This window comes from Haliotis rubra, unplaced genomic scaffold (genome assembly GCF_003918875.1).
Source record: "Haliotis rubra isolate DU_JTF1 unplaced genomic scaffold, ASM391887v1 Scf526, whole genome shotgun sequence".
NCBI classification, from domain to species: domain Eukaryota; kingdom Metazoa; phylum Mollusca; class Gastropoda; order Lepetellida; family Haliotidae; genus Haliotis; species Haliotis rubra.
In genome coordinates this window covers 715318-787406 of record NW_025767220.1, presented here as the reverse complement: position 1 = coordinate 787406, position 72089 = coordinate 715318, and the positions used below count along the sequence as shown (strand labels likewise).

Sequence of the window (72089 nt, the reverse complement as noted above, 5' to 3'; positions counted from 1 at the left end):
GATAGGTTTACAACACGTACATAAAACCTCTCGTGGTGACCACGATGGAAAAACATGAGTTTTTCTGACCCGTATGATCCTTGACTCATAAAAAAGACAACATGATTGGAATCCATGTTGATTTTATGCTAATTGCTCATTTAAAAAACCCCACTTATTTTCATACAAAACCATGTCTGTACAAGTAAGGCCCTGGAATGTTTAATGTTGGAATTACTGGTGAATGTGAACATTCATAATGTCAGTTTGCGTGTCTTACTAGATTCATGTTCAATACCGAGTGTAACCTCCATGTAACTGTATGACAGCCAGCACTCTCCTCCTCATACCCCGGGCTTAACTAAGTTCTTAGTGTATGTTACTGATTTGTAGATATTTAGCAATATCTTTGTCTAGTTCCAGACTAACGCTTAGTCTCTGAATATATATAATTTTGGTAGTAACAAATAAACTCAATTAAATTGAAATGGAGCCGGCAAAGTGAAATGGGAAATTCAGAACCTGAACCTGAGGAAATCTAGACTTGCTTCATTTAGTGTTTAGCACTGCAAAGAGGGCTAGGCAGTAGTGAAAATAATGTGGCTCAGGGACTGCGAGAAAAACTACATTACAGGGAGGGCTAGGCAGTAAGGGAAATAATGTGGTTCAGGGACTGCGAGACAGACTACATTGCAGGGAGGGCTAGGCAGTAGGGGAAATAATGTGGTTCAGGGACTGTGAGACAGACTACATTGCAGGGAGGGCTAGGCGTTACTGTAGGGACTGCATACACTATGACAAGAGGCTTACGCCATTGGCGGGTCGTTAACCCTGGACACCCGAGGAAGTCCTCCCAAGTCGGTGCTGTAGAAGCATTCAGAAGCGTCGTCACCAGATGTTCTTTATCTCTCTGTGTGAATAACGACCATTGCGACCCGAGGTATGTTTGATTGACATGAACTTGTCTATTGCTTGTACAATAAATTAGTACACTTCAAAATGTGTCACAGCTGAACTGTAAACTTTTTCTCGTTGGTACTAAATTAAAGGAGTCGAGGTCGACGCCTCTCTCTTTTGATTGGTAGATATTTTCAACCTCCCGGTGATTGGATAGCTTGTGACATGTGCCTAAATAGACCAAAATAATGAGATGGGTTTGATTTGCATGGAATACGGATGACCTGTCAGGTTGGGCATTCGGGTCAACTCGGTTTATTTCGGTCGTTGAGGTCGGCTGACTGGTGCAGGCTGGGTTGACAGTCGTCGTCAACGTTGTGTAAAGGAATTCAGCGCATGAGTTAATCTCGGATCGCGCACGAAATGTCATCGTTGTGACGCTGGAGATCCTGCCGTTGTTCAATGTGCTACTTGACTGAAACCCACTATAGGATGGGTGTATCTAGCACGAAATAGGGATTATTACCAGCGGGGGCCTACAATGTCGGTAGGTTTTTCATATAGAATATAGATTTATAAACACTTCTTATGAAATATATAAGTAACAAAGTGTTTATGGATCACTGTCAAATAGTGATGACACCAGGTGTTCAAAATAACGTGAACACAGCCTGCGAAAACGTCATTGCGAAACCCGGGATCATTATCTGGGAGTCTGCAGTTTCATATATATATACTGAGAGAAACAAATAAAGGAACATAGGATAATTCAAGTGTTCCTTTAATATTTTCCAGTGTTCATCACCAGCTTTGAACAGCGCTGTGGGAGGAAATCTGAGAATAGATACAGGAACATGCAAGGAAGTGGTGTTCCTTTTTTTGTTTCCCTCAGTTTATTTGCAGGGTCCCGATCCAAAAAGCGTTCTCAGCACTACGACATTCGTAAGCCTATGATAAACTATAGAGTTACGACAGGTCGTAACGTTACGAACGCTTTATGGATCGTGACACAGCAGAACAAATTGATTCTGTTCAACAAACATACCGGATATGGAATATTTTTTTCTTAAAAAAACTTACATATTCTGTATTCTTCTCAAACATGTTTTAGTGGAGTGTGGATAATTCAGTTCTGTATTTCATATTGAATGGCATTCCACTGCATTCCCAGTCTCTATTGGACGTAATGTCAACTGTGTTCAACATATGTTTGAAAGCATCCAATGTACACAGTCCATTCAGTCCTACAGTCACCTGGCTGAGTCCTGATGACAGGCTGATTGACGTCACCTCTGTGTGGCCGAGTTGATTATATGCACAAAAGAACCCCCTGTATTTTTGCAAATGATAGGTTTACAACACGTACATAAAACCTCTCGTGGTGACTACACGATGGAAAAACATGAGTTTTTCTGACCCGTATGATCCTTGACTCATAAAAAAGACAACATGATTGGAATCCATGTTGATTTTATGCTAATTGCTCGTTTAAAAAACCCCACTTATTTTCATACAAAACCATGTCTGTACAAGTAAGGCCCTGGAATGTTTAATGTTGAATTACTGGTGAATGTGAACATTCATAATGTCAGTTTGCGGTCTTACTAGATTCATGTTCAATACCGAGTGTAACCTCCATGTAACTGTATGACAGCCAGCACTCTCCTCCTCATACCCCGGGCTTAACTAAGTTCTTAGTGTATGTTACTGATTTGTAGATATTTAGCAATATCTTTGTCTAGTTCCAGACTAACGCATAGTCTCTGAATATATATAATTTTGGTAGTAACAAATAAACTCAATTAAATTGAAATGGAGCCGGCAAAGTGAAATGGGAAATTCAGAACCTGAACCTGAGGAAATCTAGACTTGCTTCATTTAGTGTTTAGCACTGCAAAGAGGGCTAGGCAGTAGTGAAAATAATGTGGTTCAGTGACTGCGAGAAAAACTACATTACAGGGAGGGCTAGGCAGTAGGAGAAATAATGTGGTTCAGGGACTGCGAGACAGACCACATTGCAGGGAGGGCTAGGCTGTAGGGAAAATAATGTGGTTCAGGGACTGCGAGAAAAACTACATTACAGGGAGGGCTAGGCAGTAGGGGAAATAATGTGGTTCAGGACTCATGAGAGAAAAACTACATTACAGGGAGGGCTAGGCAGTAGGGGAAATAATGGTTCAGGGACTGTGAGACAGAATACATTGCAGGGAGGGCTAGGCTGTAGGGAAAATAATGTGGTTCAGGGACTGTGAGACAGACTACATTGCAGGGAGAGCTAGGCTGTAGGGGAAATAATGTGGTTCAGGGACTGTGAGACAGACTACATTGCAGGGAGGGCTAGGCTGTAGGGAAAATGATGTGGTTCAGGGACTGCGAGACAGACTACACTGCAGGGAGAGTTAGGGAGTAGGGGAAATAATGTGGTTCAGGGACTGTGAGACAGACTACACTTCAGGGAGGGCTAGGCAGTAGGGGAAATAATGTGATTCAGGGACTGTGAGACAGACTACACAGCAGGGAGAGCTAGGCAGTAGGGGAAATAATGTGATTCAGGGACTGTGAGACAAAGTACTACACTGCAGGGAGAGCTAGGCAGTAGGGGAAATAATGTGGTTCAGGGACTGTGAGACAGACTACAGTGCAGGGAAAGCTAGGCAGTAGGGGAAATAATGTGGTTCAGGGACTGTGAGACAGACTACATTGCAGGGAGGGCTAGGCCAGTAGGAAAATAATGTGGTTCAGGGTCTGTCAGACAGACTACATTGCAGGGAGGGCTAGGCTGGGCAGGGAAAATAATGTGGTTCAGGGACTGTGAGACAGACTACATTGCAGGAGGGCTAGGCGTTACCGTAGGGACTGCATACACTATGACAAGAGGCTTACGTTATTGGCGGGTCGTTAACCCCTGACTCCCGAGGAAGTCCCTCCCCAAAGTCGGTGCTGTAGAAGCATTCAGAAGCGTCGTCACCAGATGTTCTGTATCTCTGTGTGAATAACGACCATTGCGACCTGAGGTATGTTTGATTGACATGAACTTGTCTATTGCTTTGTACAATAAATTAGTACACTTCAAAATGTGTCACAGCTGAACTGTCAACTTTTTCTCGTTGATACTAATTAAAGGAGTCGAGGTCGACGCCCTCTTTTTGATTGGTAGATATTTTCAACCTCCCGGTGATTGGATAGCTTGCATGACATGTGCCTAAATAGACCAAAATAATGAGATGGGTTTGATTTGCATGGAATACGGATGACCTGTCAGGTTGGGCATCGGGTCAACTCGGTTTATTTCGGTCGTTGAGGTCGGCTGACTGGTGCAGGCTGGGTTGACAGTCGTCGTCAACGCTGTGTAAAGGAATTCAGCGATGAGTTAATCTCGGATCGCGCACGAAATGTCATCGTTGTGACGCTGGAGATCCTGCCGCTGTTCAATGTGCTACTTGACTGAAACCCACTATAGGATGGGTGTATCTAGCACGAAATAGGGATTATTACCAGCGGGGCCTACAATGTCGGTAGGTTTTTCATATAGAATATAGATTTATAAACACTTCTGCGAAATATATAAGTAACAAAGTGTTTATGGATCACTGTCAAATAGTGATGACACCAGGTGTTCAAAATAACGTGAACACAGCCTGCGAAAACGTCATTGCGAAACCCGGATCATTATCTGGGAGTCTGCAGTTTCATATATATATATAGAGAAACAAATAAAGGAACATAGGATAATTCAAGTGTTCCTTTAATATTTTCCAGTGTTCATCACCAGCTTTGAACAGCGCTGTGGAGGAAATCTGAGAATAGATACAGGAACATGCAAGGAAGTGGTGTTCCTTTTTGTTTCCCTCTGTATATATTTGCAGGGGTCCCGATCCAAAAGCGTTCTCAGCACTACGACATTCGTAAGCCTATGATAACTATAGAGTTACGACAGGTCGTAACGTTACGAACGCTTTGTGGATCGTGACACAGCAGAACAAATTGATTCTGTTCAACAAACATAGCGGATATGGAATATTATTTTCTTAAAAAACTTACATATTCTGTATTCTTCAAACATGTTTTAGTGGAGTGTGGATAATTCAGATCTGTATTTTATATTGAATGGCATTCCACTGCATTCCCAGTCTCTATTGGACGTAATGTCAACTGTGTTCAACATATGTTTGAAAGCATCCAATGTACACAGTCCATTCAGTCCTACAGTCACCTGGCTGAGTCCTGATGACAGGCTGATTGACGTCACCTCTGTGTGGCCGAGTTGATTATATGCACAAAGAACCCCTGTATTTTTGCAATGATAGGTTTACAACACGTACATAAAACCTCTCGTGGTGACCACGATGGAAAACATGAGTTTTTCTGACCCGTATGATCCTTGACTCATAAAAGACAACATGATTGGAATCCATGTTGATTTTATGCTAATTGCTCATTTAAAAAACCCCACTTATTTTCATACAAAACCATGTCTGTACAAGTAAGGCCCTGGAATGTTTAATGTTGGAATTACTGGTGAATGTGAACATTCATAATGTCAGTTTGCGTGTCTTACTAGATTCATGTTCAATACCGAGTGTAACCTCCATGTAACTGTATGACAGCCAGCACTCTCCTCCTCATACCCCGGGCTTAACTAAGTTCTTAGTGTATGTTACTGATTTGTAGATATTTAGCAATATATTTGTCTAGTTCCAGACTAACGCTTAGTCTCTGAATATATATAATTTTGGTAGTAACAAATAAACTCAATTAAATTGAAATGGAGCCGGCAAAGTGAAATGGGAAATTCAGAACCTGAACCTGAGGAAATCTAGACTTGCTTCATTTAGTGTTTAGCACTGCAAAGAGGGCTAGGCAGTAGTGAAAATAATGTGGTTCAGGGACTGCGAGAAAAACTACATTACAGGGAGAGCTAGGCTGTAGGGGAAATAATGTGGTTCAGGGACTGCGAGAGAGACAGACTACATTGCAGGGAGGGCTAGGCTGTAGGGAAAATAATGTGGTTCAGGGACTGCGAGAAAACTACATTACAGGGAGGGCTAGGCAGTAGGGGAAATAATGTGGTTCAGGGACTGCGAGAAAAACTACATTACAGGGAGGGCTAGGCAGTAGGGGAAATAATGTGGTTCAGGGACTGTGAGACAGACTACATTGCAGGGAGGGCTAGGCAGTAGGGGAAATAATGTGGTTCAGGGACTGTGAGACAGGCTACATTGCAGGGAGGGCTAGGCTGTAGGGAAAATGATGTGGTTCAGGGACTGCGAGACAGACTACACTGCAGGGAGAGTTAGGCAGTAGGGGAAATAATGTGGTTCAGGGACTGTGAGACAGACTACACTGCAGGGAGGGCTAGGCAGTAGGGGAAATAATGTGATTCAGGGACTGTGAGACAGACTACACTGCAGGGAGAGCTAGGCAGTAGGGGAAATAATGTGATTCAGGGACTGTGAGACAAAGTACTACACTGCAGGGAGAGCTAGGCAGTAGGGGAAATAATGTGGTTCAGGGACTGTGAGACAGACTACATTGCAGGGAAAGCTAGGCAGTAGGGGAAATAATGTGGTTCAGGGACTGTGAGACAGACTACATTGCAGGGAGGGCTAGGCTGTAGGGAAAATAATGTGGTTCAGGGTCTGTCAGACAGACTACATTGCAGGGAGGGCTAGGCTGTAGGGAAAATAATGTGGTTCAGGGACTGTGAGACAGACTACATTGCAGGGAGGGCTAGGCGTTACTGTAGGGACTGCATACACTATGACAAGAGGCTTACGTTATTGGTGGGTCGTTAACCCCTGGACACCCGAGGAAGTCCCCCCCTCCCCAAAGTCGGTGCTGTAGAAGCATTCAGAAGCGTCGTCACCAGATGTTCTGTATCTCTCTGTGTGAATAACGACCATTGCGACCTGAGGTATGTTTGATTGACATGAACTTGTCTATTGCTTGTACAATAAATTAGTACACTTCAAAATGTGTCACAGCTGAACTGTCAACTTTTCTCGTTGATACCTAAATTAAAGGAGTCGAGGTCGACGCCTCTCTTTTGATTGGTGTGATATTTTCAACCTCCCGGTGATTGGATAAAAGCTTGTGACATGTGCCTAAATAGACCAAAATAATGAGATGGGTTTGATTTGGCATGGAATACGGATGACCTGTCCAGGTTGGGCATTCTGGGTCAACTCGGTTTATTTCGGTCGTTGAGGTCGGCTGACTGGTGCAGGCTGGGTTGACAGTCGTCGTCAACGTTGTGTAAAGGAATTCAGCGCATGAGTTAATCTCGGATCGCGCACGAAATGTCATCGTTGCTGACGCTGGAGATCCTGCCGTTGTTCAATGTGCTACTTGACTGAAACCCACTATAGGATGGGTGTATCTAGCACGAAATAGGGATTATTACCAGCAGGGGCACTACAATGTCGGTAGGTTTTTCATATAGAATATAGATTTATAAACACTTCTTATGAAATATATAAGTAACAAAGTGTTTATGGATCACTGTCAAATAGTGATGACACCAGGTGTTCAAAAAATAACGTGAACACAGCCTGCGAAAACGTCATTGCGAAACCCGGATCATTATCTGGGAGTCTGCAGTTTCACATATATATACTGAGAGAAACAAATAAAGGAACATAGGATAATTCAAGTGTTCCTTTAATATTTTCCAGTGTTCATCACCAGCTTTGAACAGCGCTGTGGGAGGAAATCTGAGAATAGATACAGGAACATGCAAGGAAGTGGTGTTCCTTTTGTTTCTCAGTATATTTTGCAGGGTCCTGATCCAAAAAACGTTCTCAGCACTACGACATTCGTAAGCCTATGATAAACTATATAGAGTTACGACAGGTCGTTAACGTTACGCTTTGCTTTTGGATCGTGACACAGCAGAACAAATTGATTCTGTTCAACAAACATAGCGGATATGGAATATTATTTTCTTAAAAAAACTTACATATTCTGTATTCTTCTCAAACATGTTTTAGTGGAGTGTGGATAATTCAGATCTGTATTTTATATTGAATGGCATTCCACTGCATTCCCAGTCTCTATTGGACGTAATGTCATCTGTGTTCAACATATGTTTGAAAGCATCCAATGTACACAGTCCATTCCAGTCCTTACAGTCACCTGGCTGAGTCCTGATGACAGGCTGATTGACGTCACCTCTGTGTGGCTGAGTTGATTATATGCACAAAGAACCCCTGTATTTTTGCAATGATAGGTTTACAACACGAACATAAAACCTCTCGTGGTGACCACGATGGAAAAACATGAGTTTTTCTGACCCGTATGATCCTTGACTCATAAAAAAGACAACATGATTGGAATCCATGTTGATTTTATGCTAATTGCTCATTTAAAAAACCCCACTTATTTTCATACAAAACCATGTCTGTACAAGTAAGGCCCTGGAATGTTTAATGTTGGAATTACTGGTGAATGTGAACATTCATAATGTCAGTTTGCGTGTCTTACTAGATTCATGTTCAATACCGAGTGTAACCTCCATGTAACTGTATGACAGCCAGCACTCTCCTCCTCATACCCCGGGCTTAACTAAGTTCTTAGTGTATGTTACTGATTTGTAGATATTTAGCAATATCTTTGTCTAGTTCCAGACTAACGCATAGTCTCTGAATATATATATACTTTTTGGTAGTAACAAATAAACTCAATTAAATTGAAATGGAGCCGGCAAAGTGAAATGGGAAATTCAGAACCTGAACCTGAGAAAATCTAGACTTGCTTCATTTAGTGTTTAGCACTGCAAAGAGGGCTAGGCAGTAGTGAAAATAATGTGGTTCAGGGACTGCTAGAAAAAACTACATTACAGGAGAGCTAGGCAGTAGGGGAAATAATGTGGTTCAGGGACTGCAAAGAGAGACAGACTACACATTGCAGGAGGGCTAGGGCTGTAGGGAAAATAATGTGGTTCAGGGACTGCGAGAAAAAAACTACATTACAGGGAGGAAGCTAGGCAGTAGGGGGAAATAATGTGGTTCAGGGACCGCGAGAAAAACTACATTACAGGGAGGGCTAGGCAGTAGGGGAAATAATGTGGTTCAGGGACTGTGAGACAGACTACATTACAGGGAGGGCTAGGCTGTAGGGAAAATAATGTGGTTCAGGGACTGTGAGACAGACTACATTGCAGGGAGAGCTAGGCTGTAGGGGAAATAATGTGGTTCAGGGACTGTGAGACAGGCTACATTGCAGGGAGGGCTAGGCTGTAGGGAAAATGATGTGGTTCAGGGACTGCGAGGCAGACTACACTGCAGGGAGAGGCTTGAGGGCAGTAAGGGGAAATAATGTGGTTCAGGGACTGTGAGACAGACTACACCCTGCAGGGAGGGCTAGGCAGTAGGGGAAATAATGTGATTCAGGGACTGTGAGATGGAGACTACACAGCAGGGAGAGCTAGGCAGTAGGGGGAATAATGTGATTCAGGGACTGTGAGACAAAGCACTACACTGCAGGAGAAGCTAGGCAGTAGGGGAAATAATGTGGTTCAGGGACTGTGAGACAGACTACACTGCAGGGAAGCTAGGCAGTAGGGGAAATAATGTGGTTCAGGGACTGTGAGACAGACTACATTGCAGGGAGGGCTAGGCTGTAGGGAAAATAATGTGGTTCAGGGTTTGTCAGACAGACTACATTGCAGGGAGGGCTAGGCTGTAGGGGAAAATAATGTGGTTCAGGGACTGTGAGACAGACTACATTGCAGGGAGGGCCAGAAGCAGTAGGGGGAATAATGTGGTTCCAGGGACTGCAGAGAGAGACAGACCACATTGCAGGGAGGCTAGGCTGTAGGGAAAAATAATGTGGTTCAGGGACTGCAGAAAAACTACATTACAGGAGGGGCTGAGGCAGTAGGGGAAATAATGTGGTTCAGGGACTGCGAGAAAAACTACATTACAGGGAGGGCTAGGCAGTAGGGGAAATAATGGTTCAGGGACTGTGAGACAGACTACATTGCACAGGGAGGAGGGCTAGGCTGTAGGAGGAAAATAATGTGGTTCAGGGACTGTGAGACAGACCACATTGCAGGGAGAGCTAGGCTGTAGGGGAAATAATGTGGTTCAGGGACTGTGGGCAGGAGGCTACATTGCAGGGGAGGGCTAGGGCTGTAGGAAAATGATGTGGTTCAGAGACTGCAGAGACAGACTACACCTGCAGGAGAGTTAGGCAGTAGGGGAATAATGTGGTTCAGGGACTGTGAGACAGACTACACCCTGCAGGGAGAGGCTAGGCGTAGGGGAAATAATGTGATTCAGGGACTGTAGAGACAGACTACACTGCAGGGAGAGCTGAGGCAGTAGGGGAAATAATGTGATTCAGGGACTGTGAGACAAAGTACTACACTGCAGGAGAGCTAGGCAGGGGAAATAATGTGGTTCAGGGACTGTGAGACAGACTACATTGCAGGAAAGCTAGGCAGGGGGAAATAATGTGGTTCAGGGACTGTGAGACAGACCACATTGCAGGAGGGCTAGGCTGTAGGAAAATAATGTGGTTCAGGGTTTGTGGGACAGACTACATTGCAGGGAGGGCTAGGCTGTATATATGGAAAATAATGTGGTTCAGGGACTGTGAGACAGACTACATTGCAGGGAGGGCTAGGCAGTAGGGAAAATAATGTGGTTCAGGGACCGTGAGACAGACTACATTGCAGGGAGGGGCTAGGCTGGTAGGGAAAATAATGTGGTTCAGGGTCTGCTCAGACAGACTACATTGCAGGTGAGGGGCTAGAGCTGTAGGGGAAAATAATGTGGTTCAGGGACTGCAGAGACAGACTACATTGCAGGGAGGGCTAGAGCGTTACTGTAGGGACTGCATACACCATGACAAGAGGCTTTACGTTATTGGCGGGTCGTTAACCCTGGACTCGAGGAAGTCCCTCCCCAAAAGTCAGTGCTGTAGAAGCATTCAAGCGTCGTCACCAGATGTTCTGTATCTCTCTGTGAATAACAACGACCATTGCGACCCTGAGGTATGTTTGATTGACATGAACTTGTCTATTGCTTGTACAATAAATTAGTACACTTCAAAATGTCACAGCTGAACTGTCAACTTTTCTCGTTGATATCTAATTAAAAAGGAGGTCGAGGTCGACGCCTCTCTTGATTGGTAGATATTTTCAACCTCCGGTGATTGGATAGCTTGTGACATGTGCCTAAAATAGACCAAAATAATGAGATGGGTTTGATTTGCATGGAATACGGATGACCTGTCAGGGTTGGGCATTCAGGGTCAACTCGGTTTATTTCGGTCGTTGAGGTCGGCTGACTGGTGCAGGCTGGGTTGACAGTCGTCGTCAACGTTGTAAAGCGAATTCAGCGCATGAGTTAATCTCGGATCGCGCACGAAATGTCATCAATGCAGACGCTGGAGATCCTGCCAATTGTTCATGTGCTTTACTGACTGAAACCCACTATAGGATGGGCGTATCTACTTGAAATAGGGATTATTACCAGCGGGGCCTACAATGTCGGTAGGTTTTTCATATAGAATATAGATTTATAAACACTTCTTATGAAATATATAGGTAACAAAGCGTTTATGGATCACTGTCAAATAAAGTGATGACACCAGGTGTTCAAAATAACGTGAACACAGCCTGCGAAAACGTCATTGCGAAACCCGGGATCATTATCTGGGAGTCTGCGGTTTCATATATATATACTGGAGAGAACAAATAAAGGAACATAGGATAATTCAAGTGTTCCTTTAATATTTTCCAGTGTTCATCACCAGCTTTGAACAGCGCTGTGGATAAAATCTGAGAATAGATACAGGAACATGCAAGGAAGTGGTGTTCCTTTTTTTCCCTCAAACTATATTCCTGCAGGGTCCCGATCCAAAAAGCGTTCTCAGCACTACGACATTCGTAAGCCTATGATAACTATAGAGTTACGACAGGTCGTAACATTTACGAACGCTTTGTGGATCGTGACACAGCAGAACAAATTGATTCTGTTCAACAAACATAGCGGATATGGAATATTATTTTCTTAAAAAACTTCACATATTCTGCATTCTTCTCAAACATGTTTTTAGTGGAGTGTGGATAATTCAGATCCTGTATTTTATATTGAATGGCATTCCACTGTATTCCCAGTCTCTATTGGACGTAATGTCAACTGTGTTCAACATATGTTTGAAAGCATCCAATGTACACAGTCCATTCAGTCCTACAGTCACCTGGCTGCAAGTCCTGATGACAGGCTGATTGACGCACCTCTGTGTGGCCGAGTTGATTATATGCACAAAGAACCCCTGTATTTTTTGCAATGACAGGTTTACAACACGTACATAAGACCTCTCGTGAGTGACCACGATGGAAAACATGAGTTTTTCTGACCCGATGATCCTGACTCGCTAAAAAGACAACATGATTGGAATACGTTGATTTTATGCTAATTGCTCATTTAAAACCCCACTTATTTTCATACAAAACCATGTCTGTACAAGTAAAGGCCCCGGAGATGTTTAATGTTGGAATTACTGGTGAATGAACATTCATAATGTCAGTTGCGTGTCTTACCAGATTCATGTTCAATACCGAGTGTAACCTCCATGTAACTGTACTGACAGCCAGCACTCTCCTCCTCATACCCCGGGCTTAACTAAGTTCTTAGTGTATGTTACTGATTTGTAGATATTTAGCAATATCTTTGTCTAGTTCCAGACTAACGCTTAGTCTCTGAATATATATAATTCTGGTAGTAACAAATAACCCAATTAAATTGAAATGGAGCCGGCAAAGTGAAATGGGAAATTCAGAACCTGAACCTGAGGAAATCTAGATCTTGCTTCATTTAGGTGTTTAGCACCGCAAAGAGGGCCAGGCAGTGAGTGAAAATAATGTGGCTCAGGGACTGCGAGAAAAACACATTACAGGAGAGGGCTAGGCAGTAAAGGGGAAATAATGTGGTTCAGGGACTGCGAGACAGACTACATTGCAGGAGAGGGAGCTAGGCAGTAGGGGAAAATAATGTGGTTCAGGGACTGCGAGAAAAACTACATTACAGGGAGGGCCCCTAGGCAGTAGGGGGAAATAATGTGGTTCAGGGACTGCGAAAAACTACATTCCAGGGAGGGAGGAGCAGGGCAGTAGGGGAAATAATGTGGTTCAGGGACTGTGAGACAGACTACATTGCAGGGGAGGGCTAGGCAGTAGGGAAATAATGTGGTTCAGGGACCTGTGAGACACCATAGGAGGCTAGGGGAAATAATGGTTCAGGAGACAATTCACACCGTGGTGGCTAGGCTGAAATATCCCAGTGGAGGGAATAATAGGAAACACATCAGGTGATAATAGGCCAGGAAAACAGGCTCAGGATCCGGAGACAGATCCATTGCAGGAGGGCGAAAACACTGTTCAGGATCAGGAGATGACTACCGGTGAGGAGAGCCAGGGAAAACAATCGTGGTCCAGGGTCCAAGACAAAGACCACACTGCAGGAGGGAACAATGTGGACTGTGACAAACACATTGCAGGGAAAATAACACCAGGGATCTGGTGGAGGCTCCACACTGTGAGGGAAATACGGGATCTGAGGGACTGAGTCAGGATCAGGGCAGGAGACTGGTTCTGAGAGACATTAGGACAGGCTTTGTGTGGAAAAAACATGGTTCAGGACCAGAGACAGACTACTGGCGTGAGGCATCATCGTCTGTGGGTCCAGTCAGACTACTGCAGGAGTGGCCAGGCCAGCTGCAACACGTGGCTCACATGACCAACGGCGGGCAGAGCCAGGGCAGCAGGGAACACGTGGTTTTATAGGAATGTGAGACAGACACCCAGGAAGAGCCAGTCAGTCAGTAGGGAAATAATGTGGTTCAGGGACTGTGAGACAGATCCTCACATTGCAGGGAGGGCTAGGCTGTAGGGAAATAATGGTCTCAGGACCGAGACAGACCCCACACAGGAGTGGCCAGGGCAGTAAGGAACAATCAGGTCCACAGACAGACCACCAGCAGGAGGGCCAGGGCCAGGGAACAATGTGGTCCAGGGACGTGGAGACAGATCCTGCCACTGCAGGAGAGCCAGGCAGTAGGGAAAACACAGTGGTCCAGGGTCCATGAGACAGACCTGCCAATCCCAGTGGAGACAGGGCCGGGAACACTGGTCCAGGAATCAGACCCATATCAGGAGACTTGAAGAGGGAAACAGATCCAGAAATCAAAGAGACGATCACACTGCAGGGAGGACAGGGTGGAACATCATCGTGGTCCAGGACCGGGTGGAGACAGACCACAGGGAGGCCAGGCGTAGGGAACAGGGTCAGGACAGACAGATCCACAACAGGAAAACCAGTCAGAGGAGCCACAGGGACCACCCAGGACCGTGAGACCACAACCCCACAGGACCGGTGAATGGACCACAGTGGAACCAGGAACCAGGAGACAGACCACAAGAGGCCAGGCACACCGGAGACAGACCACACGAGAGCCAGTGGAAATACGGATCCAGGACCGGAGACAGGACCCCGCACAGTGGCACGTGGACCCAGGATCCCGGAGACCACACAACCAACCCACGACACACAACAACAAAGACGACCCGACAGGAAATAACGGAACGACCGTGACACACCGGACCAGAGACATCTGTGGACCGTGAGCCGACACCGCGGAAATAATGGGACGGAGACAGACCCACCCCAGGAGACACACACACCCAGGACCGTGGACAAGAAATAACCAGGACCGGAGTCAGGACCCACCGCACGGAAGGACAACACGGCCAACACGACCACAGTGGCCAGGACTACACAGCCAATGAAACCCAGGATCCCGAGACAGACCACACCGCAGGGTGAGCCAGCAGTGGAACAATGGAGACAGACCACACCCGCAGGAAGGAACAATGGGAAACCCAGGAACGAGACAGACACACAGGACAGACCATACTGCAGGAGGCTGTGGAAAATAACATGGAACCAGGACCGGTGAGACAGACCACACCGCAGGAGAGCCAGGCACACAAACGGACCGGTGGTGACCACAGTGGAGGAAATAATGACCGTGAGACAGACCACACAGTGGCCAGGCTGTAGGAAACACAGGAAACCCAGGACCAGGAGACAGACCAACTGTGAGCCAGGGACCGGTGAGACAGACCAACTGCAGCTTGTGCAGGAACACGGACCGGCACAGACCACACACCCAGTCCATCAGGACAACCAACACAGGATCCAGGACCAGAGACAGGACCACAACGATCCAGACAGACACACACACAAGGCCAATGGACCAGAGGACAGACCACACTGAAAAGAATGGCCCAGGACAGACCACACAGTGAGGAAGGAAATAATGGACCGTGGCCCACACCGTGGAGAGCCAGTGGAAATAAGGAAACGGAAGGGACTGTGGAGACAGACTACACTGTGGTGGAGAAAGCCAGGCAGTGGAAGTGGATAAAGACTGAAACAGACCACGCAGGGAGTAAGGAGGGGAACACAAAAGGATCTGTGGACCAGAGAGACAGACTACACCGTAGGAGAGGCTAGTGGAAATAATGGGACTGTGGAGACAGACTACACTGTGGTGGAGAGCAGTGGGGGGAAGGAATGTGGATTCAGGGACTGGGAATGACGAAACAGTGGAAGGAAGTGGACAGGACTGGGAGACAGACTACATTGCAGGAGGGCGAGGGGAATGGATTCAGGGACTGTGGAGACAAACCACACTGGTGGCAGTGGAAATAATGGAACATGGACTGTGAGACAGACTAAATGAAGAACTAATGGAATAGTAGATAGGAAAGAGTAACAGATTTACCCCAGCAGAACGGACAGCCACAATAACATGCCCATTTGCTGGACATGTGGAAGTCCCAGACATTTGGGCACACGGAAATGGACAAATGGAATGAAATAAATGGACAGTGTGATGGAGATTGCATACGAGGCTTAGACAGCTTTTCCGGCTGTCCCTCTATGGAAACTGCCAACTCGGTGACATACAGTGAGCTGATGCTGACTAGTAAACATGGGTTACGTCAAATAAGGAGAAGTCGCTGTCGGCTAAGTAGGTCGAACTGTAGTTTACCAGAGCCTCGTCTGTTTACTACACCTGGAGTCCCAGCCTGTTTTTATGCCGCAACCTAGCAATATTCCAGTAATATCACGACGGGGTAAATCATGGTATTAAACAAGACGTGCTGGGGAGGGGGTGGTGGTGGGGTGGTGGTGGTGTGTAATGGTTAGGGTTGGGAACAGAACACTGACACAATGTGTGTCAAACACGCCTCCTGACCTGGGGTCACTGCACTGATCAATGGCAATGTGTGTGAAAGCGTGTGTGAGTGAAAGTTTGAGAGCAGTGTGTGTGTAGATGTTTGGAAGTGTGTGTGAGATTGAGTATGAGTAGAGATGTGGGATTGTTAGAAGTGTGTGTGAGAGGTGAGAGAGTGAGTTTGAGTAGAGTGTGTGTGAATGTTTAGAGCTGTGTGTGTGAGAGTGTGAGCTTGAATAGAGAGTGTGTGAATGTTTAGAGCTGTGTGTGTGTGTGTGTGAGTGTGAGCTTGGAGTAGAGAAGTGTGTGAATGTTTAGAAGTGTGTGTGAGAGTGTGAGCTTGAGTAGAGAGTGTGAAGTAAGAGTGTTTAGAGCTGTGTGTGTGAGAGAGTGAGTTTGAGTAGAGAAGTGTGTGAACGTTTAGAAGTGTGTGTGAGAGTGTTGTGCTTGAGTAGAGAGTGTGAATGTTTAGAGCTGTGTGTGAGAGAGAGTGTGAGTTTGAGCAGTGGTATGTGTGACCACAGCTTAGAAGCGTGTGTGTGAGAGAGTGAGTTTGAGTAGAGTGTGTGAATGTTTAGAGGTGTGTGTGAGAGTGTTGGTTTGAGCAGCAGTGTGTGAATGTTTAGAAGTGTGTGCGCGAGTGTGAGACATTTGAAAGGGTGTGTGTGTGTGTGAGAGACAGATGAGAGAGAGAATAGGAGAGAGAGAGAAGAGAGAGAGAGAGAGAGGAGAGAGAGAGAGAGAGAGAGAGAGAGAGTAGAGAGAGAGAGAGAGATGGTGGAGACGTCAACTGAAATGTATAATACATTTTATATTTTTGTATTTTGTGTTAATGAAACTGAAGCTGAACGGGATGGGCTACTCAAGTCTGTGTGAGACAGGATATGTCCAGATACCGCCTAACTCACCTCAAAATTTGGTGTACATAGACTATGATTGTTTGATGCATGTTTATCCACAATATACAGACATCTTACAATTTGAAAAGTTCAAACCACCCTCCAGCAAAATTTCTCTTCAAAAATATTGTGAACTCTGTGAAACACAATTCGTAATGACCATAGCGACCGCCGTATAATTCTACATTGTGAACATCAATATGTACAACAGGAACCAGTTCTTTTCCAAACTTTTCGATCTTTTTTCATGTCAATGCGTCTCTTTAAATAGAATTACCGCCAGAAGATGAAATGCTGTCTCTCTCTTTCTGGAGGTGAAATACTGGTTACTGAGCATATAGATGAAATGTCATGGAGATGTATGATTGACCCTATTTTGAAACACCTGTATTCAATGGTATCCTCACTCCAAATGTGTATTGTAGATCCTTCCTTGCCTTTGCTCTGTACATGTGTAAAATTCCGCCTTGTGAATATGTTGTTGTGAATATTTGATGTATATATGTATATGATCTGGAGGAAGTAAAGATATTCATTCATTCATTCTTTCTATCGATGCATCACTATAGTGTTTCGTTTCTACCATCGATTAATTCAAGCTTATCGGAAATTCAACAATTGCAATCCATCGATAGTTCGATGCATCGTTACAGCTCGTTAATACTGTAGTTGATTACAGTTACGCAACAGTTTGAAATGGCGGACACGAGCCAGGTGTTTACATTTTTGCGAAAGGTTGAAATGAAGTGACAGAGCAGAAAATACTGGACTGACTGTCAGAACCTGAACCCTGCAGAATCGAAGAATAGATCTACCTACGATTCAGTGTTGTAACTCATCAAAGACTGTTGATTTTTATGACCGGCGAGTTTAGATCATAATTTCACGTACGTGACAATGTTGCACAATGATTTGTGTAAATAACTGCGACTAACTTGGGATTCCTTTGAAATTGATTTCAAAGGAAGTGCGTTTTCAAACTTACTGGACATCTCATGTTGTGTAAAACCATTCTAGCCGGAAACAAATATACCGTTTACCAGGAAGGCGAATGTTAATAACGTTTTGTTGTAAATTTTGTATAAATAGTGATGTATTTTCGCCAAGAAGACTTTCTGATTTTATGTAAGTTAGATATTGTTTCATTTATGTTTCCGGGATGTGTTGTAATTAAGTTTGAATATTTTTTAAAATAGAAGGTATTATGATAGTGAGTTCTCAAACAATCTGTGGAGGGAAGCTCATTATAATCAGGTTTTCGAATTTGTTATAAATGTTTTATTAGCATTTCCATCACGTCTGTTTGGTTGATATCAGCCATATTGGTGGTCAAGCTGAAGTAGTGAGGCAGTGTTATATATGTACCGTTGTGAAGCGGTCATGAAATCAGATCGCATTTCCTATCCAAATTGATAGTGTCTAATTTATTGACTGTCCAAATCCAAATTAGAGTATTTGACGTAGTCATGGTAGAATGTTTATTGTTACATGCTTTTCTGTCAAACGTTGCACTCAAATGACGCCCAAACATTTAACGTGACTCAAACAAAAAAATGTGAATAATGCAAATGAAACGAACCGAAGTTTGAAATAATGGTCAGCTCTTCAACCATGAAATCGTATTATGACTACAAGGCAACTATAGAGTTTAGACTCAATTTAAAGCACTCACGCGGCATCAATATGACTTAATACCCTTCACAGCTACTCGATTGAGTGTGTCAGCGACTGAGAGAGAGTATGTTCTTGACGCCGCTATATTTTAGCAAATGTCATAGCGGAGGACACCAGAAATGGGCTTAACACATTGTACCCATGTAGCGAATCGAACCCGGGTCTTCAGTGCGTGACTAGCGAACACTTTAACCCTAGGCTACCCCTGCGTCAGCCCCTACTCGATTGCTGGGACAGAAGAATGGCAGAATACGTCGAGTGGAGACACTGATGGAATCGTCAGCCGAAGACGCAGATAGTGGTCCAGGGTCCAGATCCACAAAGGGTTTTTAGCCCTTCGACATTACGTAAACCTATGGTCAACAATAGAGTTACGACAGTAACTTCATCGAACGCTTCGTGGATCGGGACCCGGGACTGCCTATTTCCTTTGCCACTAAAAATTCTTCCTGTGTAATCAGTACCTCACATCAATATTCCAAATCTTGCGTCACAAAGGCTGGGATTCACGACCAGAACAAACCAGTGCGGCGATGTGATGAGTATCTCCCAACGTCGTTATGCGTACGCCACGCTGAATACCACACAACGCCGACAGTCAACATGCTACCTTACTTCTTATGACGGTTGTGGATTTTATCTGGCGCAATGTACCATATATGTATATATATTGAAGATGATATAACACCATTGCACCGATATAACCACGTGTACCAACCCGGACTTATACCGCTTATTACGACGTAAATTGTAATAAAAACGCAACTTGAATACGTGCAAAATTGTAATAAAACGTAAATTGTAATAAAACGTAAATTGTAATAAAAATTGACGTAAATTGTAATACGCAAATTGTAATACAAATTGACGTAAATTGTAATAATTTTCGTTGCGGTAAAATGTAATAAATGTTTACGTAAATTGTAATAACAGTTTTAATCACTCGTAAATACGCGGGTGTTTGTTTTTCGTTGCATTTCATACATCAAATAAGCTTGTTAGGGCGATAACTCAAGAAAGAAATGATGGATTTTGTTCAAATTTGGTACCAAGGTATATTGGCGAGATTCACCGACACAGTGAAATGGAGTGACCTTGAGATAATTTTCAAGGTCACAGCAAAATCTGAGGGTTTTGCCAATATAAAGATTGTTAGCGCTGATAACCCAAGAATGAATTGACAAATATTAGCTAATGACGAAAATGATATTCGTCCTGATATATAATCGATATAAACTGTCCTCTGTATCATGTCTTTTCGCAAATATCTTTTGAGGTTTTGATATGTATACATATAAAGTGGCGGTGGAGTAGGGGTGGGTTTCTAACGGGTATATCTAACACACTTGCATGCATGTAGAGTCGGAGAGGTGGGTGGGTGTTCTAACGGGTATAACTACGAGGGACGTTCAAATAGTAGTCAGCCTCACCTAGAATATGATACAAATGCAGCTGTTTTTATGTTTTATTTATCTACATAATACATGTCAGCCTCAAGCAAATTGGTTTTGCTATGTTGCAGCCCTCACGATCCCCATTTTGTGAGACTTAGTATCTTGGCTATTTTGGTAATTCCCTAAAAACGTAAAATCTGCAATAAAATGCATCACAAACTTCAGGAAACAAAATATGCTATGTTTGAGATTGGTAGAAGTCGGCTAGAATCAAACTTAGATATTAAACTGCACAAAAACGCAATTTCCAAAAAACTACAATCGCTTGTTCAAATGACTCCCCATTCTGTTTACTAAAAGAACTCGAGAAAGAAATGATGGATTTTGTTCAAATTTGGTACCAAGGTTTATTGACTGGAGATTGAGATTTACCGACACCACTTGAAGTTAGTGACCTTGAGGTCATTTTAAAGGTCACAGCGAAGGTGTAACAGGTTTTGCACACGCCAAGCTTGGTAGCCGCGAACTCAGGAAAGTATTTATAGATTTTGATCCAATTTTATATCAAGGTGTATTGGCGGATTCCCCAACACCAATTGATTGGGAAACTTGCTCATTTTAAGTTCACAGTGAAAAGTGTTTTGCACATGTCTAACTTCTTAGTGCGAAAATACAAGACAGAATTAATATGTTTTGCTTAAAGGTAGTACCAAGATGCGTTGGGAGTATCGTCTAACGCCAGTCGAATTCAGTGACCTTCGGATTATTTTCAAGGTCACAGCGAGTATTCTTGCGATATCTCCAAACGGAGACATCCATATGGATGGAATTTGTTCGTATTTTGTATCAAGGCATCAGATGACAGTTTCGGTAACGTTTACATAATTTTCAGGGTCAGACAGAGGATAATTGCGACATTCAGATATCGACGGGGGTAATAGTGGTGGGGGTAATAGCTATGTTTCAGACAAACGCTTTGTCATTACTAATTTTCAAATGTTTGTTAGCATATGGTTTCTATAATTTCATGTAAATTCTACCAGCTGTGAAAATATTCGTGACACGTCTTAAAAAGGCCAGAGATTATTTGTGTATGTTTCGAAAATTAAAGTTAATTGTTTTTCATTATGGAGTTATTTTCGATGTTGACGCAAGGACGTATTTTACGAGCAATAGCTTTCAATAATTCAATGTTATTTCTATTACATTTAGAAGTTCTTCATAGCATATCCCAAAATAACAGGATATTGTTTGTTTACGCTTTGAAATGTACGTTTCTTCTTCTTCATTTTCGACGAAGAAGGATATATTTGAAGTCAATTTTATGTTTTGATCATATGTGATTTATTATGATTTATGTTTCGATCATACATTCATATATTGCGTTGTCATAGTTTAACCTGGTTCGTATTATTTTCTTCATCATATTACTACATATTATTGTATTTTTATGAGAGGGAATTTTAAGTAACATTTGCTAAGGATATCATAAATCGCTGGCGCCTGGTTATTCCTTGCCACATAGCAGTCAATCTGTCTACTCATTTGTTGTATTTGATGATTGATGCTTTAAAATAAAATGTAGAAATGATACTGAATTGCATCATTTGATTCAAGGAATCGATCAGATGTGCTCGTTATCAAAGTAAAGTCATTTATTTAGTTTCACCGCTCAAAATACAACAAAGAATTCAACGGGTGGCCTTAACCTCAAAGAATGATCATAACAATGCTTATAACATACGAGGGCAAACAAGGATAGGGTGTATCGTGGACTGGACTTCGATATTGGAAATTATTCTGACGAAGAGTTACATACGAAACTGTATCTATGCACATCATAGGAACTAAAATACATGTTGTACAAGTACATGATGCCTACGTTTCATCTTTTAACACTTGTGGAAAGGTTTATATATGCTTTACTACACTAAATGTGTGAATTTCTTCTGTAAATATTATTCAACAAACACTTTCAAGGAATATAACACGTACACCCTATACCCACGTATGATATGATATTGAACAAGGCTACATGTAGATAATTAAATTAGTTTCATGAAAAATATCCGAACGATTACATTATGATACTGAAAGTGTAATCGTCGGGATATGGTGATTAATGCATACTCTTATTCTACCGACCTCCACCTCAGAGACATTGCCAAATACACTCCCATTTTTAAGAAAGAGAAGAAGCCAGAAATGCCGATTATTACCGTTGTCGTTCTGCAGTGATTTGCGTCAGTCATGACGTCACGCAGCACAGAAACTTGACAGTTTCGTGTAAACATCATCACATTCCTGTATTGTATCTATTTTTTAATTTCCTATTTCTTGCTACTATGCTCTTTCCATGCAAATGGGTGTCTGAAAATTTGAGAAAAATGCTACACAGTGCAAAGTCTGAAATTGTCTTTGTTTACATTTCAAACAGGTGTTGTCTTTTCGAGTACAGCAGTTGTTTCCACCCCCAATATCTTTCGTTTCACTTTATCTAGACACTTGGTATTGGTGCCAAAAAGACCAGTTGTAATTAGATGCTAAAATGTATGAGGAATTCAGTAGGGCGGGGACGAGTAGGAAACAATGGAATCGAGTACCCGCATGTACGTACCCGAATCGGAATCGAGTACCCGGAAATGTAAGAAATATCATTCGGGTCAACTTTCTGAATATTCAATCACGATTTGACAGAGATTATTATAGAAAACCTGAACAGTTGGTAATAAGACATTAAATCTTACCTCAAGCTATTTAATTTACGTCTGTTTAACCAATATAGAGAGTAACACCATTACTTACATTTCTCGTTATAACAACGAACGTTTTGTTCCTGCTGCTACTGTAACTTAACTACTCACTGCTCATGCACAGATAAATTACAGTCATTAAAACTATGCTCCATTAATCGGACAATACCAATGATGTAAAAACCCGTGAATTTCCGGGTTAGAATATGGATCTTCAGTAAACCATGCTTGTCGTAAGAGGCGACTAACGGGATCGGGTGGCCAGACTCGCTGACTTGGTTGACGCGAAACGTGATTTTGTAAACACTATCCAATAGGGCGCAAAGTGCACTTTTGTCGCGTTCGTGTGAGTGTATTTATGAAAACATCTAAACACGATTCCAGGTTTATCGGCAAAGTTTCAGGTTTATTAGTGATTTTATTAAAAACTGATATCATTGTTAATTAATATACTATTTTTGAAAGTCTATACTCCAAGTCATTATCCGATTTTGTTTTGATATCTCCGTCTGGCATCCCTTTCCATAGATGGATTTTAATTATTGGCCTACAAAGGCAATTAGATGTCTTATCTGAGTATTGTTCGCAATGGGGACTGGGTGTAAACATAGACAAATCAAAAAATCATTGTTTTCAGAAATGGAGGTATACTTTCCAAACATGAAAAATGGACTTATAATAACATAAATCTTGAAACTGTAACTTATTACAAGTACTTGGGTATTGTGTTTTTCTCAAGATTGATATGGACAAAGGCCTGTGAAACTTTGGCTATGCAAGCACGTAAAGCAATGGAGCCAGTGTTGATTTTGTTGAATAACATTAGGCATATTGATTTTCAAATTGCCTGTAAAATATTTGATTCCATAATATCTCCTATTCTCACATATGGGTCAGAAATCTGGGGGTAAAATACCACTAAGTTATAGAAAAAGTACAAACAAGCTTCCTCAAAAGATTTCTGGGGGTGGGTAAATATGCTGCAAACAAAGCTATTCTTGGAGAAACCGGACGATACTGTTTATTCATAAAAAAGCAGATAAAGGTTATAAAATATTGGATTAAGTTACTAAGAATGAATGTTTCACATCATTCGTTACATTGTTATGACATGCTTAAATTACATGACGAACATGGTAAAATTAACTGGGTTTCTCACGTTCGTGAGATGTTATTTACAAGCGGTTTTAGCTATGTATGGATTATGCAAGATGTTGGTGATGCCACTATTTTTATATCTACTTTCAGAAGACGTTTGATTGATATGTACATTCAATCCTGGCAGCAAAGTATTGAATCATCATCATATTTGTCACACTATTCTAGTATAAAGAACTTATTCCAATGCGAAACATATATCCATAAACTTGAAAATAGAAACTTAGTCAGATCGATGTGTAAATTTCGTATATCTCTTCATGCTTTCAGGGTAAATCAACAACGTAAATGAAAGTCAATGATAATTTTTGTATGCACTGTGATATGAATGTTGTAGAAAATGAATACCATGTTTTCTTTATCTGTAATAGATATTTTCTACTCCGTAATGAATACTTCTTGTCCATCAAAAAAATATTGTAAAATTAGATTAACTTTGCAACAAATATTAAACACACATGATGTATATATATTACGTTTAACATCTATATATCTGCTAAAAGTATTTAGCTTAAGATCTTCTTAATGTAATTTTTGTCATGTGACAACGATTGTATATGTTGCAACACAATTGTACTATTGGCCATGTGGCCTAAAATACGGAACAAAATTTGAGATTTTAGTTATATTTTTACTAATCATTTCAGCAATAGGCCTAATTTCTTTTTCATTCTTCGAATGTTTAATTGAAGCAAATCATCTTTTAAAAAATGCTGTATTAATTGATGAAAACTTAGTTAGCATAAACATTGCTCTCGCAACTGATGTGTAGGAAAATAAACATAACATTATTAAGTATCTATTTCTGTTGTGAGTGATATGCAGGCCTACTTCGTAGTCACTTTGATTAAATGTTATATTTGAATATCGAAACCTTTTTGTCACAGCGAACACAACACTATCTCTTGTCATATTACACATAATATTTGGAATTTTAACTTATTTTATAACAATATCTGAATGCTAATGTTATACACTGATAGGTTCATATAAGGAATACTATGGCACAATAGTATTTCTCTGCCGAATCGTAGCAGCGTTCTATAATACACTTATGAAATATAATACATGTTTTCCGTCCTTGAAGACATTGAAAAGAACTATCTATGCATTAAATGGAGGTTCACCTGATTAATGAGTATCGAGGAAATTATGTTTATCTACTACAGCGTTCTATAATACACTTATGAAATATAATATATGTTTTCCGACCGTGAAGTCATTAACAAGAATTATGCATTTTCTGCAGTCACTTGTGAATTGAACTAAATGAAGGTTCATCTGATTAATGAGTATCGAGGAAATTATGTTCATCTATAAATTAGACGCAGCTTCATGTTTTTCAAGACATCTTTCCGGAATATGCGTCTGTGAAGGCGTTCAGATAATGACGATATTGCACAGTATTATTCATGAGATTCTTGTCAAAAGTAAGGTCGGATAATAGATCGATTTTATTCAGCAGTGTTGGCCCTGGGGCCTATAGTACGATTACAGTTTGGTTACTTGCACGTGGTGCTAGTAACATATTAAGTTTCTATTGGTATTGAATGCATATTTCAGATAAAAGCTATGGTATTAATTACACAACATCTATATTGTTTGATGTTAAAAGATTTGGCAATGTGTGTTCATACATTACAATTTTTGACAGACTTGGCAAATGAATAATAAATGATATTGATAGCATCTTCACGACTTGGCCATACAGTCATGACAATTTAAGGAGTGAAAAGTGAGCGATAGGTCTTGTGGGAATTCAAAGATTCATTAAGACTGTAGCCGTCTAAGCGTAACTCTGTGTGTAATATTTATACATTTTCTATCCACGGACAACATGCTTCTAATATTAATATTATTTTCATGGATTTATCATATTTTATCTATAGCTGTGCTATAGTTTTTCATTAAAATGTCTTTTCTGTTGCTGGAATTGAAGTAAGTCCCACACAGAGCTGGGATCATATGTCTTTGAAATATAAATTATGCAAACGGCTGGAACCTTGTGTTCCAATACAAAACGTTCGTAACGCTACGACATTCGCATGCCTATGATAAACTATAGAGTTGGCCTCAACCATTGACTGGATTACATTCTCTTCGTCAGCAGAGAAATTTCGACTTCTCTTTTTCCTTGGGGTGCAGGCGACATTTTGCGTTTCCATTTTTGGTAAACCGGAAGTAAACAGAAAACGGAACTATGGGATATATGGAAGCTAACCAGTGACGTTAACCACACTGTTAAACTTTGACGGCGACGTTAGCTAACGGCATGACTAACCATGTTTTGAACAACGCATATTTAACGTTCGGTTACCTAACGGCCGGTTAAGGATTTAACCGGCCGTTAGGGAGTTAACCGGCGGTTAAGATAACCGAGTATTGAACAACCGGGCCCAGATAGATAGTTAGTTAACCAACTAAGTACGTTTCCACGAACACCATCATTTTCTAATTTGTGCAATAAACCTTTATGCCCTGCCCTGTAAAAGCTTTTGAAATATCACAAAACAGCATACAGTAAAGGTGGTGATTATCTAGGACTGAGCATATATTATGATAAATGTCTATGTTGAGATGTAGTAGAATGACTAGCAGTAAAACCTGACTGGAATTTACTTAAAATGTTATGTTCATGGAAATGGTCGTGCACATGCTTTACCATTATTCTTTCAAGGATTTTCCAAAGGATAGGTATTAAACTAATAGGTCTGTAATTAGTTGGGAGGGATGCATTTCCTTCTTTCAAAATAGGAGTAACATTACCCGTTTTCCACAATGTAGGAAATACAGTACTAGTCACTCAGTGATATATTATACAACAAACAAAGAGGTTCAGCTATAGATGTACAAATTCGTTTTAACACTCTCATGTTAATGCCATCAGGTCCACTAGATTTGTTTGCTGGTAAAGGTCTTATCAGATACCTCCTTTTTTGTTGTCGCATACTTTTGCGTTATTGAAACAAATGTGGACAACTTAAAGCTGATGTATGGCGTTATTACAGCAAAGGCTGAGCGGAAGGAGAAATAACATGGTTCCGGCACTGTGAGACTATTAAGGAAGGTCACATGCAGCGCAATAATATTCAATTATGTACTGCCAAAAATATTTTTTTTACAGTAGTGAGCTGAATAGACTTAAGAATTACGAGTTGGTACGTGTGGCATATTTGGCTGTGCTCTAAGAGAGACATCCTCGATAATCTCCAGGGTATACGTTACGATAACTCTCCACTATACCCTGGATGCATCCACGGCTTAGGGCGATGATTTTATTACCTCCCTTGGCTGGATCCGCATTCTCACAGTAGCCAATCAGCTAAGCCGCCGTTACAACCGAGCTTGCCAGTGTCAACAAGGATAGCGGTCGCAGTCGCGAAGGTTTGTTCGCAGTGCCACTCAGATTTTTGGGGAAATAATAAAGACAAATTGACAGATCTGAAACTTTAAAAAATATATGACAGAACTCCTTCTACTTCTTTCAGAGTACCTCTGCATCCATTGTGTTGCCAAGTTTTAACGGTTAGATAATTTAAGAAGCGAAAGTGAGTTGTGATTGGTACGCTCAACTTCCCAGCGTAGGCACCTGATTGGATAAAAAGCCAGCCAAATGAGGTAATAAAATCATCGCCCTAAGCCGTGGATGCATCCAGGGCTAAGTGGAGAGTGATCGTAACGTAAACCCTGGAGATTATCGAGGATGTAAGAGAGATAAAGTGCTATTCTATTGGGACAGCTAGGGACACTTGAGATGACAAAGAGGCTGAACCTTTTAATCCCTCGAAACAAGCACCTCACAAGATCTGCCAACACCGCAGACAAGACGTAACTGATACTGGTAGCAAGAGCGAGTGCAGCTTAATAAGGCGTGTTAGCTTGCGTAATACTGCTTTCTTTGTCAGGCTCTTTTGGTGATAAGAATAATGATGATACTCGGATGATATACTCCAGTAGAAAAATCATATAACTATATAACTATATATATATAATATATATATATATATATAAAACTATGTATATATCTGCGGATATATATATAACTATATATATAACTATATAACTATATATATATATATATATATATATATATATATGTCTGCGGATCTAAGTCGACCATATCAGATTAATGTCTATTAATATATCGCTCATCTCCTACGTATATACGAGATATTAAGTACTACGTAGGGGATAATTTGTCCTACGTAGGAGAAAATATGCCTTACGTAGGAGATATTAAGTCCTACGTAGGAGATAGTGAGACCAAACATTTTTTTCACCGTGGCCCTACTACGCTTCCGTAGTACTGTTGCAGGGGTGAGTCAATAATGACAAGCTGCGGGTGTGTTTGTGAGGTGACGTTTATTTCATCATCGTCATATATGGATTAACTATTCAACTGATCAGTCAATCAAATGATCAGTCATTCACCCTGTAATACAAGAAAGAATGCTATACATAAATCTAAACATGCAACAAGTACAGTAACACATAACTAGTTCATAATAGGTTAGTCTTATTGCCTCTGATATATGATGTATAAAACATTACATAATGCTTGTAATTTAACTTGCAAATGATCAACTTAAATGATCATAGAGGTGATATTTAAATCACACATAGATAATTACATACATGATAAAATATAATATGTACATACCCTGTGGGTGACACCGGGGTGTGCCTATATACCCACACAAGTATTCTGTGTTAATGCATTCCTAAAACAAATAATAAGTACAATATTTTACTATGCCTACAATTAATAATGTAGAAAGAAACTTCTTGCTCAACATTACATTCAAACTACGAATCAAATCATGCTCTCACACATTCATACATTTAGACACTTCATATTGATAAATTAAAAGGTACATTGGCTACTTGATATAAAATAGTAATATTTACAACACTTTATATTATTTACAACATATTTAATGGATAGTTGAGATTCTATTTAGGTTAATATAAAGTAAATGTCTAACCTGAGCTGTGCTGAGTTGCTTGTCCTGTGCAGAGTTGTTGGCAGTGTGACTAAAAAGTGTGCAAGTGCTATGGAGGAAAGCTGTAGTTACATAATATTAATCAAATAGGAAGCTGAGGGCTATTGTATTGAAAGCTAGACTGTTGAGGCCCTAAACAGACCAACTGCTTGGATAAGTAACCCAAGCACATAAACTAATGAACACAAAAACAACTTGAAGTCATAAATATAAAACTTTATTGCTAAAACTATAAACACAATCTCCTGTTACAGTACTAAACCCTAACTTGAAACTCTACATATTTCTGTAAGAGACAGTTATCATGAACATAGAACCGTTCATAGAGAACCGTTCTCTGTCAAGTTTGTACAGGAGGTGGTGCGCGTGTAAACGTATGAAGTAATATCCGTTACATGTTCAACACGAATGGCGTTATGAATTAGCTTCACAATATCATCTGCGACTGAATATCTTCGATATTCACTGCGCGATCAAAGGTAACAAGAGTTATTAAAACTCCAAGCGTTGTTGAGTAAGTGACTCAACATGGACTTATGCATAAACACCATACAGGGAAAATTGATTAGATTCATGTTCCCAAAATAAAGACCAGCACGAACAAACACAGACGTTCACTACACGCTCTCGCTTTATGAGATATACGACGACAGATGGTTGTTGTCACAACATGTACTCAGTGAGTGTTCAATAGCAAAAAACAGTCAGTAGTTTACAAACTAAATTATTCTTTTTATCCACTATTATGTATCATTTAGCATGTGTTAAGTTGTAGAAACGCTACACTCTGAAGAGTAAATAAGCTCAAGAACTTCCATTTGTTTTCCGTTGTCAGATCACATAATGCCAATGTCATCGCTGGGCGTGGGACGGGAAGTGACTGAAAAGCAAAACAGCTCGGAATACATTCTGTTTCAAAGACAGCTATTTAACATTAAAGGCTGGTGTAAATCACATAATGCCAATGTCATCGCTGGGCGTGGGACGGGAAGTGACTGAAAAGCAAATCAGCTCGGAATAGACACTGTGTTTCAAAGACAGCTATTTAACAGAAGAAGAAGAGAAGAAGAAGAAATATAGTTTATTAATGTGTCACATGCTGCAGAACATTAAAAAATGACGGTACATTATTGCAAGAATTTAAAAGCAGCATCCGGCCATAAGGCCTATGAGACACAAATGTCACAGTTGTATAAAACATTAGTAATAAAATCACACCCACATACACACACACACGCAGGCCGAACCGTATGTACAAACACAAAACGCATACACCTTCACACACCCACACGCACGCACACATACACACCCACACACAAGCGCACGAGCCTACAGACAGACACCTACGACAGACAGACACACACACACACACACACACACACACACACACACACACACACACACTTACACTTTCTTACCTAAAATGCATAAAATACATAAATAGCAAACATGTTGACCTTATTATCAAAGTACATTGTAGAGTTAACTATTCTACAGAAATATTCCGACGCCTAAACATAGTATGGATGAGTGCGGCAAGGGGCTTTACGAACTGGTTATTTGTAAGTAAGAATACCATTTTATCTACTGCTGACATAGATGGGAATGTAGGATGGACACTGGTTATTTCCTTCCAAAGATTCCTATCTCAGATCTGAATAATAATTACAGTTAACCAGAAAATGTAATTCATCTTCAACGGCATTGCTACTACAGCGAGTACACACCCTTTCATGAAGGGGAGACTTCGGACGAGAATATCTACCCAATTCTACCTCTAATGGCAAAGTGCCACAACGGAATTTGCTCAAGATACTACGTTGTGACCTAGGTAGAATTGTTTCAACATAATGTTCGACTTGTAAAAAATCTTTAAAAAGACGATAAGTACGTAATTTATTTCCATTGTCCTGCCCTTTATCATTCCAAAGCCCAGAAAACCAATCAAAACTGTCTAGCGCCTTAAGGTGTTCTTTAGCAACAACAAACTCCTCATGTGAAATACCAAACAGGTCATTTATAGGTAAATGAAAACTAACTAATAATTTATGAGCTCCAATATATCAAGATCTCCTCCAATTAAATGACCATCTGCTAATAACGCTGGGTATGCTGCTAAATTCAAGTAACTGAAGTTTACGCCAAAGACGAAGAACCTCAATTTTTTGTTTGGTATACTGAGAAACCCAGCCCATTTCGCCACGAACTGCTAAATTTGGAGTTTTTCTAGCGACGGCTAAGAAGAATCTGGCTGCCCGATGTTGAACTGCATTGATACAGCTATACTGCCGTGTTCCCCAAATAGCGGCTCCATATGAAAGAATGGGCTGAACAAGATTATCATATAACTTATTATAAACTTTATAATCCATACCACCAACTGCCTTAAACTTACAAAAAATCACACCCAAAGCTCTATTAGCAGACTTAGCTATTTCCTTAGCAGTAACATTTAAATCAAGATTCTCATGCAGCCACAGACCCAAGTACTTGTAAGCACAACAGTAGGTAATGACCTCACTACCCAATGAAAATACAAACTCTGAGCGTTTAACAGAACAAGGACGGTAATGTACACCATTAGTCTTATTGAATTTAACCAAGATCCTCCAACGTGAACACCATCCAGCAACACAGTCTAGCATACGCTGTAAGGATTGCTCATCAGGTGCTATCAAAGCAACGTCATCAGCATAAAACAATGAACTCAACATATCTCCATCAATATTTATACCACAATGTAAACTGTCTATTTCATTGGCTAGATCATTAATATAAACTGAAGAAAGTGTCGGCGACAAAACACAACCTTGCCGTACACCCGAGTTTACATCAAACACTTCAGTGAAGCTATCATTAATACGAACTCGTGACAAAGTGCCCTCGTACATCGACTGGACTGCATGGAGAAACTTACCATTAATACCCAATTTCAACAATTTATACCATAAACAATTACGATTAACCTTATCAAAAGCTTTCATGGCATCAATAAAACAAACAAACGTAGATTGTTTAGATAACTTTCTGTTATTAACAATGGAGAAGAGGCTATATAAATGTTCATGTGTACTACGTGAAGAACGGAATCCATTTTGGACTTCAGCCAATAAACCATTAACTTCTAGCCACTTGCTAAGGCGCATATTTAAAATGTCTGAATAAATTTTACAAGGCACACATAATAGCGAAATGCCTCCATATCCCAGAGGATCACGTGCATTACTGTCCGTTTTCTTGATTGGATAGATGATGCTGTTTTTCCAGAGTTCAGGACACACACCATTTTCAAAACAAAAGGTCATCAAGGTAAAAAGAAGTTGTATGCACGTATTATTTTTAAGAGACTCAGCTGGGAGCAGGTCAATACCAGCAGACTTTCCACGTTTAGCGCGTGCCACCGCGCACTCGACCTCTTGGAAAGTGATCGGCGAATTGAGATCAGTTGTGTCATACGTTACATCACACGTCACATGACCATTGTTGATTTCATCCCGGATGTTTTGATAGTGAATGTCATCGTGATTCGGCGATGGTGAGTCAGCAAAAAGAAAGGAATAGTCTTGTTTCCCTTTGTCCAGAACAACTGTTTTATCCGTACAAAGATTGCCATTTAGACCCACCTCCCAGGGAATCACAGTAGTCCTGTCGTTGGCGATACCATGTTTACCAATCTTTCTCCAGAAACTCCGGGAATCATTGTCATTAGACTTATCTAGTAATTTCTGTTGTTCAGATAACTGATGTGCACGCTTATGTTTTCGTAATAGTTTGTCAAAACATTTTCTCTCCACAACATACAATTCCCTGAGGTATTCACACCTTCTGGTACATTTACAAGATAAAAAGTTCTTCTCACACTCACATGCCTTATCCCATTGAAGCTGCAGCTCCTCGCACCAGTATGGTTTATACTTGGACTTGGAGCTAGATCGAGTAAACACTTTAGGTTTGGCAACCTTGTCCAGTTCTGAGTACATGAAATTTAGAAAATCCCTTTAAGCATCATTGATGTTTCTTGCTGTGACAAGTTTTGTTTCAATATTTCCAATTACAGAGTTTATCCTTCCCAATAGTTCATTTTCCTGCAGAAACTGGTTGGAAATCTTATTGGCGTTGAACCGATCAGAGTTGTTACTCGAGATAACGTCACATTTATCCTTGCTGGGAGGAAGCAACATTTCCCACGTAAGAACAGAATGATCGGGAATACTTACGGGGACGTTGGATCCATCAATGATGTTCGACATTTTTATCACATTAAAATCTTTAAAAAACTGCAAATGCTCATGCGCAGTCACGACATAATCTACCACCGATGATCCGTTCCTGATGCATGTGTAATCCTGACTGCCCAGTCTACCGTTCAATACACACAAATTAGCTTCCACCAGGAAATCCAGGAACAGCTGACCATAGGAATTATCTTTGTGATCAATTGCCCCTCTCTCTGGTACTCCATCCACACCCTGAACATAGTCCAGGTGATTACTTATCCTGGCATTAAAATCATCACAGATACACAATATTCCTTCATTCTGGAATAGGTACAGCTTTTCGAGTAGCGTATTAAAAAATAATTCCGCATCATTTGCCCGGGTTGATCCCAGGGGTGGTAAATAGCAAACACACAGCACAATATTAAAACTATTATCACTGAATGGAATCAACTTTAGCCACATGATGTCGTCGTCTTCACGATCCAATACTTCCAATCTAAATGACTCTAGTAGAGAATTTCTTATAAAAACTCCAACTCCACCAGAGCCTCTCCTAGCACGTTTACTGATTTTTAACCTGTTATTTCCAAACCAGGTATACCCATCTAGTGCAATACTTGCAAAGCCCTGTAGAAATGTCTCACAAACACCAAACACATCATAATTTAAATGACTAACTACATGTTCACGGAACTGACTATTATCCAGATCTCGTTGTGCCCAGCCCCCTACATTCCAGAGTCCAAGCCGCAAAGGATCCTAGGCTTTGTTTTTGTTAGCAACCAACCGGTTTCCATGGAAACGGAATGTTTTCTCTATTCCTATTTCCTTTATCAACGTTTGCATATTGGCCCTTGCAATAAGATCCTCGTTGGAAAGTGCACCGTCGATATACACCCGAGAAAAGTCTTTGGTATTCTTCAGATTCTTTTTATGCTTTAAGAGTTTATTTCTCTCTTCGTAGTTGTTCAGTACACAAACAACCACACCCGGCTTCGTGTCAGTACGAGTCTTACGAGTCGCACTCACAACGTCTTTCAGTTTTAGTCCGTCCCTTTTTACCTGATTTACTCTATTACAGAGCACCTTGGGGTCATCTGCTTCTCGTCTACCAATAGGCAGATTCCGAACAATGACACTTCGCTGTACTTCACTTACAGGGATGCCTCCGGCCTCCAGCTTCTCCACCCGATGCTCAACTGAAGCCAGCTGATTTGATTTACCTACCGACGTGATTTCCAGCCGATTTAATTTCTCTGTTAGCATCTTTATCTGCACTTTAAAGTCATTTCTTATCCTCAACGTTTCTTGCCTCAGAATGTCAGTCATTTTTTCGGCCACTCTCTTTTCGCTGTCCTTGAGCTCTTGACGAAGATCCGTGAAACTATTATGCATGGTTTTAATAGCGTTCATAATCTCAAAGTTAGAAACTGCAGTGTTACTGTCCTGAGTGTCCTTATTTTCAGAAGCTGTCTCAAAAACGTCATCATTTATTTTCTGTTTTTTAGCTGCTGACGGTTTACAAAAGACACTCTTATTGCTTTCACTGGTGTTAGGCATCAGCACTGCCTGTACATATTCAGATGAGTCCATCAATGCGTTGTCTCCCATTTTCGACATGTCACTCTCAAAAATTCTCAAATATATATTTTTGAGCAAAACTTCACCAAAATATTGGTTGGGACTGTCAATAGTGATTACAAATAGCAGTAGCAACTTGTTTTAAAGTACCTTGCACGTAGGATTGCTGATATATTTGCGGATTTGACTTCAGAATTTCAAAGCCCACAGGAACATGTATCATTTTGCATGTGTTAAGTTGTAGAAACGCTACACTTCAAAGGGTAAATAAGCTCAAGAACTTCCATTTGTTTTCCGTTGTCAGATCACATAATGCCAATGTCATCGCTGGGCGTGGGATGGGAAGTGACTGAAAAGCAAATCAGCTCGGAATACTTTCTGTGTTTCAAAGACAGCTATTTAACATTAATGGCTGGTGTAAATCACATAATGCCAATGTCATCGCTGGGCGTTGGACGTGAAGTGACTGAAAAGCAAATCAGCTCGGAATAGAAGCTGTGTTTCAAAGACAGCTATTTAACATGAAAGACTAAAGTACTGTCGGAAATGCTAGAAAATTGCTTTTTAGCCTTAATACTTTGATAAAGGTGATAAATGTACTATGTTGTCAATATATCAACTCGCCTATAGTGTACCTAATTTTTATTTCAATCGATTTAACATTCCCATGCATTTAAAGGGCAGTTTACAGGAGAGAATATGGTACCAAAAGAACAACTTAAGATTTTTTCAGAGTTCAACAACAGAAATCTGAAATGGTCTTTACATTTATGCTAATAATACAGGTGGTGTAAAAATATGAATCAACGTTTTTCTTTAACAAATAAATGTTGAATGTTTGTGTTACTTTACTTAATTATCGTTTCTTTATTGAAGAAATATTAATATAAATGTTATGTCTTGATAAAAAAGTTTCCCGTCATGCAAGCACATCTTTATCACAGCGTCCACTATGGCCAACTATTTGCAGTCAATTATTGCAAAGGTTTATAAGTTTTTTGGCTTGAAAAAGACAGAGGTAAACCTTTCATTAGTTTAGAAAGGGTTTATTACAGAACTTGTAGAGCTGTTGTGCAGTCAATTGTTGCAAAGGTTTATAAGTTTTTTGTGCTTGAAAAAGACAGAGGTAAACCTTTCATTAGTTTAGAAAGGGTTTATTACAGAACTTGTAGAGCTGTTGGTATGTCTTACCAACAAGTTTACAATATTGTACACAAATCAGACAAGACAGAGACCGTCTCAAAAGCAAAACCGGGACGTTAAACCATCCTTGACAACTTTGACAAGGGAGTACTTAGACGGGCGGTCTACAAACTTTATGAGAAGAAGAATATATATATTCTAAAGAAGCTACACCAGTGACTTCGTTAAATCTTTGGCCAATGTTCACAACTAGAATAAATTGACCGAATTACATCCATATTTTTGCAATGAAATATACTGTTGACATGCAAAACATTTATTAAAACGTTGCACATTTCTACAATCAATCGATAAGATAACACAAGTGATAGGAATCTGTCCAATGTACAGTAATTCGTATGTTTATTTCAAAACAAACACACATCATACACACATACACAAATGATCCCTTACATAACAAATACGTATACTATACGTACACATATTCAACATTTTGAAGAAAACATCTATTGAGATGACCCCTTCCCCCGAGCGTGTGCTCAGGTGTCAATTTCACCTGTCGATACCGTGCATGCTGATGACGTAACACAGGCAGTTAATGTTTGTATCAAATAACGTCCCACTACCCGTTATTTTTCTAAGTTTTTGGTATTTTCTTCAGTAAAAACACATTTTAGGGCATGTCTCAAAAAATTATTCCCTCGGTCTACATTAGGTAGATGTTTCTTAAAGTGATATTTGTTATTTATGTAACTGTAATACCTGTGAATTTTAAATATAAGTCAAAAAGCATTTTTCTAGCATTTACGACGGTACTTTAGTGTAAATTTTGCAGTAATGACTTTTTAATAACAATCGAAATGGGTTGACCAATATGAATAATCTCTCCATATATGCCTATGAGTATGAAGTCAAGTACATGTAATGCCTTGCAAATGGTATTATTGATAAATATAACTTGACAAACTTTCAGCCATTATTTGGGCTGTGGGGTAGCCAAGAGGCTAAAGCGTTCACTCGTCACGCCGAAGACCCGGGTTCGATTCCCCAAATGGTTACTATGTGTGAAGCCCATTTTAGGTGTCCCCTGCCGTGATATTGCCGGAATATTGCTAATAGCGGGTAAAACTAAATTCACCCACTCACTTCATTATAACCGACACTGTCCATGTATTTCATGCAGCCCCGACTATTTTGCCGTCGCCCATGTCCGTGTATGAACCATACAGAGACACATACAAATTGCACGTTACAATAATGTCAGTAAAAGCTGATATCATCTAAATGCGTTTTCATGCAAGATTAAAGAGTTACAATGCCTTTAAGGAGATATGCAAATAAACGATAAGAAGGAATCTCGTAGCATGCTGTTACTCTGTAATCAACGAGTGAGCGAGTGAGTGTGGTTTGCGCCTCTTTTGTAATATTCTAGCAATATCTCGGGGTGGCCTCACACATTATGCAAATATGGGAAATTGAACCCGGATCCACGGGCGAACGCTTTAACCACTAGCCAAGCAAACCGACCCTCCATGATCAACGAGGACACGTGACCAGAACATAATTTGTTAAACATCAAGCACATTCCTATGGTTGTTTTCATATATGGACACAGCAGATAATTTCATATATGCTTTCATTCGGAAAGTGAAGTATGTGTATATATAAAATTTATTTTCTAGCATTGCCATTGAAAAACATAGTTTTATTACTTCCTTTTAAAACTGTTTCTGAAGAGAGAATACAATGCAACCATTCTGAATAACACATATAAGATTCAGATTTAAGATTCACAAATCGTAATCGAGACGGGAAGCTATATGAGGACCTTAGGAGAACGCATAACTTGTCAGTTGACACGATTTATCATCAATGAAGATCTTACCGGACCCGAGCAGCGCAAGCTCGAAGGGCCCGCCAACTGGTCTTGTATAAGAAAGTTGAGGCGTCATGGGTGACCAGCGGGGTCATGCATCCTCATTAGGATGGGGGACGGGCCGGCGAGAAAGGTGTCCAACAGCATTTCGATGAAGTGTGCGAGTCTACTAAACTCAAGGTGGTGATTAATCTGAGTCAAGACAAATGAATACTATTACAGTCATGAGATAACTTGTTTGAAATACCCATAATGCCCTTGCACGATCTCATGAACAGTTACTGTCGATAGTCATCATGACTCCATGCTTTACATATGTTAACATCAGTATAACTGTGCATAAAACTGTGTTGTTTACAGTAACATTGCGCTTTTGCAGAGATTCACATGTGATGTAAATGAACAATTTATATGATTTAGATAAATATGATAATATGCGCTCATGAAGTTGTCAATGCCTCCCTTCACGTCTTCAGTATTACAATTTGCGTTTTTATTACAATTTACGTCGTAACACCGCTTTTATACATGTAGTGTTAACCAATGACGCAGTTTAACAGTAATACCACACACACACACTGCCCCCGAGCAGACCAGTTGTAACCTGTTCTTCTTAAAACACCTTTCAGCATACAAGCGCGATGTCTCATGGCATTGGTCGTGGATCTGACCACCGACGATGCTCTCTCCACAAAGGCAGGGAGCCCTCGGAATCAAACAATACTTGGATAAAGAATAATATCAATATATGGTAATGTTTTTATTAATCTGGTACTTCCAATTACATAGGAGTTCTAAAAATCATAGAAATGTTACAATGTAAAATCACACTTTCTTTGGTGCAACAATCAAAGTTATGAACATGCAAATTATTCATCAGTCCATTTAGATTAACATTAATTCTTAACTTCTTGTCTTTCCCCGTAAATTCAAGGTGTCCCCGTCCATACACGTCATTTGGATGAGCAGGATGAACCAATCAAAACGTGCGTAGGAACATATGTAATCCGGTCTTAGAATACCTCCGCACTTTTTTATTCTAGGGTATCATCAAATGTTGACGCATACAGTCGAAGTTGGTTGGAGAAAGTACTAACGTGATTGTGACAAAGTAAAGGTATGCACTAATCAGAACGACAGGAATGTGGGCTATTGATTGGCTGTGGATACTTAAGACTTAACCAAGTCAGCAAGAAAGCCGACTGCGGGCGAGGTCCCGGAAAGATACGAATGGTCCCGGAAAGACACGAGTGGTCCCGAACCCGACAAACCCAATATTGAGTGAGTGCAGGAAGAGGAATACCGCACAGCCACAGCAGGGGGGTGCAAACCCTGAGTCAGGAACATTATTGAGCATGGTTGCTGTATAAATATTAAACTTTAAATAGAATGGCAGTGATAAAACATGCTACATCCATATATATAAGGTTAACATGAACATGCCCCCATGTCCACGCCATTGACACCTGATAGCGTAATTACCGGTGATATCGGTGATAATACGGTAATTAGGGTAGGTTATAACATTGTTCAGTAATTTCCAGATTCCACTGCTTGGCGGCAGCAAAGAAAACCCAACACCACGAGCGGTTTAAAACTTGAGTATGGATATTTAAAACCATTCGTTTTCATACCCGTAAAAGAGTTGCTGGTCAATTTTTAAACAAACATGTTATTTACAGGCGTTAAGTAAAAATCTGCCGAAATGTTGGACAATAAATAGCCAGGCCTATTATTAAAGCCCAAGTTAAAAACTTTGAACAGCTGTATAATGTGAATATGTTACATACACACAAAACACTCATGGCGTCCAAGAGGAAGACTCAGATAATAAACACGATACGTTACATAAGGTATATATCCCAAAGCTGATCACATTCTTTACGTGAAGACTCAGATAATAACACGATACGTGACATAAGGTATATATCACAAAGCTGATCACATTCTTTACGTGAACTCTGCACAGAATTCTAGTTTTTTACACAAAACATTGATGGTCAGTCACTTGTTTTGTTCTGTATATTGGTCTCACACTGCGGGCTGTTACATGTATCGGTATTACACGTCTCATAGCGAGGTACATATATGTACTGTCCAGAATAGATAGCTTAGTCAAATGGGAAATAACATCAAGAGCTTTAACTATAGACACCAGGAAGCACGCATAACCATGTCAAGGGTGACCTGATATTCGTTCAATTACACTCGTAATCATAATTGAGCGAATGAAGCATAGCACTAAGAATCAATATTTACTACCACAACAAACCTATTCTGTGAACAGCCCGCGACACGCCAAACACCTACATCATTTCATTATGTAATGTTCTATGGTTATTTGATTCCATGTTAAGGGGGAGATTGTGAGTGCTATCCATAACGAACGGCACACTTTGCCAGTGAAATAATATGAAGTGTATGGAAGCCAAACCACTTACTGTCGGTACATCGACGACAGTGCAGTCTGGCTTTCACACGCCACTGCATATTGGAAACCATAGAGTCCGCCCAGCCATTCACACAACGGCGGAAAGGGTGTTGGACAGATTGTACATCACAGCAAATGATAGCATAACCGTAGACGCTTGCCAGATTTTCTCGAACAGCACGATGTTCTGGGGAGGGTTTCTAAGCCTGTTAATCCTCTCTGCTATTGGTTCCAGCTCCTCAAACACGTCAATGTTGAGCTGGAAGGCAAGGCGTGCCTCTTGGAGCAGGTCGTTGTAGAGTTCCGGCTCCACCTCCAGATTGTTGATTCTTCCCATCAAGTAATTCTTTAACCTGATGGCGTTCTGGACTTTGTCAAACTGGTAGAAGTATAACCCCTCTCCAGAAGCCGGCATGGACATGCAGCGAGACATCTTGAACTTCAGAACCTGACCACCCGAGAGGTCCCCGAGGTAACGCACGAAAGAGTGAGCAAGGAGCAGACAGGGATTCCTCCGTCCAATATCGTGTATATGGTCAGCATATTTCAAAGCCGCCTTTGTCGGAGTGACCGATTTCCTCCAGTTTGTACCATAGAAATACAGCAAATCCTTCTCCAGATTCTTAACTCTGTTCAGCTCATCCGGGCAGTACATGGGGCCGTATATAGGGTCTTCCTTCAGCTGTTCCGTCTCTTCCTCCAGGGCGGAGTAGATGACGTGCAGGTCGGCGAGGAGGAGGCGGTACTGTGGCCTGGTGATCCGGCTCTCTATCATCCTGAGGATGTATGAGCACTTCTCGGCTTTGTCATGGAGGTCCATCGTCCCCTTCAGCATCGCCATCGCCAACATATCCTTCTTCTGGGTGGTTTCAACCTCGTCCTCTCCCGCCATGCTGGTTTCTGAAAGGGACAAATCTCTCGTTAGACCAGTATCAAGAATAGGTCCTGGTTTCAACTTTTAGCACTATATGCAATGTAAAGGTTAGGATGGAAGGTCTATTATCTATGTAAAGAGTCACGGCGAACTCGGACGAGAAGACACTGTTGCACCCATGGCTACTATTCAGACATACGAGGAGCGTAGGGGTAGCCAAGTGGTTAAAGCGTTGGCTCGTCACAAGCGGTGTAGAACCAACTCAGTGAGTGTGTGGGTATGGTTTTACGCTGTTTTAAGCAACATTCCGGCAATATCACTGCGGATGACATCATAAATGGGCTCCACACATTGCACGTATGTAGGGAAGCGCACCCGTGTCTTCGGCGTGATGAGCGGACGCTTTAACCACTAACCACCCCATCGCTCCTCAGACATACGAGGGAGTCGAGGTGCGGCGCTCACATCAACGTGAGATAAATTACACCTTGTTATGTAATATTTGTGTACGAATCTGCTCACTAGCCTGGAGTAATTCGGTCTTACGGTGCTTGCCTCCTTTGTAAATACCTGCTTAACCATCGTAAAAACGAAAACAAACAATGAAATTTAACATAGCATACTCTCGCACCTGTATACAGTGATATCTTGGTGACACAGAAACATATTCAGCTATAGCACAGAACCTACCCTGGTGAATAAGAGAACGGGCATAAACTGGCTCGTTAATATATCTTATGTGGGCCAAATTTGCATTAATGTTGGGCATAGCAGCAAGGTGAGACAAGAATGGTTGTCGAGGGATTTCTATGCTTGTTTGCATTTGATCAAACAGAGGAAACGGCCACGACTTCATAATTATTTAAAATATAGTCTCTATTTAATCAGAATGTGATGATTCGTTCAAAGAGTAAGGAATAAGCAGTTAAATCTGACTCTTTTCAAAAATTTCTTATGCACGTGGAAAGGGTTTTGTCGCTTCCATTTATTATCGGTCTTGGGACAGACAAGTTCAATAAATATATGTACTACAATAAATGTGTATTTCTTATATCTGGGCTCACACAATCAGGACAAGAGTGAGTGAGTTTAGTTTTATGCCGCTTTTAGCAATATTGCCCACGGCGGGGGACAGTAGAAGTGGGCATCACATATTGCACCCCATCCTCGATAATCTCCAGGGTATACGTTACGATAACTATCCACTATACCCCGGATGCATCTACGGACCGGCCCGATGATTTTATTACCTCCCTTTGCTGGCTCCGCATTCTCACAGTAGCCAATCAGATAAGCCGCCGTTACAACCGAGCTTCCCAGTGTCAACAAAAATAGCGGTCGCAGCCGCCAAAGTTTGTTCGCAGTGCGACTCAGATTTTGGGGGCAAACATACAGACAAATTGACAGACAAATTTAAGGTCTGAACCTTAAAATATATATGCAAGAACTCCTTCTTTCAGAGTATCTGCAACAATATATTATTGCGTTGACAAGTATAATATGTTAGATCATTTAAAAAGCGAAAGTGAGTTGTGATTGGTACGCTCAACTTCCAAGCGTAGACACCTGATTGGGTAAAAAGCCAACCAAGGGAGGTAATAAAATCATCGGGCCAAGCCGTAGATGCATCCAGGGTTTAGTGGAGAGTTATCGTAACGTATACCCTGGAGATTATCGAGGATGATTGCACTCAGGTGGGGAATCAAACTCGCGTCTTAGGCGTGACGGGCGAACGCTTTAACCACTAGGCTACAGCACTGCCCCGATAGGGGCAACAACTATCCTTGCATTGCAAGCGATTTGATCTCTACATAGGACTATTGTAATGACATTTGAGAAATGTGGGTGTATCCATTACGCCGTTATCGATTGATGCTGAAGAAGACACCGTCAGTCGGGTCTGGGTGCCGTTTGTATCTCTACGACTGTCGTAAGCCTATGTTAACGGATGGGATCGCTAAGATCGCTTTGTACAAAGGCACCCAGGAACGTTTACTACTACTAATCAAAAGTACACAATTTTGACAAAATCCAGCCTTAACCGTCCCACTATTTGGCGAAAACTATGCTTAAAGATGAATGATCAGGGTCGGCTATTTGAATGAGTGAGTGAGTTGGGTTTAAGGCCGCTTTGAACCACAGTTGAGCTTAGTTGCAGCTACCACGTCCGTCTCTTGTTTAATTTCAGTGATTCCATGACACCTGAAGGGGCACCGGATCGTCCCTTAAGACCTGTCCGAAATTGGTACACTTCTTCCTTCACGTATCTCCAAATAAACTAAGGGGAAATGTGACCGTGCGTGCTTCATAAAGAGTTAACAATAATATAGTATATTCTGAAACTTAAAGCTTAGATGCAACCAAGAAAATAAACATCACTTAAACATATCTTAATTATCATTTATTCATGACATATAATATACATTGCTGATTATGAAAAACATATATACAAAATTATAAGCGTACAATCGCAAATCAAAAGTGCAATATTTTGTACTTGGGTTTACTACCCTCGAAGCGAAGCCCCCGGGATATCGGACCCAGTCAGAGCAAGTGGGCGTGTACTTAAGTGTAACGAGTCTTTCATTGGCTGGTTCATTTGCCGATACTCTCAGGGCTCTTTGTGTGTGTGTATAGAGATGTTGGTTTTTGTAAATACGTGCTCATGGGGATCCCGGTTCAAACCGCGCGAACCAATTCACTGCGCATGAGATAAAAGCCAAAAATATGTACAGAAATAAAAGCCAAAATAAAGGCATTGATGCTCTATTCTCAAACCCAATGTAGAAACTTACAGCAGTCAGTGTGCCAGCTGATAAGAGCATAAACATGACCTCAAGGTCGAGGTCGGACATGATTGAAAAGAGTCGCATTGCCAGTCTGACTGAGTTAACCTCAAGCAGATGCGTGTCCGCTTAACAAATGACATAGATTGTACATAAATGCATATACAAATATGAGAGGTTTACTTTTGTCGAAAAGGTAATAAGTTAGTTTGCAACTCACGTAAGGACTGTTTGTTGACAGATAACTAAATAACCCCCGGATGTCAAATCCGCAGTGAATATATGCTAAAAATAGAAACACACGTGGTGATGTTTACAAACACACAAGAGTCGTAGTCTTTCTCAGATTCACAGATAATAACAAGTTAGTGACACTTTCACGCTTGAACATCCTAATTAAAGATGCGCACACTTGATTACTGCCTTATGACCTGCCCAGCTCTGTGTAAAATAGAAATTTAGTCAAAAAGAATATATGTATCCAGTACTATTTTTAAGTGTTATGTCCTGTTTCAGTTGTCATACCATCGCCAGTATTCCAATCACGGGGTCTCTTCGATTCCGATTGTCCTCCAAGGGTCAGCGGGGCTCTTCCTGATCTGTAGAAAGATGTCTATTCCTTTCTCCTGGATCCTGGTTTGCACTTTGTGTGTTTTCCTCAACTCGAACGCACGGTTTGCAAGGCGACCCCTTTGTTTTTTAAGAATAACTGGGAGATCCGTACGAATAGTAATCTTTCTCTCTTTAAGGGTAGTCCATCCTTTGATCGAAGCACTAAACACTTTCTGCCTATCTTCAGCCCTCACAAATTTAACAACAATAGGTTTGGGAATCGTTGCTCGAAAATTGGTTGGGTCCGTTGTCTTGCGTGGAAGCCTGTGTATATTGACGAACTGTATGTCGTCCGACCCCTCCACACCCAGTTCCCGAAATACCTCCCTGCAGGCGGACCCCGGGTCCTTATCGTCTGGCACCCCATAGATAAGTAGGTTATATTTGCGTGAGTATAGTTCCTGAGTTAGGAGACGCTTTTCAAATTCAGCTTTCATTTCATTCATCTCCTTCTTCATTCTGTCTATCTCCGCAGTGTTGCTCTCGATCTGTTCGGCGTTGTATTGAACTGACGCTAGGATATTGGAGGTTTTATTCTGTAGTTTTGAAGTCATGTACGTCAGGTGAGGCAACATGTTTCGTTGTGGGAGCCAAGTTGCCAAACACGGTCACCCATCCTTGGAATCTCCGCGACCAGCATTGCGTAACTTCAAACGATTTGCGATCTGTTCTCTTTGCACAGGTTGAGGGGATTACCAGGTTGTGGTTGGGGGAATTACAAGCTTGCTATTGAGGGGATTACCAGGTTGTGGTTGGGGGAATTACAAGCTTGCTGGTGTTGGTAACATAGACCCATCATGCATCCTGAAACTAGATCACTCTATGCTTATGTGGATTGTGTGTATTGATAGAGAGGACCGCCGTGACCCCTTGTCACTGTCACTTGTCACTGTATTGTAGTATCCTGAATGAGAGGCTTTCAAACTTTGTGGAGACCAACTGTATACTAGAGGATAATCAGAACGGTTTTCGACGTGGCAGATCAACAACGGAACACATTTCATCTATTACTTCTATTATTGAAACGCGCAAATCCTTGCCAAAATCGACATTCACTGCATTTATAGACTTCCGTAAGGCTTACAACTGCATTGATCGACGAATTATGTGAAGCAAGCTACTAGATACTAATACTAAAGGAAAGATGTTTAACGCTATCACCTCTCTGAACAAGAATGTCCAGTGCTGTGTCCGTCTAAATGGAAGACATACCCCATGGTTCAACGTCGGTTGTGGACTAAATAAAAAAGATGTATGTTGTCTCCCCTGATGTTTAATCTCTATATTAATGATCTCATAACTGCTGTGAATAGTCTGTCCATTGGTGTCTCCATCAACGACAACACTGTTGGTATTTTAGCCTACGCAGATGATGTCGTGCTTCTTGCCGAAAATGAAAATGATTTACAACTTTTACTGGACTGCCTTAATTTATGGTGTCAAGAAAATTCAATGTGTGTGAATATTAATAAGTCTAAGGTTATTCACTTCAGGACTGCCAGTGTAAATAGAACTACGTGTGAATTCAATTGTGGAGACAAGCAGGTTGAAGTGACTGAATATTATAATTATTTAGGACTTTTGCTAACTGAACATTTAGACTACACGAGAATGGCGAAAGCGACAGCAAGTGCTGCAAGTAGAGCTCTCGGATTGCTAATCACCAAATATAAACAACTTGGAGGCATGCAGTTTCAAACCTATACCAAACTATATGACACCATGGTGTGGTCGGTCATTGAATATGGCGCTAACATATGGGGAACGCTCAAGATGCCATGTATAGAAACAATACAGAACCGAGCTATGAGGTTCTTTCTTGGATTGAGAAAGTTTTCCCCCAACAACTCTGTGTGTGGAGATATGGCCTGGATCCCGCCCCCAGTGAGGCAGTGGACCAGTGTTTCAAGACTTTATATGCGCCATAGAAACATGAATCAAGACCGAATTACCTACAAGATATTTAAGTGGTGTTACCAGTGGTCTACGAGAAGAAAAACAAATTGGGCTTTCAGAATACATAAAAAACTCAGCGAACTACAAATGGGTCACATTATCAACATTGAACATCGTTATGGAAAACAATATGTTGTGAACAGTATTACCACCAAGATGTTTGAGACTTTCAAGGTTGACTGGGAAAGAAACGTCTCAAGATCGGATAGCAGTAATGGAAAGAGCGGAAATAAGTTGAGAACGTACAGAACTTTTAATAAGAACACATTCACTGTAGAGCCTTATGTCACAGCAGAGCTACCCAGAAGCCACAGATGTCATTAGCCAAGTTTAGAAGCGGAGCTGCGCCCATAAATATAGAGACCGGACGCTACACCAACACCCCGTACAGTGAGAGATTATGTCCTCTATGCAACAATGAAGTTGAAGATGAGAAACATGTTTTGTTAAGATGTACAGTGTATGAAGAGGAAAGACGTAATCTACTGTCATGTTGTTCTGTGATAAATGAGGATTTTAATAACTTAGATGATATTCAGAAAGTTTTGCCAAAACGTGTAATAATGTTCTTCGTAAGCGTCATAAGATTTTATTTCATTGATTTCTTTTAAAACTTTTAGGTAATTGTTTTATCAAAGGATATTTTATAGAGTCACTGCAGTTCTTAACATTTGAATGTTGTTTTTATAGATGTTATAATTTTAAAGTCTCTCGTAACTCAACATGGCTCGTTACTTTTACGCTTATATTGTCTTAGGTTATGTATAGTTTGTATCATGTATATATTATGTATGTACGTTTTTATCGAAATGACTGTAACGAGGTGAGACTATAACAAACAATCTGTCTGTCTGTCTGTCTGTCTGCTATTGAGGGGGTTACCAGATTGTGGTTGGGGGAATCACAAGCTTGCTATTGAGGGGGTTACCAGGTTGTGGTTGGGGAATTACAAGCTTGCTATTGAGGGGATTACCAGGTTGTGGTTGGGGAACCAGGTTGTGGTTGGGAATCACAAGCTTGCTATTGACGGGGGTTACCAGGTTGTGGTTGGTTGCTATTGAGGGGTTACCAGGTTGTGGTTGGGAATTACAAGCTTGCTATTGAGGGGATTACCAGGTTGTGGTTGGGGAATCAAGCTTGCTATTGAGAGGGTTACCAGGTTGTGGTTGGGGAATTACAAGCTTGCTATTGAGGGATTACCAGGTTGTGGTTGGGGAATTACAAGCTTGCTATTGAGGGGATTACCAGGTTGTGGTTGGGGAATTACAAGCTTGCTATTGGGGTTACCAGGTTGAGGGGAATCATTACCAGGTTGTGGTTGGGGAATTACAAGCTTGCTATTGACAGGATTACCAGGTTGTGGTTGGGGGAATTACAAGCTTGCTATTGAGGGGATTACCAGGTTGTGGTTGGGGGAATTACAAGCTTGCTATTGAGGGGATTACCAGGTTGTGGTTGGGGAATTACAAGCTTGCTATTGAGGGGATTACCAGGTTGTGGTTGGAGGAATTACAAGCTTGCTATTGAGGGGATTACCAGGTTGTGGTTGGGGCTATTGACAGGGGATTACCAGGTTGTGGTTGGGAGCTATTGAGGGATTACCAGGTTGTGGTTGGGGAATTACAAGCTTGCTACTGAGGGATTACCAGGTTGTGGTTGGGGGATTACAAGCTTGCTACTGAGGGGATTACCAGGTTGTGGTTGGGGGGATTACCAAGTTGTGGTTGAGGGAATTACAAGCTTGCTACTGAGGGGATTACCAGACTGTGTTTGAGGGGGTTACCATGATTTCCAGTTTGTGGTTGAGGGAATTACCAGGCTGTGACTGAGGGGATTGCCAGGCTGTAGTCAAGGGGTTACCAGCTTGTAGTTGAGGGGACTACCAGGCTGAGGGGATACTAATCCACATGACTGTGTGTGTGTGTGTGTGTGTGTGTGTGTGGGTGGGGTGGGGGGGAGAGTAAAGTTTTACGCCGCTTTTAGCAACATTCCAGCAATATCACGGCGGGGGACACCAGAAGTGGGCTTCACACATCGTACCCACGTGGGGTTTCCAACCAGGGTTATCGGCGTAATCCACATGCTGATACTTCTCCAGTTGAAGTAAGCTGAACACACACGGGGCTGGACAGATAACTGGACAGTCCGAACGTGACATGTTCAAGTCAACAGTTTCCAGGTTTAGAATACCACGTGGTAACATTACTCATGCTGGACAAACAAGATTTTGGACGGCGGTCAAGGTGGTTCGGAGTCATGAACTGTATACGTATACATGTACACTCAGAGCCAATTATCTGGTTCTTGCATAATTCAGTATGTCACAATATAGAACCCTTGCACCTACAGGTAAGATATCCGAGACACCTCTTGACCTGTCCAGTCACCTCTTGATGAAGCTATCTGGGCCCCCTGGACGCCCATGCCGGTGTCCTCCCATTTGTGAGAACTCCCAGTTGTGAGACACATTAATTAATGGTTCAGTGCACATAGGTGGTGTTTCCACATCCCTACAATGAAAGTGGGATCAGCCCAGTTGTTGAAGAGTACCCACAGGAGGCATAGTTCATTGATGAGATGATTACTAAGTAGAAATAGTTCATTAAATATTATATTTATTCAGAAGAATATGTAATTATGATAACACATTTTTATTGACTATTATGAAGTTTGAAAGTCATTTTGGTTTAAACATATTTTATTATCATTATCAAAGTGTTCAATTTTTAAGGACATTTACTGGAGTATGTTAATCAATTTATCTTATAAAGTTTCATTAAGTAACCTCCACAAGATTCAGTTACATAGCAAATCAGTAAGTAACTAGGGTTAATCCATTCTATCAGGCAGGGGAGTATGGTGTGTTTTCTTTGTTAATTACCTACTCCACTGTCTCATAACTGGGAGTCTCACAATTGGGAGTTCTCACAAATGGGAGTAGACCCCCATGCCCATAGTCGCTTTGCGGGGCGTACCGTCACCTTATCACCCGGCTGACAGTCCCGGGAGAAAAAAATATTTATGTGACCTATTTCTGATGTTTATTGATACGTCTTTTTACATGAGAAGCATTAAAAATTACATGTGGTTTAAACAATATTTATTCTTGTACTTAAGTCATGTACAGTGGGATTGACAAACAGGGTTTTCCCTATATTAATGTCTCTCCCCAAACAAATACACATTACAACAGGATATTTACATAAACAATTGTTATACATTACATGTCTACTAACAAATTAATTTTTTTAATCGAATTCTGATTCAAAGCCACAATCAGCGGATCCAGCCGTGACTACCTTTGGTGGTGATGCCCGACATTCACTTCTGAATCAGCATGTCAAAAGGGAATCAATGTCAAATAAGAAACTCACGTGCTAAACATAAAGAGGTTATTTGATTCTATAAAAAATATGTCGGAGGAAGGTGCAGAGGAATCATCATGTAACGGCTGCCGAGAAAGCCCCCCACCCCCACCCCACCCCCAAAGAATGAGATCGTAGTGTAATCAACTCAGACTGTCGCTTACTCTCAACTTGAAAATGAATCCCTGTGAGTGGAGAGATTCAGTACTTTAGGAAAATCTAGCCCCGCTTCATTTGGAGCTTTCGCACTGCATTAAGGGACTGGGAGAGAAACCATAAGGCCTGACCGGTTGTTTTGCGGGAACAGCAGTTTCCACGTTGTATAACTCGTTATACCACGACGGGTCTAAAAGTAGGTTACTTATATAAGAGGAACAACTGGACCGCAGCGGGTTCTATCTATGAGTTAATTCATCATAAGTGGTGGGTGGAACAACCTTCCTCTTGTGAGTGTTTGTCAACTGTTTTATGGGAGTATCGTAAACTACTCATAAAAATTAATGCATCCAGCGAATATAATTTCAGGAATAGCTAACATGAAGACTTCCTTTCAGTGGTCCGAGGGTTGGTGTTTTCGGTTACGTTATGGCTGCTTGCGTTGCCGCATCAGGTAGAGCCATGTCGCTCAGTGCACGGGCACAGGTCAGGTTTTGTTCCAACAACGTCGTAAAGTAGTTGGATGGATGGATGAGTGTGTGCTGCGGCTTGACAATGACATCAATCTGACGCACACTCAAATATGTCCCTTCACACAGTAGTGAATGGGTACCAGGTGGGATGAGATGCTGACGTGTCTGACTTTTAGCTCCTCACCCAAGCGAGGTGAGAATGATCTCGATTGCACACTGAACCACTGACCGGGGTAATGATAATGTAGTATCATCAGCAATGACCGGTTGGATGGAGAGGCGGTGGGGTAGCCTAGTGGTTAATGCGTTCGCGCGTCACGCCGTAGCCCCGGGTTCGATTCATCACATGGGTACAATTTTGAAGCCCATTTCTGGTGTCCAACCCCCGCCCCACCCCCATGTTGCTGGAATATTGCTAAAAGTGGCGTAAATTAAATTCACTCATTCACTCACTGGTTGGATGGAATTCGACACAACATGGATGTATGGTATACGGTAATACGAATCAGTGACACTAAAAGTTAAAAAATATGAAACAGACTTGTATATACAGTAGCGATCAGCTCCGCAGGGACAACAACAGGTGGCGCTTTAACCAACTGCCGTAAAATTGGAAATGATTTCAGTCTGGTCCAGCGACATTCCACAAGAATCCACTGATGAGTCACTTAGAATCTTTTGTATGCTGTGAAAATACTAACATTATATAAGCGAAAATTTGCTGACACAATACATGTTAGTCTAGGGCAGTGGCAATGCACATCACCGATGCATGACATAGAAACATTTATATTGAAACACCTATACGATACTCCTTGCGATACGATGATAGTGAGTGAGTATGGTTTTATACAGCTTTCAACAATATTCAAGCAATATCACGGCGGGTGACACCAGAAATGGGCTTCACACATTGTACCCATGTGAGGACTCGAACCCGGATCTTCGGTGTGACGAGCGAACGCTTTAACCACTAGGCTACCCCACCGCCCCGAAACGATGATACGATGCATAGTATTGCGACTGATTAAAATGTGTTTGTTTAATTTCTTGACGATGCAATTAAGCATATTCGAGGTTTACAAGAAATAACCCAGAAGCGTGCATCCAGTGCTCACATACGTAGAGAATAACTGGCGCACAAAATGTCACTAGGAACGCACAATAATACTGTACCCAATTCTTGCCAAGGAATGCGAAAAGCAATTATTGAAGCAATTGTCAAATCTTGCAGTACAGTACAATATTTCAGGTGGTCAGTCTCAGCCTGGTTCCCGGTGTTTGCTGCGCTGGCGCTACACTGACGCAGGCAGTGACTGCACAATGGCGGCCACATGTATTCATTATACATATGACATACCTTTTAAAATCAATGCTACTTTTGATTGACTACGTATAAAGACACGTGACATCATATATGGTAGAGTGTCTGATCATACGATATATTATACCTTGCGGCGTCAGTACTTCGCGAAATCGTTCCAGGATCAGGGAGTAATCTTAGCATTTAGAGTCATCTCTGCATTTGGAGAGGGTAGACTGACTGACTGAGTTTAGTTTTACGCCGCTTTTAGCAATATTCCAGCAACATCACGGCGGGGGACACCTGAAATGGGCATCACACATTGTACCCATGTGGGGATTCGAACCCGGGTCTTCGCCGTGACGAGCCAACGCTTTAACCACTAGGCTACCCCACCGCCCCGGAGAGGGTAGACAGTAATCGTGCCATTAAGAAAGTAATGTTGGCATTTTGAGAGTAGTCTCTGCATTTATAGAGGTAGACAGTAATATTCGCATGTATTCAGCAATCTTAGCAGTTAGAGAGTAAGCTCTACACATATGGAGCGTAGACAGAAATATTGCAAATAGGGTGGGTACACAGATATCTTAGCATTTAGAGAGTAATTTCAGCACTTGAAGAGGGTACACAGATATCTTAGCATTTAGAGAGTAATTTCAGCACTTAAAGAGGGTAGACAGTAATCTTAGCATTTCGACAGTAGAGTGTTATCTTACTTACAATTAGTTGTGAGATAAATATGACAGAGGTCATAGAATTACCCTCGTGAGATGTTGAGAAACCATCTGTCACCTTGTTACATAACGGCCAGACAATCAGCCAACCAGCCAGACAATCAGCCTTGCTTGTGTCATACATATAACACGATGTCAGCACAACTCACATATCCCCGATCCCAAACAAAAACACTCGGATTCTTTATCCTTTAATAATGAATAAAACTGATATCCAAATAACGTGTACGAAGTTGCCTATTCCATCGTTCAACCAAGTTAACAGACACCGTGCTATGTCTGTGTGCTCACTGACGCTGTCTGAACACAAGCATGCAGTGAGCCATATCTCGTCCACGTCTGTCGTAAGCTTGTATTTGAACAAATATACCAAGTTATATAATCATGAATAAATAGAATGCATATAAAAGGAGACATGAATAACAACCAGCTACGAGCCAGGTGTCTTATGTACCTGTAAACTTGGTTCTCTTGGGGAGAAATTAATAAATGTTCACGGAGATATTTGTTTGCTATCTCCATCAGAGATAATTGTGGCAAATTGCCTACAGTGCAGAGCGGTATGTCTTAAGGGGTACGTCTGTAAATGTTTCCCAGGCAGTGAATGTCATAAGGTCACTACCCCTTACTTCTAGTTCACGTCAGTCCGTTTGATCACTAAAATATAGGCTGAAACGATACACAAAAGTATAGGCTGAAACGATACACTAAAATATAGGCTGAAACGATACACTAAAATATAGGCTGAAACGATACACTAAAATATAGGCTGAAACAATACAATATGGTTCAATATACGTCTTAAGGTTGTGGACATTTCGACAGAGGACAATTGAGAAATTGGACAATTCCACACAGGACATTGTACTACTGTAGTCCGAGAACACCGGGTGTCAGTGATTGTCTACTGTCTTTCTGTTGTCTACTGTCTTTCTGTTTTATTTCACGTTTATTTCAATTTATATGCTACACGCTGTGTCCATTGATTGATTTGATTTAAACATATTTTATTCACAAATGTGAAAGGGATTGGGGACAAGTAATCCAGCTTAAAATACCCGCTCCCTAATATTTACATACATACATTTTCAATTATATACATAATAGGAAAGAATAGAGAGAAGAGATAGGAATGTTAAGTAGAGGAAGGGATACAACTCATGTGATCACACAAAACGTTTTGATTGATGAATAAAAGTTTGCACACCTTTAAAAACGTATTCATTCTGTTGAATGGTCATATCAGGACTTCCAAATAACATCAATGACAATGTGATTGGAGAGTCTCGATTTACAATACTTTTGAAGTGATGTACATTTTCACATGTATTGCCACAGTAACAAGAAGCAGAATCTTTCATGTTGAAACGATACAGATCATAATTTAGCTGACTAGTCATACATCTCAACTCTGTGTGTATAATATCTAATTTTCTAATTCCAAACGAGTAATATGATGGAGCTACAGGTTGCTCGCACTTGAAGTACGACTTGAAACTTTGTAATGAAGGTCGATTTCTTTCGGTATCAGAAATATTAGTCCACATTCTTACAGTTGTTGGAAAAAAGGAATCATATGAAAGTCTTAACCTTGCAGAAGGTAGAATAATATTGTTAGCATTCCTAAGGTTATAATTAGATCTTGATCCAACACTATCTGGAGTAATATCTTTTAAGTATACAGGGGCTAAATCATTTTGAATTTTGTAGAATAGACAAAGTTTTCTTCTTTTTCTTCGTTCATCCAGCCTTTCCCAGCCTGTCTCATAATATAGAATTTGACGTGAAGTATATCTAGGTAGACCCGTAACTATTCTGGCAGCTTCTAACTGAAGTTTCTCTAAGTTTTCTTTCTGTTGTACAGTACAGCCATCCCATAATTCACAAGCATATTCAAAGTGTGGTCTGTTAAATATCTTATAAATAGTATTGATTGTATTTCTGTTAAGTAAGTATTTCAATTTCCGCATTGATGATATCATTTTGGAGCACGACTTGATAATTTGATTAGTATGACAAGACCATTTGCCTTTTGCTTCAAATGTTATTCCGAGATGTTTATGATTGTTTACCAAATGGATTTGCTTTCCGTCAAAAAATATTTCAATTCTTCAGTTTCATCAATCATGGAAAACAACATGGCTCCTGTTTTTTCAGGATTATATGAGACCAGCCAGTTTTTGCTCCAGCTATATAATATGTCTAAATTGGTATTAAGAGAAGTTTCGATTTCTTTAGTATTTTTCGATGATTTTCCAAGCGAGGTATCATCAGCAAAAAGTCTTGTTACACAATCTAATTTATCAGCAATATCGTTAACATAGACCACGAACAAAAAGGGTCCCAATACTGATCCCTGGGGGACGCCAGCTGTTAAGTACCTGGGCTTGGATATAGCTCCGTTTACAAAGACGTGTTGACTGCGATCACTTATGTAACTCGATATCCATTGCAAAAGCTGGCCTCTAATACCATACATCTTTAATTTACGTACAAGCCCTTTGTGCCACACACGATCAAAAGCTTTGGATACATCGCAAAATATGATACAATATTTTTCTTTGTTGTCGAGAGATGTACAAATATGATGGTAAAGTTCAATTAATTGATGGACAGTTGAATGACCTGCTTGAAAGTCTGATTGGTACTTATATAAAAGTTTGTTAACAAGGAAATAGGTATACAAGTGTTTGTATACCACTCTTTCAAACAGTTTTCCTATGCAACTTATAAGAGAAATAGGTCTATAATTGGAAACAATAGAGTGATCACCTTTCTTAAACAGTGGCATGACATATGCACTTTTCCACATATTTGGATACACACTATATTGCAATGATAAGTTGAACAGTAACCACAGGGGCTTGGATATGGAATAAACGGTATTCTTTAATAATTTATGACTTATTCTATCCGGCCCTGAAGCTTCGTTTAGCTGTAAACATTTTATAACATCAGATACTGCCTTCTCAGAAATTACTATTTTATCTAACTGCATATTGGTCCTTGAGGGAAAATGTGGTAAGGGTACATCTTTCTCATTCAAATGAGAAATTGATTCGAAATATGTATTAAGTTTTTCAGCTTTTTCCAAATCAGAAAATAGCGTTGGAAATTCATCATCAACATTCTGCTTGAGAGGAGGAATATGCGAAGTAGAGCCCGAGTTTTTAACAATATAACGTAATAATTTCCAATATGAAGATTTATTTTCAGACTATAATTCCAAAAGTAGGCCATTAATATTAGAGTAAAAGTTTTCTTTCGCATAGCATTTCATGTTGTTTACTCTATTTCTCTGATGTTTATAAGCTTTTTTATCGCTCTCTTTTTTTGTTTTCATGGCCTTTCTCCGTAATCGGTCTCTTTTACGGGATTCCCTTCTCAAATTAGTGTCATACCATGGTTTGTCATTTTGACGAATAGTTACTATTTTTGAAGGAATACATGATTTCACATGTTGAGTAAATTTGGTATAAAATAGTGAACAAGCATCATTAACATTTGAACATCCATTATATAAATCCTTCCATTCTGTATTTTCTATAAGATAATTGAGCATTTCATAATCACCCTTATTGTAACACCAGATTTCTCGCTTATAAGATATGTTGTTACATAACTGTGTACTTATGTTTACATATGTTCCCCTGTGATCACTTATATTGCTATCAAACTCAACAACACCACTGTCAACAACACCAATGTCTTCACTGACAATTACCGGATCAAGCAAAGTACTGGTTGTTTTGGTAACTCTAGTAGGTTCAGATATAACATTTCTTAAATTTTTCATAACCAAGAGTTCATTTACATTAAGTTTTCTAGCGGATAAGAGATTTTCATTTATATCACCAACAATAACAACCTTAGACGACATATCAAGAGCACTTTCAACGCTATTATCTAAGCGAGCCCAAAAGTCCAAAGAATTATACTCTGGTCGGTATACAGTACATAATAACAGCGAATTTTGAGGTAAATATATCTTAATCCAAATTGTTTCATCGTAGACATTTTCAAGTTCTGGAATTCTCTTAAAAGTCAGGCTTTTATTAACATAAACTAGTAAACCACCCCCAAACATTAATGGGTACAACAAGGGCTGGTCGGCTCGGAGTCAGTATACTGTGTCTGAGTGGGGTATTCATGCTTCACTGCGGCATGGTATCTCAGTGGGCTAGCACTATAAAACCAGCTTCAGTCTGGGTTAGTACAAGCAGCCGCACATACACATACACACGCATGCACGTCGTCATATGAGCGAAATATTCTCAAGCACGACGTTAAACCCAATTTCACCTCACGTCACCTGTATAAATTATGTGAGCGAAATATTCTCAAGCACGACTTTAAACCCAATTTCACCTCACCTAACCGTACCTGTATATATTATGTGTTTATTTACCGCGTGACACGTTGACAAAATATTTACTTACTGAATTCGCTGTGATATTGCATAATATAAATACATCCCTCGTCAGTGTCTAATATCTTCTCGTCACGATATGGTTGAAATATTACCAATGTAGGTTATAGTATTGACATATTTATTGCAAATAACTGCAAATTACTTTTTAATTTTCATTAGTAACGAGAAGATTAATCAATTACAATAAAAAACACAATGCGTGAATAGATAGAATAGTGGAAACTGCTTCCCCAACCTTGATGAAGGGTGAATTTCTTATATCTAGGGGCGGTTCATTCTCTTCCCACAGAGGTTACTCCTGTCATATCTTCCTACATAACCTCTGTTCTAATACGACCCTTTCTTGGTGTCAGCGTTCAAGGCTCGTGATTGGAGACAAGCCGATTTAGTTGTGCAATCAGCGACGTTGTTTCAAAAGTGATCATTCGCAAGGCCTCGGTAATTTCCGTATGCTTCGGGAAAACTAGAACCTCTTCCCGAGCGCGATGCGCAAACGTTTCTTCTAGACAGAACTCAGTCATGTAATGGCGTATCAATGGCGTCTCCATCGCCCTCGTTGACAACGGACAAGCTAGCCATTAAACGTCTTGTGTGTAACATCAACACAATTCCCCGGCAGATGGGGGATATTTGTGGCCCCGCATTTGCTTGTGTTGGTCAAATTGAATCTAAGTCGATGTAACACGTGTTCTGATTGGATAGAAAGAAGGGAGATAATTCGTGTTGCGATCTTTTGCCGCTAGGGGATTTTACGAGGACCGGGAAATATGGCCGTATTAGAACAGAGGTTATGTAGGAAGATATGACAGGAGTAACCTCTGTGAGAAGAGAATGGGGGCGGTTTGGCTATTCGGTTTATACCACCCAATAAAACTTTCTACTCAAGCTTCAATACATTCAACAATTATACCAAAAATGGCCATCTCTATTTCATGGTATCAGTGTCTCATTTGACACAAGGTACGAAATACAACGTAAACAATCACACTGAATGCGGGTAGCACTTGGGTGTGAGACAGCCTCGCCACCACAATCGGCTATTTAACGAACACTTCCGGTGGTGTCATCTTCACACATTGGTGTGGCCAAGTAACGATAACTTCTTTTGAATCTCCCGGTATATCCAGCTGCTCCGTCCCTCTCTTTTACGAGACAATTACAACTGCTCTGGGTACTCAGCGTGGGACAATAACTCTGCATGATGAGGAAACATATTGCTGAAGGCATTACATCGATTGCGAAATCTTACACAGGCTTACAAGAGAGTAACACGAACAATGACCGCTACATAAAGAGAGTAGATTAGGTATACAACTACACGATCGATCGATGCGCCAGAAGGTGGTCTGTATGTGTGCCCTCGGCGGTGAATATGTCATTTGACATGCGGCACGTTGATCGTTACTATCAGCAAACTCAGTGTTGTGAGTGAGTGAGTTTAGTTTTACGCCGCTTTTAGCAATATTCCAGCAATATCACGGCAGGAGACACAAAAAATGGACTTCACATACTGCACCCATGTTTGGAATCGAACCCGGGCGCCCGTGTCACGATGTGTCGAACCACTTGGTTACACCATTGACCCCAGTAAGTACGTAATCAAAGAACTTTACTTCAGGCCACCCCCGGGAGTACAGGACTGGTTGTCTGTTTCCAAACATGGTGTGTAGAAATGCCGGGCAAATCACGATACATGGTGTGCTGAGTTCATAGATCGTTCTACTGCCTACACATGGTTATGTGACGAGATGTGATTACACGTCTTTGGTACAAGGATTGTTATGGGATATGTAAATTATATACTCAATTTGTTCCCTTCGACTTTTTTTCAAGCTACAAGATGACGTGGTCTGTAAAGATACGGGCCAATCTCTACAGGGATAAAACAAAACCTGGACTTGCTGACAACCCGATCAAGTCCCCTATTTTCTGTGCGTTAACCGATTCATGGGGTGGAGGTTCCGGGGACCACATGAAACCAGTGTCCCAGGATCGCATATAGCTTGATTAAAATTTAATTTAATTAAATTAATCTGTTTCATAAGATATCTAATCACAAAAGCCGCATCCAGAGGTTCGAAGACGAGTAAGGATACGTGGACAAGCGACAACGAAATAGAAAATAAATATCATGTCTTACTCGAGTGTGCGAAATATTCCCCCATTTAACCTGGTAAGCAACCTTTCTACATATTTAAAATACCCTTCTAATTCAGCCGCAAGTTACCATGCCTACCTCAAGCACGTGTTTAGTATAACGACATAATCCGGAGCCTGTCCCACAGGGACACATTAGCGTAAGGGCCGTCATAATCCCGCTGTTTAAAGCTCATCAACAACAGTCGTACTGTAACATTGAGTTGTAGGCGTTGAGCTCGGAGATGATTAGACTGGCTTTACATTCAGACATTCTGTCCAAGTTGTCATTAGGGACCGTACATAATCTATGGCTAGGGGGTGGGGGTGGGGTCATGATTATTTAAATGGAGAAGTCCCCCCCCTCCCCCCCATAATAGCTAATAAGCTCATACTTCAAAGTTCTAATAATTTACACGCGTAGTCAACATCCAAAAACCTGAAACAGCTGCTGCTAGGTAATGTCTAAGGTAACATGTAAATCTGTGTGAAATTAGATACTACCATCTTGATAACTTGTATTAATTATATCAAGTAGGTTGTACATGTATATTGTATTTCGTAAAGCCGTTGGTGACGTTTAAGTCTAAATTTAAGTCTTATAAGAAGTAAACCAGGTTAGACGCCATTATAACTGTCACATGAGAGTGGTGTGAGTTGGACAATGTAATATTCACAACATGAATTCTGTAATCTGGGAGTATCACGCCGGTTGAGCTTCGCAGCCTGATACACGAGCCACCATGCTGTATGGTAGTATACGATACAGCTGGCTCACCAAGCGGACTGGCGTTATGCGTGTCTCTATATACAGCTGTATATTATATGTGTGCTGTGTGTTAATTCGTAACCACGCAGAGTCAGGTCGACATGGAAATAATGTTGATTCAGGGGAATTTTGAATTTGTGGTGCACAGTTCACTGTCACCCGTTTTCACGAGAGTTTCAATGGTCATTTAATAAACTTTCAAGACAAAAGGGGTGCGCACCCCTGCGCATCCCCTAAATCCACCTATGTTTTTCATTATTCAAGAATATATTAGATTTTTGGAAATGTTGACGAATAGGATGGCATGGGAGCTAGACCTGACTTTATTTGCAATACAAATAAGCAAAGGTAAACACAGACGAGACAGCGTAGGTGTTTTTAGAATATTTCCTTAATATCGCAGTTGTTATTTTGTAGTTTAAACAGCGAGTAGTCATGCTTCACTGTTCTCTCCAAAAGCTGGCAAAATGAACTTATGACTTCCCTCTAACCATGAGTCTGAAACACAGAACTCAAACCCTGACTGATGTGTTGCGCTCGGGGAACTACGGGATATAATATATAAATAATTCCTTTTCAATATTTGAAAAAATGTGGGTTTACCTTATTTAGAATATCACTAAGTCAGCATATCAGTTTTATACAATCACCGAACCCCCTCAAATGTTGAATGGTACATAAAACATATTTCAAACAGATTTGTAACACATTCTAAACGGTATATAAATCATCCATCAAGATGGCGATGTGGCTGAAATACTGATGATTTGACTAGAATCTTAACGTCATATATCAAGTTGGAGAGAAAGAAATGTCAAAGAAATGATACAAGCGAACAATGCCTTTGTCGAGTCGTAAACTTTGCTGACATCAGCGTTGGGTAGGTGATGACTAAACCTTTGAATGCCTCATATAGAGAGAGCTTCCATGTTGTAACTGTGATCCATGTTGTACTCGGATTCCACAACACTACATTCTTGGCCTCCGTCCGGTTGACCCTCAGGAAGAATGTGCACATTTCCCAAAGCAAACAAATAAATCGATGAAAGAGACAAATTCATCTTCCGCCGTCGAAACTCTGAAGAAACCGGTGTTTATCTTTCAGTACTTGATAAAACCCCGCGATGAAGCTGGTATGAGTTGTAAAACAGGAAGACAACGACACATCTTGATAACTGCAGTCAACACTGACTCGCTTAAGTTACGATTACTCTGTGTATCAAACTGTTGTGAAAGCAGTCTTTACATCAATGTTTTTCGAGGTATGGCAGAGAAATACACTCATATCGCTACAAATGATCCGAATACAGTACTCTCGGTGAAGATATGTTCGACACACCACATGGAGGGATGTCGGTTCATTGTTTGGGAAATACCACAACATGCTAGAGCGGAACACGGAACACGGAAAACGGAAAACCCACCGGCGAATATTTCACGATTAAGCCGACTGTGTAAGTGAGCTCCAAATCCTTGCCAATGAGCATCACACATTCAACAACTAATGTACTATAGATATCTGACTTTTATAATTCCCTACCTTGATGTTGGCTGGTTGTCCAGGAGAGCTAAATTTCCTACCGCTGTCCTTCTCTAGCTCGCCGGCAGCGAATGAATTCCGACCTGCCTTGTGAGCCTTTTTGTCGGCGAAGCGTGGCCAATCTCTTGACCGTGAAGTCACGTGACAGGAACTTAGCATTAAATCTAGATTACGTGTGGTGTGTGAAAAGAACAACCAAGTCGTTTTAAAACAAAGTGTATGGACAATGGCGTCACTCAACCGGCGACTTGACTGCACTTGCGCAGAGATGTCGTTCGTTAGCACTCTCGTTATAACGCGGGATCGATTCTTTGTACAACCAGATGAACGGAGCTCTCGGCTTACCATGCTAGACAGTCTGTCAGAAACCTGCCTCAAACGACCCTGTTATTTGTGTAACTGAGGGTACCTGCAGCTTCAGTCGTCACTGTTGGCAACTGCGTTATAATGAAGTGTTCATTGACAGGCGCATTTGTTTGTATCTGACGTCACAATCTGTATTGTTTTAATACAGGTAATGGAAATCAGAGCACATTGTTTAATAAGAAATATAAGTTTCAGTACGACGAAGGCTTAGGTTCCTTGAACTTCTGGGACAATGTACACTATTCATGCCTAAACAATATATCCCACTGCAGGCGTACTTCTGTCCTGTTTCACAAGCTTGCACTGTTTGCATCGACAAGTAGCATTAGCCTACGTTTAAAAAGTATGAATGTTAAAATAGGAGATACTTTAGAATAACCATAGAAACAACCTGAGAACATAAAGCGGAACAATATGATATTGTCAGTAACCGTGTGCGCGCACGAGCGAGTAAGTGAGTGAGACAGCACTGTTTCAGCTATACCAGGACAACCTTCAAACTACACCTTCTCCATATTCAAATGTACCCTAATATATATATATTGTTTAGGACGGGTTGGGTAAGTGAAGACTGAAAAGCACATAATTCAATAAACATATGATCCCCAAATATTGAAGATTCCTGACAGTTTCTTCTCAGTATACGTTTTGAACAGAGCTCAGTTTGGGTGTCACTTCATGCCCCACGTGCAATATGCTGCAGGTGTAGTGACTGACCTCACTTCATGCCCCACGTGCAATATGCTGCAGGTGTAGTCACTGACCTCACTTCATGCCCCACGTGCAGTATGCCGCAAGTGTAGTGACTGACCTCACTTCATGCCCCACGTGCAATATGCTGCAGGTGTAGTGACTGACCTCACTTCATGCCCCACGTGCAATATGCTGCAGGTGTAGTCACTGACCTCACTTCATGCCCCACGTGCAATATGCTGCAGGTGTAGTCACTGACCTCACTTCATGCCCCACGTGCAATATGCTGCAGGTGTAGTAACTGACCTCACTTCATGCCCCACGTGCAATATGCTGCAGGTGTAGTGACTGACCTCACTTCATGCCCCACGTGCAATATGCTGCAGGTATAGTGACTGACCTCACTTCATGCCCCACGTGCAATATGCTGCAGGTGTAGTGACTGACCTCACTTCATGCCCCACGTGCAATATGCTGCAGGTGTAGTGACTGACCTCACTTCATGCCCCACGTGCAATATGCTGCAGGTGTAGTGACTGACCTCACTTCATGCCCCACGTGCAATATGCTGCAGGTGTCGTGACTGACCTCACTTCATGCCCCACGTGCAATATGCTGCAGGTGTAGTGACTGACCTCACTTCATGCCCCACGTGCAATATGCTGCAGGTGTAGTGACTGACCTCACTTCATGCCCCACGTGCAATATGCTGCAGGTATAGTGACTGACCTCACTTCATGCCCCACGTGCAATATGCTGCAGGTGTAGTGACTGACCTCACTTCATGCCCCACGTGCAATATGCTGCAGGTGTAGTGACTGACCTCACTTCATGCCCCACGCAATATGCTGCAGGTGTAGTGACTGACCTCACTTCATGCCCCACGTGCAATATGCTGCAGGTGTAGTGACTGACCTCACTTCATGCCCCGTGCAATATGCTGCAGGTGTAGTGACTGACCTCACTTCATGCCCCACGTGCAATATGCTGCAGGTGTAGTGACTGACCTCACTTCATGCCCCACGTGCAATATGCTGCAGGTGTAGTGACTGACCTCACTTCATGCCCCACGTGCAATATGCTGCAGGTGTAGTGACTGACCTCACTTCATGCCCCACGTGCAATATGCTGCAGGTGTAGTGACTGACCTCACTTCATGCCCCACGCAATATGCTGCAGGTGTAGTGACTGACCTCACTTCATGCCCCACGTGCAATATGCTGCAGGTGTAGTGACTGACCTCACTTCATGCCCCACGTGCAATATGCTGCAGGTGTAGTGACTGACCTCACTTCATGCCCCACGTGCAATATGCTGCAGGTGTAGTGACCTCCTCACTTCATGCCCCACGTGCAATATGCTGCAGGTGTAGTGACTGACCTCACTTCATGCCCCACGTGCAATATGCTGCAGGTGTAGTGACTGACCTCACTTCATGCCCCACGTGCAATATGCTGCAGGTGTAGTGACTGACCTCACTTCATGCCCCACGTGCAATATGCTGCAGGTGTCGTGACTGACCTTACTTCATGCCCCACGTGCAATATGCTGCAGGTGTAGTGACTGACCTTACTTTATGCCCGACGTGCAATATGCTGCAGGTGTAGTGACTGACCTTACTTCATGCCCCACGTGCAATATGCTGCAGGTGTCGTGACTGACCTTACTTCATGCCTTGAGTCTGTGCCAGGCGCACTAGTGATGGATAGCGAGAACACCAGCCAATGACATCGGGTCACAGTGACACGCTTTCAGCCATGTACAGCCTTTGTTCTCCCACGACACGCACCTGTCTTGCCACGGATGCGAGTAGCTCTCACCCAGTATATTATATTACCCACACTATAACATTAACAGTAATTGTAGATTTATACCGCGCCCGCCCTAAACATATGGGTAATCAGATACTAAAGTGATCAACAAATAAACATGATTAGCACTTGTACATTATGACACATTTCTAACAATGAACTCGAAACGTCACCTGTCGTGAAACATGAGCCAGAACGGGGCAATACGACGTGACCGTGATCACATGGGACGCATCACAATATACATTACATCACTTTGTCACATGACATTCAAGTGTGGTCACACGCCGCAGAGCCATCACTCTCCTCTCCTGTAGCCTTGTAGCCTGTAGCCTGTAGCCTGTAGCCTGTAGCCTGTAGCCTGTAGCCTTGTAGCCAAACACAGCCACGGCTGGCGAAACCATATCTCCACTAAAGTACTCACGGAAATAGGAGACTGGTTTTTGGCGTTTATTTCTTTATTGCTTCATTAAAATAGGTAGTTTTGACAAACCTTAAAATAGCTATGTTTTTCCCAACTAGGCTTTTTAATTTGGTCCGCTAATCATCATCCAAAATACCATTTTACAGGTAAAAATAACATAAACTTGCATATTGTCAACAAATTTAGAAACATGTTAGAACTTACGTCACAATCATCAATTCTGTACACATGTACTAGGGGGATCGGCGATTTTGTACCTAAAAAATAGGAGTATGTGTTGGGAGGTGTTACTTAATTTGTACATAAATTTTAGTACATGATTCTCCACAAACATTATCACGCCCTTGCCATAAATTGTGATCGGTCACTTAGTACTTTAGCTATTGTATTGTACTCTTATCTGCACCATATATGGTATTATCGATCTGCTATATGTACAATACATTATACACAACTCCACTCTTATTGTATATAAACAAATTTCTGTATGCATCAGGCAATACCCAATATAACGGTACATATGACGTCATGCAATACCCCATGTAACGGTACATATGACGTCAAGTAATACCTCATATAACGGTACATATGACGTCATGCAATATCCCATATAACGGTACACATGACCTCATGTCATACGCCATATAACGGTACGTATGACGTCATATAATACCCATATAATTGTACATAGGATATTATATGAGTGCCCATGTCATACTTTGTTTACGACACGAGTGCCTAAATGTTGGTGTTTCCCGAGCGAGAGCGAGGGATATACCGATATTTAGGTACGAGTGTCGTAAACATAGTATGATGTGGGCACGAATATGATATTCTCTTTATTACCGAAGTCGTCACATTGAGAAAAATAAATCCAAATCTACTTTCAATCATAGGCTGGCTACCCGTAGTCGCCGCATGTAGAACGCAACGTCACAGAAGAAACGTGACGTCATAGCATTGTTCATGACGTCACGTCACCATGACAAAGTGATATTTTGCCCTAAGGCATCGTATGAAAAATATGAACCCCGATATTTTCGCCCTCGTAGGTAATAAATGACGTTATGTAATATCAATGTAAAGGTACGTGATTGTACCTCGTGGTTCATTGTATCATCTGTACGTCGGCGTGATTGTACGTCGTGGTTCATTGTATCATCTGTACCTCGGCGGGATTGTACTGTATCTCTGTGCTCATTGTATCATCTGTACCTCGGCGGGATTGTACCTCGTGTTTCATTGTATCATCTGTACCTCGTGGTTTATTGTATCATCTGTACCTCGTGGTTCATTGTCTCATCTGTACCTCAGCGAGATTGTACCTCGTGTTTCATTGTATCATCTGTACCTCGTGGTTTATTGTATCATCTGTACCTCGTGGTTCATTGTCTCATCTGTACCTCAGCGAGATTGTACCTCGTGTTTCATTGTATCATCTGTACCTCGTGGTTTATTGTATCATCTGTACCTCGTGGTTCATTGTCTCATCTGTACCTCAGCGAGATTGTACTTCGTGTTTCATTGTATCATCTGTACCTTGGAGACATTGTATCTCGTGGTTTATAGAGCTTTCCACAGCGTTTTGACAGGATTTGTGAGGTGGTAATGAAGAGTGGTGAGGGTAGATTTTATAATGCCATAAAACAAATATACATGTTTTGTGGTATAGAAAAGTTATTTTGCATAAACTAAAGAACTGTCTTAAAATAACCCGAGTATGTAACGAGTGTTGAAGTTAGCATTTTACAGATTGAGCTTTCGTACATTACCTACACTGCTATTATCGAGTGTGTAGTTTGTATGGGCTGCGGTGATTATTTTTGAGGTGTAATGTATCACTGATGTGTATGTGACGGGCGTGTGAGAGTTGAATGTATGTGTGTTCACTTTGTAGCATTCTACCGGGGTACTGTCTTCCACAGGTGAGCCTTGTCTTATGGACAGGTGGGAATTTCTATAAGAATGATCAGAATTTAATTTTCATAAACAATAGTTTGAACTACGTATCATTTAGGAGATAAATATACTGTGTTGAAAAATCAGAGGTATATAACGAATTATAATAGCTCCATTCTACCATAACCGCGTTATTAAGATTTAAAAAACACACTCACTCCGTTGAAAATCAGAGGTGTATAACGAATTATAATAGCTCCATTCTACCATAACCGCGTTATTAAGATATATAAAAATACATACTGTGTTGGAAAATCAGAGGTATATAACGTGATTATATACCTCTGAATGACATTAATTAACCAATCACATTCCAGTATTTACTGAAGGCATGGTAGAATGTGTAAGTGACCTAACTGCAAGTGACAGTGGTTGTTTTCTATGAATTTATTTATTGCTAAATGTGATTAGTTATGTTCCAGTTATCTCCCTTGTGATATTGATGTGACACTGTGATAGCCCTGTGATATCATATTGTGATGGCTCTGAATTTGATACTGTGATGTTACAGAGTAATCATCATTATCACATCTTATTCTTAAAACCCCCGGATCCACATCACAGTCTACGTGTATCAAAACATGTCGACCGCCATATAGCAGCAATATTGCTGAATGTGACGTTAAACAACAAACAAAACATGTCGACCGCCATATAGCAGCAATATTGCTGAATGTGACGTTAAACAACAAACAAAACATGTCGACCGCCATATAGCAGCAATATTGCTGAGTGTGACGTTAAACAACAAACAAAACATGTCGACCGCCATATAGCAGCAATATTGCTGAATGTGACGTTAAACAACAAACAAAACATGTCGACCGCCATATAGCAGCAATATTGCTGAATGTGACGTTAAACAACAAACAAAACATGTCGACCGCCATATAGCAGCAATATTGCTGAATGTGACGTTAAACAACAAACAAAACATGTCGACCACCATATAGCAGCAATATTGCTGAATGTGACGTTAAACAACAAACAAAACATGTCGACCGCCATATAGCAGCAATATTGCTGAATGTGACGTTAAACAACAAACAAAACATGTCGACCGCCCATATAGCAGCAATATTGCTGAATGTGACGTTAAACAACAAACAAAACAAAACATGTCGACCGCCATATAGCAGCAATATTGCTGAATGTGACGTTAAACAACAAACAAAACAAAACATGTCGACCGCCATATAGCAGCAATATTGCTGAGTGTGACGTTAAACAACAAACAAAAACATGTCGACCGCCATATAGCAGCAATATTGCTGAATGTGACGTTAAACAACAAACAAAACATGTCGACCGCCATATAGCAGCAATATTGCTGAATGTGACGTTAAACAACAAACAAAACATGTCGACCGCCATATAGCAGCAATATTGCTGAATGTGACGTTAAACAACAAACAAAACATGTCGACCGCCATATAGCAGCAATATTGCTGAATGTGACGTTAAACAACAAACAAAACATGTCGACCGCCATATAGCAGCAATATTGCTGAATGTGACGTTAAACAACAAACAAAACATGTCGACCGCCATATAGCAGCAATATTGCTGAATGTGACGTTAAACAACAAACAAAACATGTCGACCGCAATATAGCAGCAATATTGCTGAATGTGACGTTAAACAACAAACAAAAAATGTCGACCGCCATATAGCAGCAATATTGCTGAATGTGACGTTAAACAACAAACAAAACATGTCGACCGCCATATAGCAGCAATATTGCTGAATGTGACGTTAAACAACAAACAAAACATGTCGACCGCCATATAGCAGCAATATTGCTGAATGTGACGTTAAACAACAAACAAAACATGTCGACCGCCATATAGCAGCAATATTGCTGAATGTGACGTTAAACAACAAACAAAACATGTCGACCGCCATATAGCAGCAATATTGCTGAATGTGACGTTAAACAACAAACAAAAAACATGTCGACCGCCATATAGCAGCAATATTGCTGAATGTGACGTTAAACAACAAACAAAAAAACATGTCGACCACCATATAGCAGCAATATTGCTGAATGTGACGTTAAACAACAAACAAAACATGTCGACCGCCATATAGCAGCAATATTGCTGAATGTGACGTTAAACAACAAACAAAACATGTCGACCGCCATATAGCAGCAATATTGCTGAATGTGACGTTAAACAACAAACAAAACATGTCGACCGCCATATAGCAGCAATATTGCTGAATGTGACGTTAAACAACAAACAAAACATGTCGACCGCCATATAGCAGCAATATTGCTGAATGTGACGTTAAACAACAAACAAAACATGTCGACCGCCATATAGCAGCAATATTGCTGAATGTGACGTTAAACAACAAACAAAACATGTCGACCGCCATATAGCAGCAATATTGCTGAATGTGACGTTAAACAACAAACAAAACATGTCGACCGCCATATAGCAGCAATATTGCTGAATGTGACGTTAAACAACAAACAAAACATGTCGACCGTCATATAGCAGCAATATTGCTGAATGTGACGTTAAACAACAAACAAAACATGTCGACCGCCATATAGCAGCAATATTGCTGAATGTGACGTTAAACAACAAACAAAACATGTCGACCGCCATATAGCAGCAATATTGCTGAATGTGACGTTAAACAACAAACAAAACATGTCGACCGCCATATAGCAGCAATATTGCTGAATGTGACGTTAAACAACAAACAAAACATGTCGACCGCCATATAGCAGCAATATTGCTGAATGTGACGTTAAACAACAAACAAAACATGTCGACCGCCATATAGCAGCAATATTGCTGAATGTGACGTTAAACAACAAACAAAACATGTCGACCGCCATATAGCAGCAATATTGCTGAATGTGACGTTAAACAACAAACAAAAAACATGTCGACCGCCATATAGCAGCAATATTGCTGAATGTGACGTTAAACAACAAACAAAACATGTCGACCACCATATAGCAGCAATATTGCTGAATGTGACGTTAAACAACAAACAAAACATGTCGACCACCATATAGCAGCAATATTGCTGAATGTGACGTTAAACAACAAACAAAACATGTCGACCGCCATATAGCAGCAATATTGCTGAATGTGACGTTAAACAACAAACAAAACATGTCGACCGCCATATAGCAGCAATATTGCTGAATGTGACGTTAAACAACAAACAAAACATGTCGACCGCCATATAGCAGCAATATTGCTGAATGTGACGTTAAACAACAAACAAAAAAACATGTCGACCGCCATATAGCAGCAATATTGCTGAATGTGACGTTAAACAACAAACAAAACATGTCGACCGCCATATAGCAGCAATATTGCTGAATGTGACGTTAAACAACAAACAAAACATGTCGACCGCCATATAGCAGCAATATTGCTGAATGTGACGTTAAACAACAAACAAAACATGTCGACCGCCATATAGCAGCAATATTGCTGAATGTGACGTTAAACAACAAACAAAACATGTCGACCGCCATATAGCAGCAATATTGCTGAATGTGACGTTAAACAACAAACAAAACATGTCGACCGCCATATAGCAGCAATATTGCTGAATGTGACGTTAAACAACAAACAAAACATGTCGACCGCCATATAGCAGCAATATTGCTGAATGTGACGTTAAACAACAAACAAAACATGTCGACCGCCATATAGCAGCAATATTGCTGAATGTGACGTTAAACAACAAACAAAACATGTCGACCACCATATAGCAGCAATATTGCTGAATGTGACGTTAAACAACAAACAAAACATGTCGACCGCCATATAGCAGCAATATTGCTGAATGTGACGTTAAACAACAAACAAAACATGTCGACCGCCATATAGCAGCAATATTGCTGAATGTGACGTTAAACAACAAACAAAACATGTCGACCGCCATATAGCAGCAATATTGCTGAATGTGACGTTAAACAACAAACAAAACATGTCGACCGCCATATAGCAGCAATATTGCTGAATGTGACGTTAAACAACAAACAAAACATGTCGACCGCCATATAGCAGCAATATTGCTGAATGTGACGTTAAACAACAAACAAAACATGTCGACCGCCATATAGCAGCAATATTGCTGAATGTGACGTTAAACAACAAACAAAACATGTCGACCGCCATATAGCAGCAATATTGCTGAATGTGACGTTAAACAACAAACAAAACATGTCGACCGCCATATAGCAGCAATATTGCTGAATGTGACGTTAAACAACAAACAAACAAAACATGTCGACCGCCATATAGCAGCAATATTGCTGAATGTGACGTTAAACAACAAACAAAACATGTCGACCACCATATAGCAGCAATATTGCTGAATGTGACGTTAAACAACAAACAAAACATGTCGACCGCCATATAGCAGCAATATTGCTGAATGTGACGTTAAACAACAAACAAACAAAACATGTCGACCGCCATATAGCAGCAATATTGCTGAATGTGACGTTAAACAACAAACAAAACATGTCGACCACCATATAGCAGCAATATTGCTGAATGTGACGTTAAACAACAAACAAAACATGTCGACCACCATATAGCAGCAATATTGCTGAATGTGACGTTAAACAACAAACAAAACATGTCGACCGCCATATAGCAGCAATATTGCTGAATGTGACGTTAAACAACAAACAAAACATGTCGACCGCCATATAGCAGCAATATTGCTGAATGTGACGTTAAACAACAAACAAAACATGTCGACCGCCATATAGCAGCAATATTGCTGAATGTGACGTTAAACAACAAACAAAACATGTCGACCACCATATAGCAGCAATATTGCTGAATGTGACGTTAAACAACAAACAAAACATGTCGACCGCCATATAGCATGCTGAATGTGACGTTAAACAACAAACAAAACATGTCGACCATATAGCAGCAATATTGCTGAATGTGACGTTAAACAACAAACAAAACATGTCGACCGCCATATAGCAGCAATATTGCTGAATGTGACGTTAAACAACAAACAAAACATGTCGACCGCCATATAGCAGCAATATTGCTGAATGTGACGTTAAACAACAAACAAAACATGTCGACCGCCATATAGAAGCAATATTGCTGAATGTGACGTTAAACAACAAACAAAACATGTCGACCGCCATATAGCAGCAATATTGCTGAATGTGACGTTAAACAACAAACAAAACATGTCGACCGCCATATAGCAGCAATATTGCTGAATGTGACGTTAAACAACAAACAAAACATGTCGACCGCCATATAGCAGCAATATTGCTGAATGTGACGTTAAACAACAAACAAAACATGTCGACCGCCATATAGCAGCAATATTGCTGAATGTGACGTTAAACAACAAACAAAACATGTCGATCGCCATATAGCAGCAATATTGCTGAATGTGACGTTAAACAACAAACAAAACA

General features: G+C 41.0%; 1 protein-coding gene across 2 annotated transcripts; it reads right to left on the bottom strand.

Annotated features, from left to right (window-relative positions):
- Nucleotides 1–38570: 38570 nt before the first annotated feature.
- On the bottom strand, nt 38571–61643 carry LOC124252831 (heme oxygenase 1-like). Of its 2 annotated transcripts, none has more exons than XM_046686505.1 (2): nt 61397–61643; nt 38571–41160 (listed from the first exon to the last, which is right to left on the bottom strand). In XM_046686505.1, the coding sequence occupies exon 2, from the start codon at nt 41150–41152 to the stop codon at nt 40349–40351; it is 804 nt and encodes a 267-aa protein (XP_046542461.1). In that variant the 5' UTR covers nt 41153–41160; nt 61397–61643; the 3' UTR covers nt 38571–40348. The 2 variants fall into 2 exon arrangements, with proteins under 2 accessions (XP_046542461.1, XP_046542462.1); XM_046686506.1 differs by lacking the exon at nt 61397–61643 and adding an exon at nt 49995–50131 and having other exon boundaries at nt 38571–41165.
- Between the last annotated feature and the right edge of the window lie 10446 nt (nt 61644–72089).

Excerpts from the sequence above, each read along its gene's own strand:
- LOC124252831 (XM_046686505.1), bottom strand. The coding sequence starts at position 41,152 with ATGGCGGGAGAGGACGAGGTTGAAACCACCCAGAAGAAGGATATGTTG.